This window comes from Metopolophium dirhodum, chromosome 2, assembly GCF_019925205.1.
Source record: "Metopolophium dirhodum isolate CAU chromosome 2, ASM1992520v1, whole genome shotgun sequence".
Taxonomy (NCBI): domain Eukaryota; kingdom Metazoa; phylum Arthropoda; class Insecta; order Hemiptera; family Aphididae; genus Metopolophium; species Metopolophium dirhodum.
Genome location: NC_083561.1, coordinates 39,272,061 through 39,344,149, shown reverse-complemented (window position 1 = coordinate 39,344,149; position 72,089 = coordinate 39,272,061). Strand labels below are relative to the sequence as shown.

The following is a 72,089-nucleotide window of genomic DNA, read 5'->3' as shown; positions in this document are numbered from 1 at the left end:
AATAAAATCATCTATTACAAAAATGATAGAGGATAATATTTTTGAGTGTTTGAAATATCGGTTTTTTTATTTTATTATTTGTCATAACAAATAAAAAATGTTGGCAAGTGGGTGTCGCTTTGCTGTACTACTGTACTACTGAAGGTAGGTTACAAATAGGTCACTGTAACTGATGGTGTTAAATTTTATTTCAATGATATAATAGGTCAGTCGGCCTATGATATTACCCTAAATATATTTGATAATATTATTGTGAATAAAGTAATTTATTTACCTATTTACGTGGAACATTGTTTTAGGAGGGCTCCAGCGTATCATGTTTTAAGAAGTAATATTTAGGCAGTTCGTAAGACATGTACATTTGGGCTATTTCTATGTATGAGAAGTAAATTAACATAAGTGTGTGTAATCTGTTATCACTTTTGTCACAATGTCACCCACCCAATTCACAAAATACGGATTCCTGGAACTACGATAGTAATAATAATAATAATAATTATAATACCTACTACCTACCTATTAAAAATTTAAAAAATATAATATAGTAAAATTATTAATAAAAATGCTAGAAATCTTTCTTGAAGACTAGATGTTAAGATGACCATCTAATTATGGTAATTAATGATTACTTATGGTTTATAAATTAAATTTTAAATGAAAGATAAACTATTAATAATATAATATTCTTCAATTCAATGATTCTGAGCAGAGCATATTTAGTATATAATATAGTATATTATACAAATTTTTGTAACCAAGGAAAAAAGTGAAAAAAAAATGATCTTTTACCAAAATATTTACCACATTATTCTCTATCTATATTTTAAGTTTATTAAGATTGGTTTGTGTTTACAAAACAAAAAATAACAACATAACCAGCATCTACGCTCTGCACTCAGGATCTAACATTTTGATCGATAAACACTTATATACTCTATTAAAAATTATAAACTTCTAATATATTTTATTGAAACTTTAAGTCCAAATATTTATATATTCGGTAGGTACTATTAATATTTTACTAATTTATTTTAATAATATTTTTATTAAAATTGTAACTATTATACTTATTCTTGATAATACGCACATTTGTATATGAATTTCAATTATGATAGGCCACTGCAGGCATAACGTATTGTCATACATAATGGTACAACAATGTTAGGTATATGAATATGAATTACGATATTTAGGTACCTACAATTTAAAGTAAACACTAAATAAGTAATGAGTAACGACTAATGACAAATTAAATTAATATATTCATATGGGTATCAGTTATCTGTATAAATAAATGTGAAAATGAAAACCTTTGAGGCCTATGTTCCTAACCTATCCAACAAAAATGTTTTATTATTAAATAGTAATCTTTTCAAATTATATGTTTTAATTGCTCCGTATACTCAAATTTACTTACTATTGGTACATGTGATAATTAACTTATATATTTATAGTTATAACTTATAATTATAATAAATTATAAAATATTGGTTTGTTAACTTTTTACAAACTAATTTTAATATAATAATTTATTATACGAGTTATTTTAAAATACAATTTATGAATTACGATTATTGTTAGTGCATAATTAATAATTATGTACCTGTATATACCTACCTAATAAATTATATTTTTTTTAAATCATTTTTTCCTAGGACTTTTTCCATTAGGACCAGTTTTCCCGGACTTTTTTTTTCCAGGCCTTTTTTTACCATTTACAATTTTACACACAATTTTACAGTGACTTATATAGTTATATTAATAAACGGTTTTACTTGCCTATTTTCAACGTACATCACCCCAGCCTCATCCATTTGGAATTCTTGAATGTATTTCACCTAGATATTTTTAATACATTTATTTATAACTTATAATTAATAATCTATTTAACTCTAATCTAACTTATGTGAGAGTATAATCTAGTGAACATCATAGGTTTTTTGATTTATTATCAAAATTTTTATGAAGATGTCTATTTAGTCTTGTAAAGTACTTGAGTAAAAGTATTAAAATACTTTTTAAGTACTCAAATACAAATTATCTAAAAACTTTTTAAAAAAATACTTGGACAAAGTATTTTAAATAATTTCTTAAAATATATGTATTTAATATAAAATTTTTGATAATTTTTTATAGTTTATTTATTTTCTAATTTCATTTTAATCACTTACAAAAAAGAAAAAATGGAGAATATATAAAAATATATTTTTTTGTCTGTAAATTATTCTCATCTTCTATTTTATAAAAAATTTAAAGTTTTTGAATGATCTATATACTTTTTTAAAGTATTTGTATTTCTACTCAAACACGTATTTATAAACTTTTTCAAAATATGTATCTGTACTTTAAAAAAAATATACCTTTCAGAGACTGGTCTTTAGTGTACATGTTTTAAAAATATTCTGTAAAAACTGTAAAAGTACTTCAAATACCAACTATCAAATACAACAGCATGACATACTTTTAGCCCCTATTCATGTTGAGGTTATATTATAAAATAATAGGTATATCATATAGTTTCTTGTTATTTTTAAATGTCAAACATTTAAACATTATAATGATATGTGATTTACTTAATGTATAGATTACATTTAATGTCATATTTAATATATTATATATCAAAATATTAGTTACATCTCTATTATAGATTTTAATGTTTTATTATCCGTCCATATTATAGGTAAACATGAATGGGTCAAACAATATCAAAAATGTAGATCATAAAGGCGTATCAAAAATTTACAAGTAAGAAAAAACAATGCATTACAAATTACAATGCTTAAATATAGATTTCTTTTACCTTCTATATGGTTAAGAACTTAGTATTGTGATATTTTAAATATATTTTTACATTTTTATTTGATTAATGGATAATTGTGTATGATTAATTTTGGATTAATATGGTGTTTATTGTTAATTGATTTATTTTTTATGTTACAAATTTTTATTTTGTAGAATATTTGAAGAAATATATTTGAAAGCACCTACTTTTTTAAAGGATCTGTCAAACAATTCTGTAGGTATTGATAATACAGAATCCATACGTGAGCAAATTGATTTTAAGAAAAGTATATATATATATATTTTTTTTTATGATTATAATTTATATAATTAATAATTATTTTATTTTTAGTTGATACAAAATTTAAAAATGGAGAATACTGCCTCATTACTGATGCAATAAAAGATATAAGGACAGTATTCTTAAACTGCTATTCATTTTATGGTGCTAGAAGTAATCATACTAAACAATCATTAGAACTTGAAAAACTATTAGAAGAAAAAATTAGCTACCTTGAAAAGTAATAATTATTCATTTATTTTTAATTTTGTTTCTATAAACAAATGATTCCCTTTTAGAAATTATAAATTACTGGCTGATGTTAATCTTACATTAAATTTGCTAAACATCGAAGGAAAACCTAGTTCCAAATTGAGATATCCAAAAGGTATATTGTTAATTTATTTTAATTATTAATAATATTGCACATTACCTAATTCATTATAATTAATAAATATAATTAATGAAATGTTATATTTAGATGTGTATGATTCAGTATTATTACGAAGTGTTGCACATTGTCCCCCTGGACGATTAAAAAAATATCATAAAACATTATCTAATACTCTTACCACGGATAAAGATGATGCACATATTTTCGAAAAAATATTAAGTTGGGAAAATGAAGTTAATTTTAATGATGTATTTCATCAGCATATAAGTTCAATGTGGGAGGTTAATATACAGTTATTAACTTAAGTTAGACATGTTTTTACATTAAGTCTGATTGATTTTCTTTATGTTTCAGCTACCAGAAATAGGTAATTTTCTAGCTATTTTATTTAAAAAACTTGATCATGATATTATTAACCAAGGTGAAATTGAAAGAATGTTTATAATGCCTAAAGAATCTACAACTATGAGTAAAGTAATGACTACTCTTTTAATGCCAGTAAAAAAAAATAAGAGTAATCATCTTATGCCATATAAGGTTTGGTCTGAAAAACTTTCAAAGAATGTATCAGATTGGTGTAAAGTTTACCATACAAAAAACCAAAATAAAGTCATTGTTAGTAATGTTTTTAATTTTAATCAAATTTATGTTTAATATTTATGTAGAATAAATAATAAAAAAAATTGTATGTTTTAGGCAATGGATTTACTGGGTATCCATCCAGATTTTTGGACTGTTGTGAATGAAAAAAATCCTTTAATTGAAAAAGAGTATAGTGAACTCTCGTATTTTATAAAAGTTTGGCTTGTAAAAGGACTTTGTGATTATGTTACTGTGAGTTTAATAACTTATATACATGTATTAATAATATCCAAAGTGTTACAATGATTGTTAGTTACCTATATATTATATTTATTCATACTTTTTATATATATTTGTTTTAGATTAAATTTAAAACTATAAATGATATTGTAACCAATTGTAATGCAAGACAATGTACTATATGGAAGAACGATTTGGAAACTGAGGAATATTTCTTTTTTGATTCAATGCCAGATTTAAGGATATATTATTATAGCATTCCATATGATGAAGTAATCATTTTTAAGTTATAATTTATATAGTTTGAATGTCATTATTATTATTATTATTATTATTCTTTTTGTTAAGCCATGTCTTGAATTTCTCGAATCAGTAAAAACTGATAATGAAGTAGTACAATTTGAAGATAAACTAACTATGAATGGTATGTAAATTTCCCCAAAACTTTTTTATTAGTAATTTATATTTTATATGACTTATAAATTATTTTTAAAGATTTTTCTGAGGGTTTTCATATGATACAAAAAGGAAAACATTTTAAGCTTATTGCTGATTCGGTAGAAAGTCTTCGGGCTTTTGTTTATGAATTGGATATGGAAGAAAAATCAGTTCCTGAAAGTTTAATAAGCTCTCTAGAGAATTTTATTGTTAATATTGAACCGGAAGAATATAATTACATTGCCCTGAACAATGATTCTAAAATACAATTATTTAAGGACTGGGAATCATATTCTGATAGAATTCAGAAGGATAAAGATAATATATCAGTTTGGGAAAAGAAAGATTCTAAGTCAATAGCTAAAAGTAATATATATTTTAGGTTTTGAGCAAATCAATGAATGTATTGATTTTATAATGTTTTTTTTTCTGTGCCTGTCATAACCTTTTGGGGCAGTAAAAATGCATACATTTTCAACTTTAATATATTTTTTTAGTACAATAGTGAACTTAGTTGGCGCATATAAAGGGGAAGGGGTAGGTCAAAAGTAAAAAATCCCAACATAGTATAGTTTTTTAAATATTTTGACTCTTTTTGAACTATTTTTTGAGATTTGAAATATTTGAGATTGGTTTTAGGTTTTTCTATATATGTTGATAAAAAAATTATAGATGGTCAAAAGGCTTAAAAATTTAATAAAATGTTCTTCATACAAGAATTTCAAAAAAAAATTGTAAATCTACAATTATTTTTATAAGTTCAAATTTTGAAAAAATAGTATATAAAAAATTTTTTTTGGCAAACTTGGCTCGGTACCAAAAAGTCAGTCTTAGCAAATAATTTTTCAAATAACACAATGATTTATCATTGAATTCAAATTTAAAACATCCATTACAGTGACCCTATTCAATGACAAAGTGCACTCAACCCGTACTATATAACAGAGCTGTAATCTAAATCGCTCTGCTGTTAATTAAAATTCTAAAATATTATTATATATATTAAAACTATATATTTTGCCTTAAGTAAAAATAAGTTTATAGAGAATGGTTGACTGAAAATATAATATGTAAAATATACAACACCTATTGTAAAAATAAACATAAAATACAAACATCATTAATTAATTTCTTCAAAATCAGATTATTTATGTTTTTAAACAATTTATAGTATTTAATTGATTTTTATTAGTTATTAATGACTTGTTGAAAGTTGATGGACTTAATTTTCATTTCAATTTTAATATTCAAGAAATGAAAATTACCAACTGGTCTATATAAGTTTTTCTTCGACTGATCAAAATTTAAGGCACTATTTTTATAGGCATTTTAAATTTAAATTTTACCAAAATTTCATGTTTAAATTAAAAATATTCCAATATTATTTTTTTGTACAGTAAGTCATTGTTGAATGTTACCTCATTTAACATTGTTATTACATCTAAAATTTTTATCTTTGTGTTCTGTTAAACGATGTCAGTTTCAATATTACATCTTCGTTCAATGACATGTCTTTTTTATTCATTAGGTACTGTTTATTTAATGGCATCAAAACGCCCGGGAATGCCTTAAATAGCTTACAAAAATACAAAATACAAAATAAACAATTAACTAATTATTTTAACAAAATTGAATATTATAAAACATTTTGAAACCCATGAGCAAGGAGGGACATTTCTACCTCTTACCAATTATAATATTAGAACTATCAACACAAATGCAGTACAAAAATACATTAGTTATGAGTTCAAATAGTAAATTTCACCTTGAGTCATTTAATGGAAAATATGTAAATAATTTTGAGAACATGGATTTTGAACTAGAACCAACACTAAGTGTCAGATGTCTAATATTCTTTCAATATAATTCTAAAATTTCAATTGATGAGTCAAGAGAAAATAGAAATATTACCGTAATAAATGTGTTCAATTTTAATTCTATGATTTAAAATCATTGAATACAAAAATAAAATAACTGAGAAAACAGTAAAAAAAAAAAGTAAAACCAATAATACTATTAAGTATACTTTATGATATTATTGTGATGAAAATAATTCATTTTACTATTAGTAATATAGTAGATTCAATTAATTTTTGCCGAAAAAATTGAATTTAAAAGTATTAATGTGTATAAATTGTAATATATTTTAAAAGTTTCAAGTACCTCACATAATATTTTTGAATTGCAAAAAAATAACAATTATTATTCTTTGTTTAAACATATAATTTTGTCCAAATTGTTAAATTGAACTCAAATGTCTATAAAAAAGAAATGTTTATTTATTTTTTGGATTGTTTGGATACAGTATGAACTATTTATGAGAATCCTCATAACATTTTCAATCCTAGCTATAAAAATTTATCATTTTATAAATTTTTTATATAAAAAAACAATCATGACTATTGTCTCAAATGTTTCTCAACTGGTATAACAACTTATGATGAACCTTGTATTAAATTTTCATGCATTTTGACCAAACAACATTTTTTTCGTCATTTATTGAAAATAAAACCTTTAAAAAAATTGAAAATGTTTATAAATAGCTCAAACCTAGTCAAAATATGTTGAAAATGTATGATGCATAGAAAATGATAAAATACATCTGATGAAAATTCCAAGTACCTACCAAAATAAAAAATATTATATTAATTAAATATCATATATCTTAACTTCAAACGCTCATCAATAATTTATTTGACTTAACTGTAAATTTTTTTTTTATTAAATGTAGGAAAGCTTATGGAGAATATTGTATTTCAATTTGAAATCTCAGATACTTATAGAAACATTTTTATAAATTTCTAACTGAAAATAATTTGCCAATTTTTGTGATTTTGATGAATTTTGTTAAAATTCCAACTTCAGATGCCCATAAAAAATAATTGTGGATTAATGCTCATTTTTTTTTTTAATTTTGACTAACAACAACTTATGGGAAACCTTGGATTACATTTTCAAGGTTTTTAACATTGAAAAAAAATTTTTATTGACAACAATTTTAAATAAAATCTAAAATTACATTTTCTCATGCCTTTAAATAGCTCAAAAAGAGTCAAAATATTTTATACTGTATAGAAAATGGCAATATAAACATTCAATAAAAAATTCATTTATCTTGAATTTTTTTAGAGTTGCACCATAAAACAAAACCAGTTTATTTCCCTGACGCTTATGAAAACAATTGAGATTTTTTACTTTTAAACCCCCAAAGTACCAACTATACCTTCAGCCATGAGAGAAGGAACCTATTTGACATATACCAAATGGCACAAAGGAAACGGGGCCTCGTAACAGTCACTGCCGTTAGTCTGCAAGTGCGAAACGGTTTCCTTCTCTCGTGGCACGGAGTATATATTCACTTTCCTACCAGAAAAGATGCTGAAGTATTTTTAGTGCCCCAAAAAATGACAGACATTGTTTTTTTGATTTTATACTCATAATAACTTTACTGTACGCCTGTACTACGAATTATTCAAGCTAATATTATATTTTTTACATTTTAGCTAAAAATGAAGAATTAATTATTACTGAGAAACGTCAAAGAAAATTAATTGTACTGCAAAACTTTGATATAAATGAATCTGATGAATATGTTAGTGAAAATGATAAATCCTTATCTGATTTTACTGATTCCGAAGATGAATGGGGTGCTATGAATCAGCCTAAATTTAAAGTCAAACAACCACAGCGGACCCCTTCTAAAAATTTTCTTGAACTAGAAAAGCGTGTAACGAAAGCTGAGAAAATGTTAAAATATGATACTAATCAGAGTGATGTAAAGCAATTGAGATATCAAGATAACATTTCAAAACGCAGTACACATAAAATGTGTAAGAATAATAATAAAGATAAATCTATCAAATCAGTTAAATTACTGAAAACTCAAAATAAAGGGAAAATATGTAGTAATAACACCAATACATTACCATTAGTTAATGGTAATAATAAAATCAAAGAACCACTTCAAACACCTCCTAAACGTATTAAACTAGAAGAGCAATTAAGGGAAGAAAATACTATTTTAAAACACAGTTCAATTAAAGAGTTTGATAAAAAAGATAAAAACATCAAATCGGTTAAATTACTGAAAACTCAAAATGAAGGGAAAATATGTAGTAATAACACCAATACATTACCATTAGTTAATGGTAATAATAAAATCAAACAACCTCTTCAAACATTTCCTAAACGTATTAAACTAGAAGAGCAATTAAGGGAAGAAAATACTATTTTAAAACACAGTTCAATTAAAGAGTTTGATAAGAAAGATAAAAACATCAAATCAGTTAAATTACTGAAAATTCAAAATGAAGGGAAAATATGTAGTAATAACACGAATACATTACCATTAGTTAATGATAATAATAAAATCAAACAACCTCTTCAAACACCTCCTAAAAGTATTAAACTAGAAAAGCAATTAAGGGAAGAAAATACTATTTTAAAACACAGTTCAATTAAAGGGTTTGATATGAAAGATAATAACATCAAATCGGTTGAATTACTGAAAACTCAAAATGAAGGGAAAATATGTAGTAATAACACCAATACATTACCATTAGTTAATGATAATAATAAAATCAAACAACCTCTTCAAACACCTCCTACAAGTATTAAACTAGAAAAGCAATTAAGGGAAGAAACTACTATTTTAAAACACAGTTCAATTAAAGGGTTTGATAAGAAAGATAAAAACATAAAATCAGTTAAAATACTGAAAACTCAAAATGAAGGGAAAATATGTAGTAATAACACCAATACATTACCATTAGTTAATGGTAATAATAAAATCAAACAACCTCTTCAAACACATCCTAAACGTATTAAACTAGAAAAGCAATTAAGGGAAGAAAATACTATTTTAAAACACAGGTCAATTAAAGGGTTTGATAAGAAAGATAAAAATATCAAATCAGTTAAATTACTAAAAACTCAAAATGAAATAAAATGTAGTAATAATACTAATACATTTGTTAATGGTCATAACCAAAGATTGGTTGATACTAAAAATATAGATATTGTTTGTAGTTATGAAGAAGTAGTAATTCATAGTGATACAGAAGAAAGCCAAAAGCCATGTGATGGCTTAAGACAAGTAGAAATTATAAACCTAGATGAAGATATGCAAAATGATTGTGAAGTTTTTAATGATAATTTTGAATCATCAACTTTTACTGAAAATAAAAATAGAAAGTCCAATGAACAAAAGAATTATAAACAAACAGAATCGTCTGTTATTTCAATAGAAGATGATGATCCAACTATTATTATTGATGGTAAAGATGATGTTCAATTTATTTCGATGACTAAAAAACCTAAGTGTTCACCTTTCAAAAATAATAAACCTTGTAGCTTAAAAAGTCATTTAAATAAATCATACAACTCTGCTTCTGCAAACAGGCGAATAACCCCCACCAATTATATTAATCATAAAGCAAAATCATCTATAATACAAAAACTTTCACAAAACATTACTATTATGCCTGCAAATGTTAATATACCTAAAGGCATTGAGGTCACTATGGTTAAGACTCCACAGACAAGATTAGACTACATTTTTAATTCAGTAAAAAGAAAGGCAAATGGCCATCCACCAGATAACCCTTCAACAATTAATGTCAAATGTGAACTTATTTCAAAGCCAGATTTAAACGGGGAAGTTAAGTTTTTTGTTAGACTACCCAATGGTAATGAACACCCTGGTCCTAATGAGCTTATCAATCAATACCTTAAACAGCACAACAACCAATTACCTGATTATTGGTTGGTACCTTTACCAGTAGAAGTTGCCAAACAATATGGTTTTAACTAAAAAAAAATTATCATTATCTAATATAAAATCCTTATTCTTATGATCCCAATACATTTATTTTAAAGATTCTAGCAGTAAAATTAAAAATGTTTTACATTTGTTGTTTCTAAGATTTTAACTATTTAATTTTGACATTGTTAATTTTTATAATAATTTTAGTTGAGTTTATATCTATTTCTGTTGCATATATTATTATGCATATATTTATAATGATATAAATACTGTAAGTAAATATGTATGTACTACAAATTACAATTTTTTATTACCTACTGTATTACTAATTATGTGATAAATTACTAATATAAATATAAATATGAAAATAGCATTATTTCACTAACAGCCGTTCATTGATTTCCAGGAACTTTTATAAGTGGTAAATGTTTAAATCTCAATTTTCATTGTGATGTAACTGTCATAACTGTACAAATTATTAATTGTATTACTTATGGGGGTAGTGTGGTACCACCCTAGACAAGAATAACTATACAATAATTGTGTAGGTTAATATTAATATAAAAGGAAAACTTTGTACCCTATTTGTTACGAGGACGCTACACCCACTTATGTTGTCTCCGTCTTACAAATGTAAAACATAGCAACTACTGTTTTGCTCTGTAAAGACCCAAAAAGGCTATAGCAATAACTAAGAAACTAAATTTTCACCATGTATAAAAGAAAAAATTGGCTATAAAATATAGTTTTTATTTTTTCGATATCGGAACTACAACAAAAGTAATATAAGTTTGAAAAACACAAACAATAATGGATTTTGAAACAATAAGAACTTTTTTTGTTTAAGTGATGAAAAAATAAAACGATATTTCACAGATAATGTTCTGAACTATATTGTACATCAACTTGGAGTTTTAACTATCACTACAGTTTGAGTGGTTCTATCTCGCGCAAAACAGTTTTTGCTATGTTGTAAATTTGTATGACGGTGACTAAACATGCGGGAGTTGCATCCTCTTAATGAATATTGATTATTATGATATATTTTATTGTTTAAAAAATTTAAGGTACATATTTTCTAATAATAATTATACTATAATATGGTAGGCGTTTAAATAAATAATTTTAATTTTACGCAAGCTCCTGATTTTCAAATAAATAATTATAATTTTACGAAAACTCATATTCCTTCTCGACTTCTATTATTATCTCTTCATTCAATAATTCCTCTATAATCGATCTTTTAAAGTCTCCTGTGGTAATCTGCCTGTTGTAAAATTTTAAATACCAACGTATTAACACTGGAGTTCCAAAAGCAAGTATCTTCTACAACGTTTATACTTTAGATATAACGACGCTACTACTGTTTGCAGCTCTTTTGCCGATGATACATCAGCATAATGATACTAGTGGTATATCCGGTTCCGATACAATTAGGGTAATGAAGTGTGGTGTACTGTCGTACATTGTCCAAGCGATTTGGTATTGATGTAAATTATTATTTAAATAAAATAACACGCACTTGAATACCGATATAATTACCTTTTAAATATTTATTGAATGAAAGAACGAATATTTAAACACACAAGAGATAGGTACTTATAAAATGAAGGTATTATTAAAAATACAAATGATAGAGAGTCTAAATACAAATATGGATGCTTAGAATTAAAAAATATGCTAACAGAGGTTCCGACCAGTAACACACTTATCACTCACTTGATCGACTGCACGCGACTAGCTTACAAATTTTCATGCTCATATCATCAGAGGTTCCGGCTAAGTAATTTTTTTCGTTTTTACCCCTTTTACCCCTTTCACCCGTTTTAAGTCCTGTGGGGCTGAACTTTGAAAAAAATAATTTTTAGGAGTTTTTTGCATCATAAAATAGTTCTACAGACTAAATTTAGTAGTTATAGCTTTGGCTGTTCCGTTATGTGATTTTTTTCGTTTTTACCCCTTTTAACCCCTGTAGGGGTTGCGTTTTGAAAAATTCTTTCTTTATGTGTGTCTACATTATAAAACAAAACTACTGTCCAAATTTCATACTCATAGCTTAAGCGGTTCCGGCTAGGCGATGATGAATCACTCAGAACAAGTCATTTTATTTAAGTCACTATTTTTTTTATTGTAATAATATACTTTTGTTTTTTGATTATTTGTATACGTATAAATGGAAATAAAATATAATATAATATAAGTATTTTATTTTTAAATATATAAATTAATAGTTATACATTTTAGAGTCGGACAAGTTTGGATAAACCGATTACAGAAAAATCAAGTGAGCTAGTTTTATAACAAGTTCTAATTTATTTTAGTCAGATAATAGACAATTTTTATTAAACTCAATGGTAAGTGTACGTTTTGATACAATTTATTTGTATAGTCAGATTTAAAATTAAAATTTTTATAATTAACCACTACTATAATATTATACTAGTTAATATTTATAACGATATTTTATATTTAAAACATTCTGTAAAAATCCCACACTACACAGTTGAACTATCAGCAAGAGCTTCTCCGCTAGGACTTTGGTAATGTCAAACAGAAAACAGGTAGAATAGTATTGAACATGCCACTGTCATCTGTTTACATTGTAATAAGCTTGTATTGGCATAATTTGTTGGGGTCTTCATTCTGCTCGGACTTTCCCCCGGCTGAAAATGATATAAAATAAAATATACATTTTTAAATAATTTTCAAATTGTAATGAGAAATTAAAATACGAGTTGTAAGTGTGTATTTGGACATTTTATTAATATTATAATATTAAAGAACAACAAAAATTGCTATTAATGGAAATTTACAATTTTGAGTGAGATAATATAACTATAAAAATTCCAACTATTAAGTCTGAATCATTCAATATGATAATTATTACAGATTACTTGGTAATTATATTTTACTGATTTAATTATTTAATGATATCAATAGGTAGGTACTATTAATTGTAAACCTAAACAGCTAAACAGTGTACACAATCATTCCCAAAGTTATTTTTAATGTCAATATTAACTAAAAACTTATTTAAAAACTTACTTAAGAGGCCGCTATACCGGCATGCGTTGTTTCCGTCTTACAAATGTACAACATAACAAAAAACTGTTTTGCGCGGGATAGAACCACTCCCTCGGAATTTGTAGTAGAATTACCAAAATTCCACAACGCATAGGTAAAAACTTTATGTGTGTCGTAGCGTTTTTATTATTTGAATAACATAAATAAAATTAAAGTTATCAGTTTGAGAACATTAGGTTTTGCTCTGTTTTTTGTTCATTTAATTATAGGTAAATGCTATCAAAAAAATAAAAACACTATGAGACAGACAAAGTTGTTCCCTGTGCGTTTTGGAATTTTGGTAATTCTACTATAAATACCATGGGAGTGGTTCTATCCCGCGCAAAACAGATTTTTGCTATGTTTAATTCGGAGACAACGCATGCGGGTATAGCGTCCTCTTAATGTTAAAACTTAAAATGTATAGAAACTCAAATTAAAATCAAATACTTCAAATATGATTCATTACTAAACAGTGCATTGCAATAATATATATATTACGTATTTCATTTAAATATAATTTAATAGGAATAATAGTTAATGGCCGGCCAATATGCTGCAGTGTTGAGCCGAGATAAATATAATTTTATCTAGATAAAGATAAAGATGAATTATAATAATGTTATCTAGATAAAGATAAATCTAGATAATCTCAACTCTGCTAATAGGTATGTTGGTATGTTATTTTACATTTTTACCTACTGAAGTTTACATAATGTGTTCTAGAAAGATCTACTACAGTAAGCATATTTGTACACGTACCAGAAGTATCTGTTTCATCATAATAAGAATCTGGGCGCACCATCCGGGTGGATATGAGATATTCGTCTTTGTCATCTAGGGACTGAGATGATGTATTCAAGGATGTGAATTGACTGTGGATATTATTTTGGCCTTTATTTACTAAATCCTGTGGTGCTGACTGAACGATTTTTGTTTCCTTCTGGGTAATTTTCTTTACATTTTTACTATGCCAGCGTGTTTCCAAGTTGGATACTATCAAATTTTGTCGATCTGTTAGTTCATTGTGATTAACTGTGGAAGTGTAGGTATAACACACTGAGTATATGTACTTATCAAACCAATCTATTATGCATGCCGTGTAATAAGAAAAATCTAAAAGTAACAGTTAATAAATTGTAAATTTTTTCTGTTCCCTGTATATTAGTATAAGTTGTATAATATTACTATTGTACTTACAGCTTATATAGTTGTATACAACTAGGCAAATAACAAATATTATTTTTTCAAAAGTAGTACTTGGCACCATAATTAAGCCAATGCAGCTCAATATTAAGACTATTGTGAAAACTACGATGTTTGATAAAACTATTATGAAATTTTCTAGCCATTTATAACTTTTCCATTCATGCTAAAAATAAATACAAATGGTTAATTATATTTTTTTTAAATTTACATAAAAGTATAAAACATGCTAGGTACCATATACTTACTGCTATTAATGTAAAACGTATACGAAATAATCATAACTATTTAATACAGAATATCTTTAATGGATACTAATATTATAACCACTTATATTCAAACAAAAAGTATTTATATCATCCAAAACTAAGAATTAAATTTAAAAAAATCTCTAAAAATAACATTATCATAATTCGAAAAAATGGCCATCAGTAAATAAAACATTAAATCCCTTTAAAAATGTTGACTTTAAATTATTAGGTATACTAGGTATAGTTAAAATAAAATATATATATTTATATATAATAATATAATACTATAGTATTTATCACTTTTTCTGGTCTTACGGGGATTCCGGATTCCCCCCGGCGACTTTCTCTCTTGGTCTACACACTCGCAAGTGCGTGACATAGGATTTTAGACGTGTTCTTTGGAAAATATACCCAATTGATCTAACGAAGCGATAAGAATTCTGAAAACAGATTTGAAATTGCCGTCTACAATATCTACTTGAAATCGACTTTCCCACATTTTTGATATTATCTCCCAAATTCCCAAAAACGTTATGTTAAAAAAAAGGAATTAAAAATGTAAGTATTTTAATTTTTGGTGAAGTTAAAATCAAAAATGTAGGAAAGTCGATTGCAAGTGTAGACTTGATGAAAAATTCAAATCTGTTTTTAGAATTATTATCTCTTCATTAGATCAATTGGTATGTTTGGCAAAGAACACGTCTAAAATCCTATGTCAAGCGTTTGTTAGACAAAGACAGAAAATCACGGTATCGAATCCCCTTAAGTTAAAAGTGCAATTTGAGTCCAAAAGACACATTTACTCACTATCTTGAGAAAGAATATAACGACTATTGCAGTTCTATTATTTTAATTAAATACACCCTTTACTAACGAAACTATGCATATTTTACTTCTATTACCTACCAATTATTACACAATAGCACATTATTTATGAATTGAAAATTAAAACTTTTTTTAACTTACTCCATTGATAAAATATTTTAAGTAAAAATGGATGAATTGTATGGATAGAATAAGTTTGAAGATATCATAAATGCCCATTGGTACATAATAACCTGACAAATGTAAATAGACTCCTGCAACAATAAAAATACAGTAGGAAGGTATCATTATAAAATTAATAAATAAAGATTTAATATTTTTCATAGGTATTTTAAACAAATTTATTTAACATAAAAGAAACTTACCATCTGGCAATACATTTTGTGGGGGCACCAATAAACATAAACTGTTGATTTCAAATAAGACGATAACTATTCCTAATGCACTCCGAAAATGTTCCTAAAAATAAAATTACAATATATTATTATCTACTTCTTATAGGTAATACGAATCAATAATCATAGATACAGAAAATTATAACATTAATTCAACTTAAAAGCTATAATAAATAATAAAAATTAAAAAAATCCAGACTGATTAACCGTTTCCTCTCAGATTCTCAGATTCTTATACAATGATATTATATCATTGAATTCAAGTTTAAAACAATCCATCATACATTGACCCAATTGTAACCTACTGTACAGCAGAGCGACATCCACTTACCCGCTTTTTTATTTTACTACATAATACAAAAATTAATTTAAAAAAAATACAATTATTGAATGGTAATGTCTAATGTGCCCCAATATACGTATTTATAAATTATAAATATGATTATTTTTTTTTGACACTTACCAACTCAGTTACTCGTCAAAATGAAATTAATTCGTTTTTAAACCGTGTGGGTAGACGTATATTTAATTATTTATAAAAATACATTTATACCTTAGTTGAAACACTGTCTGTTGCTATTGATCTGTATGTTTTGGCGCAATTCAAATAACAATTTTTCATGAAGACTGTCATTAATCGTACAAAATTAAACTGAAAGACTTCCATTGTAATAATCTGAAATACAACAATAATAATTAAAACAAGTGGAGAATAATAAATAATGATAGCGCGGTGGACAGTGACGCGTAAACACTTTTCCTTTTATGAGTAAACACTTTTCCCTTTTGCGGTCGTATCGATTTTCCACTCTACAGTGTACGAGCCTGCAGGTTAACAAACCTAAAATATATCATTTTCGGAAGCCCGCGTTTTTGTTTTTACTTAAATTTAAATATTATTAATTATAGCACAGGACGATCACAAAAATAACAATAAAAATAATTATGACACTTATTATAATATGTACTGGGCAAAGGACCAAAATAAGATACATTAAAATATAAATTAGTAATTATATATTATATTATAGTAGTTATACAATAGGGAGATACTTATAAATTATGAGCTGGGGTGATAACCCTAGTGGTAAACTCGTTATTAGAATGGTTTAGTTTACAGGAATGATTGCAACAGAACTCAGAAAAAATTCTCCCCCCCCCCTACTTTCCTTCTTGGTGGTTTAAATGGAAGTTTATAGAATGGACTATAGCCTATAGGTACTGATCGAGTAACGCAGGGTAGTAGGTACTTATCAAAATATTAATATACGTCATAATCAAAATAACCTTGTAAATAATGATCAATCCATCACAGTTTTTAAAAATTGTAATTCACAAGACAATTATTATTAAGTTACTGGGATTAAAAAAATAAAATAAAGACTTGAGTCCCTCGAGCACCAATAGTCGAGGGAGTCAAAACGCACCAGATCAACACTGACAAGACCAACACAATAGATATGATCGAAAATATTCGAAACTGTTACACCACTATCTACCCATACTATAGTATCGATGGGACTTATACCACAGATGCACAGAATAAATTAAATAATAATAATATATTATAAAAAAAAATCACAATAATTAAATGTATTATGACCAACCAATAATAATCATTAACCTACAGGTATCTACCTAGTGGCTAGGGTAGGGATGCTGACTTTGATTAAAGGGATGCAGACGGATACAGGAAACCAGAAAGTCAATGTCTACGGGTATCGTACACAAAAAAAAAAATTAACGTGAAAAAGCTAGGCTAAAGGTTATATATAGACTACCTACGTAAAATGTGTTAATATTATATTGTTATAACAAAATTGGTATAAATATATATATATTATTATTATACTTACCCCACGTCTGGGACAGCCTTGATAAAAAACAAAAACAAAATTTGACGTAAAAATAGTACCTATAATATTATAGTAATGAAGTAGTTATAGCAATTAAACGATGATCTCCGAGCCAACGTCCGGACGGGTGAATGCAAATTATCAAGCGCAGACAGCCGACGCGTATCGGATTAATCGTTGTAGAGGAGAATATTATTATGGAAAAACAGCAACCTGTGCGGCGGCGGCGCGGCGGCAATAGTGCGACCTTGGGATTTGCGTAACCAAGTCACCGGGAATGCTCGGTAAGTCCGCGCGTGTCCGATACACCGTGTGCACATCAGCTCGCTTGATCGATTTAATTCACCCGCCGCTCGGAACAAGTCTATTTGTATTGCATATATTATCATGCATATATTTATTATGATATAAATACTGTAAGTATATAATATGTATGTATGTTCTACAAATTACAATGATGACTAATAAGTTATAAGTTAAATAATAAACATAATTATTTTTTTCATACAATGTTTTGGTCAAAATGAGAGGCGAATCGGTTTTCGCCCAAAATCGACCTTTTGGTTTTTGCCCAAATGACTTTTTTTACCCAATCACAAAAAAGAGGGATTTGGTTTTCGCCCAAAGAAATATTATTTATAGTAAACGAAAAAACATTTTGATTACCACTGTCTATATTAATATAAAAAAAAAAACTACAAAATGCATTCCAGTTAAAAGCTCCATATTCTAAATTAAATATATGTTAGGTAATTGGCGTTAAATGGAAAATACCAAACACACAGGTAATTAATGTTCTCAAATACTACAATTTGAAAAATGATTTACCTATAGGTACAAAAAAATGCATTATTATTATTTATTTATTATTTACTATAATCTTTAGTAGACAAAAAAGAGTTATTATCATCCCGTTTGTTCATAAGAATATTTTTAATTTTTCAGTTGTACGAACAGAACAATAGTAATTTAAAATTGGTATATACGACGACAATGTTATAATATATTAATATGTATAGGTACGCCTTATCTGTGCCCGATAAAGTCTTATTGGTTTATAAAGATAAGTTATAATCGATAATTGCACTGAATGTACGGATACAATATTCCAAATAAAATCACATACCGCAGTCGTTCGCTCGTGCCGATATATCATTTTACTTAAAATATTCCAAATAAAATCACACACCGCAGTCGTTCGCTTGTGCCGATATATCATTTTACTTAAAACTTAAAATGGATGTGGTGTTTTTAGAAAGTAAAAGAGGGAAAAAAATGATTGCTTTCAAGAACTATAAGTATAATTTTGGTTCGGTAAATATTACAACTGGCTTAATTCGTTGGCGCTGTGTTAAACGTATTTGTACAACGAAGATATACACGACTGCAGCAGGAATAGTAACGAGCGAACTAGATTCCATTGAACACGACCATGATCCATCAAATGTAAACGAAATTAATAGGCAAATTGTAAGTACAGCGTGTAAACGTAAGGCAATAGATGATGCCCATACTTATCCAAAAAAAATTATACTAAAAGAGTTAACACAAAATAGTTCTTTTATAGAGAATTTCACCAATGACGATATAAATAAAATTAGAAATGTTATATATGACAGTCGTAGAAAAATTCTTCCAGTAATTCCTAAAAATATTATTGAAGCTCATTTAGCTTTAGAAAATACGAATGTAATAACTTGTAAAGGTGAACAATTTTTAATTCTCAATGATCGAATAAAAAATGTTATTATTTTTTCATGCGATACAAATTTAAAAATGTTATGCGAGGTCGATTCAATTTACGTTGACGGAACATTTAAATGCTGTGCTCGATTTTGGACTCAAATGTTTACTATGCATGGCTCTAAAAATGGAAATTATATACCATTGGTTATTTGTTTGTTGCCCGATAAAATAACTGAAACTTATGCATATGTGTTTAATCAAATTATCAATAAATGTAATCGAATCGGAGAAACTTTTTTACCCAACCAAGTATTAATTGATTTTGAAATGTCAATACATATTGCCGTCACGAAAGTTTGGCCGTCAAGTCATATAATTGGTTGTAGATTTCACCTCACGCAGTCATGGTGGTGAAGCATACAAAAATTTGGTTTAGTCAGTGATTACAATGATAGTTCATCAATTATTGGTACATGGTTACATATAGTACATTTGGTTTAATATTTTTAAGGCCTGAAGAAGTTTCTGACTGTTTTGTTGAGGATTTAATGGAAGATTGTCCAATTTCTGATAAATTAACAAAATACTGCGGTTATTTAACTGAACATTATATTTCAGAAGACAGTACTTTTTCTCCTAAGCTTTGGGCATGTAACTCTTCAAGTCTTAGGCTAACTACGAATACATGTGAATCATTTCACTCGCAATTTAATAAAAACTTTAATACAAAATTACCGTCTATCATGCCATGGTTGAATATTATTCTACAAGTTCAAGTTGACAATTATGTTAAAATTAATAGTGCACATTTTTTGAAAATTTCGAAAGAATACAAGCGACAAGAAATTAACCAATCAAAAATTATGAAATACAAATCTGGTCGACTCACGCGATACGAGCTTATAAAATCTATGTGCCATGACTTTGACAAATAATTAGATTTTTATTATTATACTATTTTTTTTTTAAAAGTCTTACACTTATATATATCATTTAAAATCTGTTTTCTGCGTTTTTACATACATTATTTACATTGACTATTTTATTGGTTTTTTTTATAGTATGTTTTACACTAATCTATATCTGCCATAACTTCGACGAATAATTTTATTTTTATTATTATGCTATTTTTTTAAGATGTTTTACACCTATAAACTTAAGTTTATTAAATATTATGTAGGAATACGTAGTCATTTAGACACATTTTCAATAAAAAAAAAAAATACAGTGGTAACCAAATTGTTTTTTTGCTTGCTATAAATAATATTTCTTTGGGCGAAAACCAAATCACTCTTTTTTGTGTTTGGGTAAAAAAGGTCATTTGGGCGAAAACATGTACGGCCAAAATGAGTTCAACACAAAAACTATATTACTAATTATGTGATAAATTACTAATATTAATATAAATATGAAAATAGCATTATTTCACTAACAGCCGTTCATTGATTTCCAGGAACTTTTATAAGTGGTAAATGTTTAAATCGAAATTTTCATTGTGATTTAACTGTCATAACTGTACACATTATTAATTGTATTACTTATGGAGGTAGTGTGGTACCACCCTAGACAAGAATAACTATACAATAATTGTGTAGGTTAATATTAATATAAAAGGAAAACTTTGTACCCTATTTGTTAAGAGGACGCTACACCCACTTATGTTGTCTCCGTCTTACAAATGTAAAACATAGCAACAACTGTTTTGCGCTGTAAAGACCCAAGAGGCCAAGAAAGCTACAGCAATTACTAAGAATCTAAATTTTCACCACGAATAAAAGAAAAATTGGCTGTAAAATAAAGATTTTATTTTTTCGATATCGGAACTACAACAAAAGTTATATAAGTTTGAAAAACACAAACAATAATAGATTTTGAAACAATAAGAACTTTTTTCGTTGAAGTGATGAAAAAATAAAACGACATTTCACAGATAATGTTCTGAACTATATTGTACATCATTTTGGAGTTTTAACTATCACTACAGTTTGAATGGTTCTATACCGCGCAAAACAGTTTTTGCTATGTTGCAAATTTCTATGACGGTGTTTAAACATGCGGGAGTTGCATCCTCCTATAATGAATATTGATTATTATGATATATTTTATTATTTAAAAATTGAAGGTATAAATTTTTTAATAATAATTATACTATAATATGGAAGGCGTTTAAATAAACAATTTTATTTTACGCAAGCTCCGGATTTTCAAAGAAATAATTATAATTTTACGAAAACTCATATTCCTTCTCGACTTCTATTATTATCTCTTCGTTCAATAATTCCTCGATAATCGATCTTTTAAAGTCTCCTGTGGCGATGCCTGTTGTAATATTTTAAATACCACCGTATTAACACTGGAGTTCCAAAAGGAAGTATTATTTTTATACAACGTTTATACTTAAGATATAACGACGGTACTACTGTTTGCAGCTCTTTTGCCGATGCACCATCAGCATAATGATACTAGTGGTATATTCGGTTCCGATACAAATAGGGTAATGAAGTGTAGTGTACTGTCGTAAAGTGTTCAAGCGATTTGGTATTGATGTAAATTATTATTTAAATAAAATAACACGCACTTGAATACCGATATAATTACCTTTTAAATATTTATTGAATGAAAGAACGAATATTTAAATACACAAGAGATAGGTAGGTACTTATAAAATGAAGGTATTATTAAAAATACAAATGAGAGTCTGAATACAAATATGGATGCTTGGAATTAAAAAATATGCTAACAGAGGTTCTGACCAGTAACGCACTTATCACTCACTTGATCGACTGCACGCGACTAGCTTACAAAATGTCATGCTTATAATATCATCAGTGGTTCCGGCTAAGTAATTTTTTTCGTTTTAGTTTACAGGAATGATTGCAACAGAACTCAGAAAAAATACTCCCCCCCCCCTACTTTCCTTCTTGGCGATTTAAATGGAAGTTTATAGAATGGACTATAGCCTATAGGTAATGATCGAGTAACGCAGGGTAGTAGGTACTTATCAAAATATTATTATACGTCAAAATCAAAATAACCTTGTAAATAATGATCAATACATCACAGTTTTTAAAAATTGTAATTCACAAGACAATTATTATTAAGTTACTGGGATTAAAATAATAAAATAAAGACTTGAGTCCCTCGAGCACCAATAGTCGAGGGAGTCAAAGCGCCATATATATAAGATCGAAAATATTCGAAACTGTTACACCACTACCTACCCATACTATACTATCGATGGGACTTATACCACAGAGGCACAGAATAAATTAAATAATAATAATATATTATAAAAAAAAACCACAATAATTAAATGTATTATGTGCTTAGACCAACCAATAATAATAATAAACCTGCAGGTATCTATCTAATAGATAGGGTAGGAATGCTGATTTTGATTAAACGGATGCAGGCGGATACAGGAAACCGGAAAGTAAATGTCTACGGGTATCGTACACAAAAAAAAAAAGGTGGATAGGTGGATGTCACTCTGCTGTACAGTAGGTTACAAGTGGAACACTGTAATGGATGGTGTTAAATTTGAATTCAATGACATAATATCATTGTATTAAAAAAACGCTTCTGAGCGAAAACTTTAAATGATTATAAAAAAAAATTGTGCATATTATGTATTTTTAATATTTTTCAACTCCTATTAGAACGATATATCAGGAGCCTTATATTAAATTTTCACGCTTTTTTACCAAACAAATAAAATTTTATTGATATTTATAGAAAAAAAAAACTAAAAAAATTGAAAACGGACAATGTCCGTAAAAGACTCAAAAAGAGTCAAAATATTTTCAAAGTTTTATGGTGTATAGAAAATGCTAATATAAACATTCAGTGAAATTTTCAAGTATCTACAGTCATTCGTTTTATAATTACAATAAAATAAGAAAATTGTTACATGAGAAATCGAGTGAATATCAAATATTGTAAAAATATAAATTTCAGACGCTCATAAAAATTTAATTTAAGTTTCTTGTAGATATTTTTTTTTTTTGATAAAGGTAGACAAACTTATGTGTAATCTTATATTACATTTTCAAATCTAAGATTTAAAAAGAAAAATTTTTATGAATTCTCAAATCAAAATAATTTACTAATTTTCGTGATTTTCAGTATTTTGTCAAAATTTGAACTTTAAATGCTTATAAATAAAAACTGTGACCAAGAATTTTTAATTTTTTTCATCTGCCTTTGAAACAATAACCTAGGTGCCTTCTATTAAATTTTCAAGCTTTTTTCTCAACAGATACAATTTTATTGATATTTATAGAAAAAAAAAACTAAAAAAATTAAAAAATGACAATGGCCGTAAACAGCTCAAAAAGAGTCAAAATATTTTGTAAATTTTATGGTGTATAGAAAATGCTAATATAAACATTCAGTCAAAATTTCATGTCCCTACGGTCATTTGTTTTAGAGTTACACCAAAAACCAAAATCGATTTTCTCGAAAACAGATTTTGCGTAAAAATTCCCGTTTTTCCTTAATTTTTCTTTTGTTTTTCACGTCGCTTGTCGATTGTCTCTCGAAATTTTTACTTTTGACCCCCCGAAGTACCAACTAGATTCACTTTCCTATCAGAAAAGTTACTATTGAAGAAAATCCAAGCACTTTTACTGTTCTAAAAGGTGATGACAGACACACAACAATAAAAAATAAAAAAAATAAAAAAAAACACACATCATTGTAAAATCAATACATTCATCGCTTCACTCAGAATCTAAAATTTGAAAGTATCTATAAATACTTTTTTGGCTGACTATATTCAAATACGTATTTTAAATTATTTTCAAAATAAGTATCTGTATCTGTACAGTACTTGGATACTTTTAAAAAGTTATTTTACAATACTGGTGATCGATATGAGTGTGTTACCTATATTTTAGACACGGCTGTGCTCAGACTTCGATTTCTGGACGAGCCTGGAACAATTAGGTAGTGTCATAATACTTATAGGTACTTACGGTTTAAAGTTTAAACAGTGTTCCTAATTTTTTTTTTTTAATACATAAACATACATTTTTATTGTAAATTAATAATAGTTGTCTGTGTTTTCAATATCGTTGAATAAAATTAAAAATAATAATGCTTCGTAATATTGTAACGGCACAGTGACAACACATTGACATTTTGTCAAAAACCGATTTTGCGTAAAAATTCCCGTTTTTTCTTAATTTTTATGTAGTTTTTTTACAACGTTTTTGAAAACTATTGGGAATTTTAAATTTTGACCTCCTGAATGCACCAATTAGATTCACTTTCCCATCAAATAAGATACTGTTGAAGAAAATCGAAACAGTTTTACTGCCCCAAACGGTGATGACAGACACAAAAGAAAAAATAAATAAAATAATAAAGGTGGGCAAGTACAGGGTGTCGCTCTGCTGTACAGTAGGTTACAAATGGGTCACTGTAATGAATGGTGTTAAATTTTAATTCAATGATATAATATCATATTGTAAAAGAAAAACGATTTTGAGCGAATACGGTCAGTCAGCAATGATATTACTAAGTATACGCGTAGCCCGTAGTTAATGATATAATTGTGAATAAAGTAATTTATATTATATAACCTATTTACGTGGAGCCTTGTTTTAAATTTTCAATCTTTAGCTATAAAAGTTGAACATTTTATAAATTTTTAACTACAAAATAATTATTAAATTTTAAATTGTCAACTTTAAATGCTTATAAAAAAAAACTGTGCTCTATGTATTTTTAATATTTTTCAACTGATATTGTATGGAGCCTTGTATAAAATTGTCACGATTTTTACCCAACAAATAAAATTTTATTGACATTTATAGAAAAAAAAACTAAAAAATTTAAAACCGACAATGTCCGTTAACAGCTCAAAAAGAGTCAAAATATTTTCAAAATTGTATGGTGTATACCTATATAAAATGAAAATATAAACATTCAGTGAAATTTTCATGTATCTATAGTTATTCGATTTTGAATTCCAATAAAATGACAAAATGGCTACATGATGAGAAATCGAGTGAATATCCAACCTTAGAAAAATATGAATTTCAAACGCACATAAAAATTTAATTTGATTTACTTGTAAACATTTTTTTTTTGATAAAATCTTAGATTTAAAAATAAAATTTTTTATGAATTTCTAAATAATTTGCACATTTTTGTGAATTTTACGTATTTTGTCAATATTTAAACTTTGATTGCTTATAAAAAAAAATTGAGACTGGATTTTTAATATTTTTCATCTGTCTTTGAAACAATATATTTTGAGGCGTTTATGAAAACTACTGGAAAATTTTTACTTTTGAGTCTTTTGACCCCCCTAATTAGATTTACTTTCCTATCAGAAAAGATACTGTTGCAGAAAGTTCACATAAAAAGTGATGACAGACAAAAAAAAAAATTTTTAAAAAAAACACACATCATTGTAAAATCAATACATTCATTGTACGCTCAGAATCTAAAAAAACACACATCATTGGACAATCAATACATTCGTCGCTCTGCTTGGAATCTAAAATATAACAGCCTGCATGTTAACATATATAAATATTAAAAAAGGTGGATAAGTGGATGTCGCTCTGCTGTACAGTAGGTTACAAGTGGGTCACTGTAATGGATGGTGTTAAATTTGAATTCAATGATATAATATCATTGTATAAGAAAAACGATTCTGAGCGAAAACGGTCAGTCAGCCTATGATTTTACCAAGTATATTTGATGATATTATTGTGAATAAAGTAATTTATATATAACCTATTTACTCGGAGCCTTGTTTTAAATTTTCAATCTTTAGCCATAAAAGTTAAACATTTTATACATTTTTAACCACAAAATAATTAATAAATTATAAATTTGATAAATGTTGTCAAAATTTTAACTTTAAATGCTTATAAAAAAAAATTGTGCCTATGTATTTTTAATATTTTTCAACTGCTATTAGAACGATATTTTAGAACGTCCCTTTGAAAACTACTGCGAAATTTACTTTTGACCTCCCAAAGTACCAACTAGATTCACTCTCCTATCAGAAAAGTTACTGTTGAAGAACATCCAAGCACTTTTACTGTCCTAAAAGGTGATGACAGACACAGAAATAAAAAAATAAAAAAAATTAAAAAAAATGGTAATATTTAAACTACTTACGTAAAATGTGTTAATATTATATTGTTATAACAAAATTGGTATAAATATATATATATTATTATTATACTTACCCCACGTCTGGGACAGCCTTGATAAAAAACAAAAACAAAATTTGACGTAATAATAATACCTATAATATTATAGTAATGACGTAGTTATAGCAATTAAACGATGATCTCCGAGCCAACGTCCGGACGGGTGAATGCAAATTATCAAGCGCAGACAGCCGACGCGTATCGGATTAATCGTTGTAGAGGAGAATATTATTATGGAAAAACAGCAACCTGTGCGGCGGTGGCGTGGCGGCAATAATGCGACCTTGGGATTTGTGTAACCAAGTCACCGGGAATGCTCGGTAAGTCTGCGCGTGTCCGATACACCGTGTCATCAGCTCGCTTGATCGATTTAATTCACCCGCCGCTCGGAACAAGTCTATTTGTATTGCATATATTATCATGCATATATTTATTATGATATAAATACTGTAAGTATATATGTATGTATGTACTACAAATTACAATGTTGACTAATACGTTATAAGTTAAATAAACATAATAATTTTATATAACATACAATGTTTTGGTCAAAATGAGATCAACACAAAAACTATATTACTAATTATGTGATAAATTACTAATATTAATATAAATATGAAAATAGCATTATTTAACTAACAGCCGTTCATTGATTTCCAGGAACTTTTATAAGTGATAAATGTTTAAATCGAAATTTTCATTGTGATTCAACTGTCATAACTGTACAAATTATTAATTGTATTACTTATGGGGGTAGTGTGGTACCACCCTAGACAAGAATAACTATACAATAATTGTGTAGGTTAATATTAATATAAAAGGAAAACTTTGTACCCTATTTGTTACGAGGACGCTACACCCACTTATGTTGTCTCCGTCTTACAAATGTAAAACATAGCAACAACTGTTTTGCTCTGTAAAGACCCTTTTTTTTTTTTTTTTTTTTTTTTTTTTTTTCTGTTTGAACCGACGGCGTCGCGGGGACAGCTTTCGCATTACTTCCGCGACGCCGCCATCGTTTATTGATAACAACATTTTATACATACATGAGACCTAAAAGACCCACAAGACCCTAAAAGGCTACAGCAATACCTAAGAATTATTATGATATATTTTATTATTTAAAAAATTGAAGGTATAAATTTTTTAATAATAATTATACTAAAATATGGAAGGCATTTAAATGAACAATTTTAATTTTACGTAAGCTCCTGATTTTCAAATAAATAATTATAATATTACGAAAACTCATATTCCTTCTCGACTTCTATTATTATCTCTTCATTCAATAATTCCTCTATAATCGATCTTTTAAAGTCTCCTGTGGTAATCTGCCTGTTGTAAAATTTTAAATACCAACGTATTAACACTGGAGTTCCAAAAGCAAGTATCTTCTACAACGTTTATACTTTAGATATATCGACGCTACTACTGTTTGCAGCTCTTTTGCCGATGATACATCAGCATAATGATACTAGTGGTATATTCGGTATATTGGTATATTCGGTAGGTTATTCGATACAATTAGGGTAATGAAGTGTGGTGTACTGTCGTACATTGTCCAAGCGATTTGGTATTGATGTAAATTATTATTTAAATAAAATAACACGCACTTGAATACCGATATAATTACCTTTTAAATATTTATTGAATGAAAGAACGAATATTTAAACACACAAGAGATAGGTACTTATAAAATGAACGTATTATTAAAAATACAAATGATAGAGAGTCTAAATACATATATGGATGCTTAGAATTAAAAAATATGCTAACAGAGGTTCTGACCAGTAACACACTTATCACTCACTTGATCGACTGCACGCGACTAGCTTACAAATTTTCATGCTCATATCATCAGAGGTTCCGGCTAAGTAATTTTTTTCGTTTTTACCCCTTTCACCCCTTTTAACCCCTGTAGAGGTTGAGTTTTGAAAAATTCTTTCTTAGTGGGTGTCTACATTACAAAACAAAACTACTGTCCAAATTTCATACTCATAGCTTAAGCGTTTCCGGTTAGGCGATGATGAATCATTTAGAACAAGTCATTTTATTTAAGTCACTATTTTTTTTATTGTAATAATATACTTTTGTTTTTTGATTATTTGTATACGTATAAATGGAAATAAAATATAATATAATATAAGTATTTTATTTTTAAATATATAAATTAATAGTTATACATTTTAGAGTCGGACAAGTTTGGATAAACCGATTACAGAAAAATCAAGTGAGCTAGTTTTATAACAAGTTCTAATTTATTTTAGTCAGATAATAGACAATTTTTATTAAACTCAATGGTAAGTGTACGTTTTGATACAATTTATTTGTATAGTCAGATTTAAAATTAAAATTTTTATAATTAACCACTACTATATTATACTAGTTAATATTTATAACGATATTTTATATTTAAAACATTCTGTAAAAATCCCACACTACACAGTTGAACTATCAGCAAGAGCTTCTCCGCTAGGACTTTGGTAATGTCAAACAGAAAACAGGTAGAATAGTATTGAACATGCCACTGTCGTCTGTTTACATTGGAATAAGCTTGTATTGGCATAATTTGTTGGGGTCTTCATTCTGCTCGGACTTTCCCCCGGCTGAAAATGATATAAAATAAAATATACATTTTTAAATAATTTTCAAATTGTAATGAGAAATTAAAATACGAGTTGTAAGTGTGTATTTGGACATTTTATTAATATTATAATATTAAAGAACAACAAAAATTGCTATTAATGGAAATTTACAATTTTGAGTGAGATAATATAACTATAAAAATTCCAACTATTAAGTCTGAATTATTCAATATGAATTATTACAGATTACTTGGTAATTATATTTTACTGATTTAATTATTTAATGATATCAATAGGTAGGTACTATTAATTGTAAACCTAAACAGCTAAACAGTGTACACAATCATTCCCAAAGTTATTTTTAATGTCAATATTAACTAAAAACTTATTTAAAAACTTACTTAAGAGGCCGCTATACCGGCATGCGTTGTTTCCGTCTTACAAATGTACAACATAACAAAAAACTGTTTTGCGCGGGATAGAACCACTCCCTCGGAATTTGTAGTAGAATTACCAAAATTCCACAACGCATAGGTAACAACTTTATGTGTGTCGTAGCGTTTTTATTATTTGAATAACATAAATAAAATTAAAGTTATCAGTTTGAGAACATTAGGTTTTGCTCTGTTTTTTTTCATTTAATTATAGGTAAATGCTATCAAAAAAATAAAAACGCTATGAGACAGACAAAGTTGTTCCCTGTGCGTTTTGGAATTTTGGTAATTCTACTATAAATACCAAGGGAGTGGTTCTATCCCGCGCAAAACAGATTTTTGCTATGTTGTACCTACATTTTTAAGACGGAGACAACGCATGCGGGTATAGCGTCCTCTTAATGTTAAAACTTAAAATGTATAGAAACTCAAATTAAAATCAAATACTTCAAATATGATTCATTACTAAACAGTGCATTGCAATAATATATATATTACGTATTTCATTTAAATATAATTTAATAGGAATAATAGTTAATGGCCGGCCAATATGCTGCAGTGTTGAGCCGAGATAAATATAATTTTATCTAGATAAAGATAAAGATGAATTATAATAATGTTATCTAGATAAAGATAAATCTAGATAATCTCAACTCTGCTAATAGGTATGTTGGTATGTTATTTTACATTTTTACCTACTGAAGTTTACATAATGTGTTCTAGAAAGATCTACTACAGTAAGCATATTTGTACACGTACCAGAAGTATCTGTTTCATCATAATAAGAATCTGGGCGCACCATCCGGGTGGATATGAGATATTCGTCTTTGTCATCTAGGGACTGAGATGATGTATTCAAGGATGTGAATTGACTGTGGATATTATTTTGGCCTTTATTTACTAAATCCTGTGGTGCTGACTGAACGATTTTTGTTTCCTTCTGGGTAATTTTCTTTACATTTTTACTATGCCAGCGTGTTTCCAAGTTGGATACTATCAAATTTTGTCGATCTGTTAGTTCATTGTGATTAACTGTGGAAGTGTAGGTATAACACACTGAGTATATGTACTTATCAAACCAATCTATTATGCATGCCGTGTAATAAGAAAAATCTAAAAGTAACAGTTAATAAATTGTAAATTTTTTCTGTTCCCTGTATATTAGTATAAGTTGTATAATATTACTATTGTACTTACAGCTTATATAGTTGTATACAACTAGGCAAATAACAAATATTATTTTTTCAAAAGTAGTACTTGGCACCATAATTAAGCCAATGCAGCTCAATATTAAGACTATTGTGAAAACTACGATGTTTGATAAAACTATTATGAAATTTTCTAGCCATTTATAACTTTTCCATTCATGCTAAAAATAAATACAAATGGTTAATTATATTTTTTTTAAATTTACATAAAAGTATAAAACATGCTAGGTACCATATACTTACTGCTATTAATGTAAAACGTATACGAAATAATCATAACTATTTAATACAGAATATCTTTAATGGATACTAATATTATAACCACTTATATTCAAACAAAAAGTATTTATATCATCCAAAACTAAGAATTAAATTTAAAAAAATCTCTAAAAATAACATTATCATAATTCGAAAAAATGGCCATCAGTAAATAAAACATTAAATCCCTTTAAAAATGTTGACTTTAAATTATTAGGTATACTAGGTATAGTTAAAATAAAATATATATATTTATATATAATAATATAATACTATAGTATTTATCACTTTTTCTGGTCTTACGGGGATTCCGGATTCCCCCCGGCGACTTTCTCTCTTGGTCTACACACTCGCAAGTGCGTGACATAGGATTTTAGACGTGTTCTTTGGAAAATATACCCAATTGATCTAACGAAGCGATAAGAATTCTGAAAACAGATTTGAAATTGCCGTCTACAATATCTACTTGAAATCGACTTTCCCACATTTTTGATATTATCTCCCAAATTCCCAAAAACGTTATGTTAAAAAAAAGGAATTAAAAATGTAAGTATTTTAATTTTTGGTGAAGTTAAAATCAAAAATGTAGGAAAGTCGATTGCAAGTGTAGACTTGATGAAAAATTCAAATCTGTTTTTAGAATTATTATCTCTTCATTAGATCAATTGGTATGTTTGGCAAAGAACACGTCTAAAATCCTATGTCAAGCGTTTGTTAGACAAAGACAGAAAATCACGGTATCGAATCCCCTTAAGTTAAAAGTGCAATTTGAGTCCAAAAGACACATTTACTCACTATCTTGAGAAAGAATATAACGACTATTGCAGTTCTATTATTTTAATTAAATACACCCTTTACTAACGAAACTATGCATATTTTACTTCTATTACCTACCAATTATTACACAATAGCACATTATTTATGAATTGAAAATTAAAACTTTTTTTAACTTACTCCATTGATAAAATATTTTAAGTAAAAATGGATGAATTGTATGGATAGAATAAGTTTGAAGATATCATAAATGCCCATTGGTACATAATAACCTGACAAATGTAAATAGACTCCTGCAACAATAAAAATACAGTAGGAAGGTATCATTATAAAATTAATAAATAAAGATTTAATATTTTTCATAGGTATTTTAAACAAATTTATTTAACATAAAAGAAACTTACCATCTGGCAATACATTTTGTGGGGGCACCAATAAACATAAACTGTTGATTTCAAATAAGACGATAACTATTCCTAATGCACTCCGAAAATGTTCCTAAAAATAAAATTACAATATATTATTATCTACTTCTTATAGGTAATACGAATCAATAATCATAGATACAGAAAATTATAACATTAATTCAACTTAAAAGCTATAATAAATAATAAAAATTAAAAAAATCCAGACTGATTAACCGTTTCCTCTCAGATTCTCAGATTCTTATACAATGATATTATATCATTGAATTCAAGTTTAAAACAATCCATCATACATTGACCCAATTGTAACCTACTGTACAGCAGAGCGACATCCACTTACCCGCTTTTTTATTTTACTACATAATACAAAAATTAATTTTAAAAAAATACAATTATTGAATGGTAATGTCTAATGTGCCCCAATATACGTATTTATAAATTATAAATATGATTATTTTTGAATGTATAGACACTTACCAACTCAGTTACTCGTCAAAACGAAATTAATTCGTTTTTAAACCGTGTGGGTAGACGTATATTTAATTATTTATAAAAATATATTTATACCTTAGTTGAAACACTGTCTGTTGCTATTGATCTGCATGTTTTGGCGCAATTCAAATAACAATTTTTCATGAAGACTGCCATTAATCGTACAAAATTAAACTGAAAGACTTCCATTGTAATAATCTGAAATACAACAATAATCATTAAAACAAGTGGAGAATAATAAATAATGATAGCGCGCGGTGGACAGTGACGCGTAAACACTTTTCCTTTTATGAGTAAACACTTTTTCCTTTTGCAGTCGTATCGATTTTCCACTCTACAGTGTACAAGCCTGCAGGTTAACAAACCTAAAATATATCATTTTCGGAAGTCCGCGTTTTTGTTTTTACTTAAATTTAAATATTATTAATTATAGCACAGGACGATCACAAAAATAACAATAAAAATAATTAAGACACTTATTATTTGTACCGGGCAAAGGACCAAAATAAGATAAATTAAAATATAAATTAGTAATTATATATTATATTATAGTAGTTATACAATAAGGGAGATAATTATAAATTATGAGCGGGGTGATAACCTTATTGGTAAATTCATTATTAGAATGGTTTAGTTTACAAGAATGATTGCAACAGAACTCATTTTCAACAGATACAACAGATTAAAATAATAAAATAAAGACTTAAGTCCCTCGAGCACCAATAGTCGAGGGAGTCAAAGCGCACCAGATCAACACTGACAAGACCAACACAATAGACATGATCGAAAATATTCGAAACTGTTACACCACTACCTACCCATACTATACTATCGATGGGACTTATACCACAGAGGCACAGAATAAATTAAATAATAATAATATATTATAAAATAAAATCACAATAATTAAATGTATTATGTGCTTAGACCAACCAATAATAATCATAAACCTGCAGGTATCTACCTAGTGGCTATGGTAGGGATGCTGACTTTGATTAGGGATGCAGACGGATACAGGAAACCGGAAAGTCAATGTCTACGGGTATCGTACACAAAAAAAAAAATTAACGTGAAAAAGCTAGGCTAAAGGTTATATATAGACTACCTACGTAAAATGTAAATTGGTATAAATATATATATATATTATTATTATACTTACCCCACGTCTGGGACAGCCTTGATAAAAAACAAAAACAAAATTTGACGTAATAATAGTACCTATAATATTATAGTAATGACGTAGTTATAGCAACGACAGATAGACAGCCGACGCGTATCGGATTAATCGTTGTAGAGGAGAATACTATTATGGAAAAACAGCAACCTGTGCGGCGGCGGCGCGGCGACAATAGTGTGACCTTGGGATTTGCGTAACCAAGTCACCGGGAATGCTCGAAAAGTCCGCGCGTGTCTGATACACCGCGCGCACATCAGCTTGCTTGATCGATTTAATTCACCCGGCGCCCGGAACAAGTGTCGACCGTGAACCCCCCCCCCCCCCTCCCCCATGAGATAGTCAAAGGCCTCGCCATCAAATTATCCATGATACATACAAAATATGTTGATATACTAACAGTGATGAAAATATGGAGATCGTGGCAGATTTGGGTACCGTATATTATGATTTTTTTTTCCAATCACCGGTACACCCCATTTATGTACTCGCTTATTTAATACTGCTAAAATCTTAAAAGAGATATATTTTACATTCAAACGACCATGACGCGCCGTTTAACATAAATATCACTTTATAGATTTATTAATTTCTGATTCTTTTATTTTCTCAAGCACATAAAATCGCACATTTATACGTAAACTAAATTTCAAAAATTAAATTTTTAGATTGGTAAATTGTTGTGTAAAGCTTGGAACTTTTACACTTAGGTGTAAGATAGGCAGTTATGATGAGTCAGGTCCAATGACGTCACGCGTGTATTCTACATGGATTATTGATCGTAAACAATAAAATTTACCACACGCCAATTTATTGAAAAATAACAGTTTCAGTAGTAATTTTGAATTTGAATAACAACTCTGGTTATATGTATGCTTAAAACTATATTTATTCGTCTTAGATTAAAAATGTTGGTGGGTATATAAAAACTAAACAAATTAAACTTGCAATTTAAAATTATAATATGCAATATTTTTTTATATTAAAAGATAATATTTGAACATTTAGTTGAATATACAAAAAAGTAATAACAAATCGTCAAGGTAATACACAAGGAAAAACACTAAAAATTAAACTTGCAATTGAAAATTGTATACAATGCCCCGAAGAAAATCTTCAATATTTGTATTATTGTTATAATTGGTACATATTTTTTTTATTTTAGCCGCTCTATCTCGTAAATTTGTTTTGGGTGGCTCGTTGCTCACTACATATTGTTTGATTTTTAATCTGTTAATGCTCTCTTCTATTTTTAATGCATCTATAAGTCGCCAAATTGAAGGATGCATACCATTTAATATATTATACTATTTATATAATATGTAAACACTAGGAATAACGTTGGAATAACCAGTGTTCGGATTAGGTAAGTATTTTTTTTTATCTAGATAAAGATAAAGATAATGGAACTCAAATGTATCTAGATAGATATAAAAGATAACTTAACTCATATTTCTCTAGATAAAAAAAGATACAATTTTTTTTAAATGGGTTTTAAATTTAGGTATACTTTAGTTGGTCACTAGGAATATAATTATAATAATAATGATATAAATAAAAATAATTACATTATTTATAAACCATAAACTTGGTTTGAGAATCTGTATTAATATTTAAAATGCAGTTGTACAATTTCACGATTTTTATCAATAAAAAATTTATCTAAGATGAATGTTTAGATACCTTGTAACTATTTATCTAGATAAGATAAAAGATGAACAAATAATTATCTAGATATTCATCTAGATAAGTCCGAACACTGGGAATAACACACCCCGTGTATAGTATATTACTGAGTAAAAATGATGGAAGGGGTGGGGGGGTTCTAATATTAATAATACGTATGGATGAAAAAATGTTGTGTAAATGTTCCTCCATTATATTTCCAAACGCATAGTTTGTTCTCTCTCGGACGGCGTCCACTGGTTTCTCTCTCTAAGCGCCATCCATTAGTTTATAGGTCTATAATACATTGATACCTAGATATAGCTTGTACATCAAATAATAATATACCTTTACATCTTCATCTTATTTTTTTACGGCTTGTATTTTATATTATTTTTCAATTGTATTTTATGGTACTTTATATTTTATAACTAATTGTTAAAACAATTTTGATGTTTTCAATCATCTACTTATCTGAATCATTTCTATAAATCAAACACAACGTAATTTTATAACATGAACTAGGTTGGATCATTATTTTTATTAGGTACCTATATCAGTTAGGTATACCTACTTGAATCATATTGTAATAGAAATTGATTGTATACATTAATTTTACTAGAGTTTGGATTTTATTACACAATGTCCATGGTTTTAGATTTGGAGCTGAGATCGATGAACCTAAGCACCTAACATAACTTAACCTCTTTTTTTTAAAAATATTTCTATGTTCATAGGTAACTATATTTTTATTAGTTTCCGTTTGAATCATATTCACTACAATTAAAATGTTAATACTCAATAAATATTTATTTAATAGAGAAATTGTTAATTTATCAATTTTGTCATGAATTTTACTATATAGCCATGATTATTATAATCACCCTGTGGTAGTCCGGTGTCCAGCCCAAAAAGACAATCTTGTAGCTGGTAGCCACAATAAAATAATATAAATATATAATAGGTACCTACCCAAAATAATTACATAATATTGTGGTACCTATGAGAAGTAATAGTGTTTGTTGAGAGATGAGAAACATATTTTCATCCCCTATACATATGGTATGTAAATTGTATTCCCCAACATTTTCAGTAGAATTTAGATCTCATGTTTTCATGTTTATAAATGAAATATTCAAGTACCCACCATAATCCATGTAGTTTTTTTTTTTTTAAGTTTTTATGCTAACAATAACCATAATTTACTTATATTTTATAAAACTATTTTGCCAGACACCTCTCAATGATTTTTGAATAACTCAACAAAGTAGATTATTTGATATTAAAACTTTTATATTTTTAGTTTATACTAGTTTCAAATAAGTAGGACATAGGTAATGATAAAATGTAATTACTATTAAACCATTTTTTTTTTATAGAAAATAACCTGTAACTAGTGGCATATATACAAATTATTTTTATTATGGGCCAATTTATCACTAGTCAAGCATAGCCATAACTATACATTTTTTAGGGAGCTGGGTGGTTATAATAATCATGACATATACAATACAAATACAAATTTAAGGTTTAATTTATAGTAAAAGAACATTAAAATATATATATATAAATATAGAGAGCATTAAAAAATATATATATTTTTATGTTCTTTTACTATAAATTAACATCAAAGCCATTAAAGCAAGTCCTGACTATCTAACATTTCCTTGTTGATTCCTTAAAAATAATTTTAATCAACCTGCTAAATTAATCACTAGGAAAAACTGTAAACAGTGTAGATATACATATAATGCTTTAATTAAACCTGCAATTTCACTATAAGTTCTGGCCTAGAGAGCCTCCCTCCTATACAGAGTGTAACAGATAAAACTGGCTTTTGGAATAACTTTTGTTCTAATTAATATTTTTAATATATAATTTATAGCCACTTGCACTACACGTGTAATAAAAAAAAATTATATTTATTTCTTTATACTAAAAATAAAAAAAAATTTTAAATTTGATTTAAATTTTTTTGAATGAATTCAAAATAGTAAATTTGTGAATCTGATTATAAGAGCAATTTGGATGGTAAAAACATTTATCTAAATCAAGTGGTTTATATTTTAGAATTTTTTTAAATATCAATATTCTTTTGATTAAATTAATTTGGAACACAATAACTTTTTTAAAAATATTTTTGGAAATTTGCTAACATGGGTATATTTCTTAAACTATTTACAAATCATATAATTTTATCAATTTTTGTCATACGTTTAAGTAGCATTTATTTTTTTTTGGTCAGTTCTTTCTGTTACAACTAGTATACGCCACTGCCTGTAACAAATCATTGATAATACAATAATTATTATTAGGTGTATAGATATACTTCTGTGTATAACTTAATTGTGTATGCATATTTAGGTTACTAAATTAGCTCATTCATTTAAACTTATTCAAATAGTTTAAATTGTAAATATTTTTATACATTTATTTGGATAATTTTTTCATCTACAACTTATTAATATGAAAAATATGGGCGTTTTATGTCACATCAGTTTGTATTGACAATATGGATATAATGAATATTGTCTATCTCTTTCTTTATCTGGTATTAAATAATTAAAAATATTTGAGGAAAATAATGTTCAGAAAATATAATAATTAATAATTAAACAAATTATATAAATAGATAAAACAATTAATTAAAAATAAATAAAATCATTCAAATGTAGATAGTTGTTTTACAGCAGTCATTAATTGTGAATAATTATTGTCACCAACACTATTTCTTAACAATAGACTATAGATGATTTTCAGCTCATCTTCTTTGTCAGCTAACCATCTATAGGAATATAATTAATTTTGAATTACAATCACATATGATTTTAAGCACAATATTATCTTTCAAAAAAATAACATATAACATACTTGTATGCAATTAACATAATAATTTAATAATTAATAACCAGGTCACTTACTTTATTTCCTTTACTGACGATTTATCCAAGGCTAGATGGATCATACATTTCAAAAATTCAAGTACATTTTCCTCTAGAATTAATAAAAAATGTAATTTTCTCATTTCAAAGTGTAAGTCATCTTCAATAGATAACTCCTCAGTTTGATCAGCACTATATGAATATTTCATTGTGTCCTTATTTTCCGAAAACATTTGAAACACGGGAACACATTTTCTCAATGTTTCTATAATGGACTTGACATATTTGAGATTCCTTGGACCTGAGTGATAAAATAATAATAATTAAATGGGTTACTATTTATTAAACAAATTAAACACATTACATACCTATCTTTCTATCAATTAAGTGTATATCTAATGTTATCATTTTTATGAGAACCTCAAAAGATTCCAATGGACGCTCTATTTTAAAAAAGATTTCAAATGAAATATTACAGTAAGACTTAATCTGAATGAAAACAGGATGCAGCTCTGGAGATTCCTTAGTAATACATTGTCTAGTAATTAAACATAAACTTGTTAAAAATAAGTTCATAACATATTATACTAAAAATATTTAGTATACAATTTATTATTTTAAATAACGACAACTCACAGTGTGTCAAGGTAAAATTATTATTGACATATTATAAAATAATATTTTCTACATACCCTAAACGATCAGAAGATAAAGATGCTAGACCAAAGTGAATATATGCTGCTTGATACTCATATACAAATCTATTGGGTGATTCATTTTCAAGATCGCAATATTTCAAAGCTTCCATGAACAAATTGATACATTCCCTATAGTTACTAGAATTGCACTATCAAAAAAAAAAAAAAATTGTTCGATGACAAAATATGTTTTATATAAAACCCAAAATTGTATACATACTCGGCATATGGCCAAATATTCGTTTACAGCCGCTTGGAATAGAGTTGAAGATAATTTATAGTAAACCTTATCCCATTGTTGTGAATTAGAACTACGGTCACCCATCTCTGACAATCTTTTCTTGTAAGCGTTTCCAACCTTACATTTCATATAATAATATATATTTTATAAACTGAAATTTCATCATTAAATTATGGAACCTTACCTTGAAATTAATAATCTCGGTTTTTATAAGTGTATTGAGAGGTACTACATATTTTGTTGAATAATGTGCTATGTATCCGTACAAATTTTCCAAGTTTGAATTTATTATTGCACAATTATCTTTATCATCAACTTTTTTAAATATACTACTTCCCAATGAACAAAAAGTCTTTGATTTTTTTGCAAACCATTTTAACTTTAAAGGACTTAGAGGAATATTATTGCTTATAGCCACTATATAAAAACACAAAATTAAATAATGTAATAAAAATCACAACATAAGACGTTTTTACATTATGAATTATGTTTCAACTTACTTAACATTTCATCCATATACATTTTAATGTTTTCGTTGTAAACATTAGCTATCTGTATACTCAGATTATTCTTGTCATTAATATTTGTTTCCAATGTCAAAGCACGTGAGTAACAATGTTCTGCTGCGCTCAACATGCTTTCTTTTGAATTATTGAGGCTTGTTGGTATTAAATTTAAATCTTTAACATTAAAATTAAATATATTTTTATGATACACTTTAAGTAATAACTAACATCAAGTATTATTTGATTACCTTTATTAGTGCGATTAGAACTATTTAGCAATGCTTTTCTTAGTTCAAAATCATACTTTTCATCAGTTTCAAGCTCGCTCGAGTATTGTTCTATATTATCCCAATGTTTAAAAATAAACAGACAGCAATTGCCACAACGTTCTAATACAAGCATGAATATATGGTTAACATCAGTGTTGGTAATACATAGTTGACATTCAAGTGATCGGCGGAAACATTTTAGTGCTATTCCAAAACTAAATGACACATATATGTTTATTATTTAACAATAAAAAATATTTTTCGCTTATCTTACTTTCTGGATGTAAGACATTTTTCGCCTAAATTAAAATATGCATCAGATGCTTTTTTATAGAGTATCAGCCTGAGGTGATTTCTAATGTCCTCAGCATTGGATAGATTATGGCAACTTGGCATATTATTTTTTCCAATTGTCTTGCCCTTAGAAAACAATGCATGTCCCACCTTTTTCAAGATACATTTGTAATTTTTTTTATAAGCCAATCATTTAATACATACCATATCAATATTTTTATCGTTCTTAAAATATTGCAAACAACTCAAACTGCTCCCGATATAATACAATGCCTTATAATAACATTCTTCTATTGTTTTTATTAAATCTTTTGACGTAGGGTACTCCAGTGCTAAAATAATATATAATATTGTATTTTGTATTATAAAACATGAATTATTTTCAAACATAAAAATAAATAAAAAATAATGAACATTCACTTAAGGATATATTTTCTTTATTATGTGATACACATAAATTTTGTATGTCAATAGAATAGGTCCCATAATCAAATTGAGCTGATGAAATGACAGAATCATGATGGCAAGTAGCAGAGTCTTCGTTCACATCAGTTGAATCTTCTATTACAGTGGTAGATGGATTATTATAAATTGAGATGTACATTTCGGATAACATGTAATTGATACATGTAACAATCTGAAAGGTAGGAAATAATATTTGTGATTAGAATTCTAACAAATACTACGAGTCATTAGAAATTACTTGAGGATATTTAGTTTTATCTAATTGTAGACAAATGTTTAGTAAAAGTTGAATAGTAACTGGATTATACAGTTTTCTATCTTCTAGATTATGTTTTGATTTACAAGCAACACGGTATAACAAAATAGCTACTGGAACTGCAAATGGATTTAGGTTATCAGTTAATGATTCAGAACATAATGTTGTCAAATCATAAAGTTTTACCACATCATCATTTTTTCCTGTAATTGTATGGATAAAATTCATAATAAACTATAGTTTAACACATGATTCTTATAATGAATTAATTATTATACCTTTATATAACCAGTACGTATGTCCAACACTATTAGCATTGGATTTTAAAAATGATAATGTATTTTGCATAATATCACTAACATTCTTTGGTGAAAATGTTGAGCCATTCAAACATGGTAAATTTTCAGTTTTTACCAACTCATACTTTTGGACAATTCCGTTTAAATGATAACACAATTCAGTTTCAGGAATATTGCACATTAAATTATCTAGCCAATAATCAATACCAGTTGACATACTTAGAGGTTTTGACATGTCTCTAAAATTAATAAAATAATAATATTAATTTCTTACAAGTCTTAAATACTCAATAAAAATCATAAAATGTGTTAGTAAAAAAATATTGTACCTCAATCTTGAACTTAAAGATGAATTATTGCTACTTCCAAAAATTGGTAAATCTGTACCTATTACCATTTGCATGCTTTCAAAATCCCATAAAAAATTTCGGTTAAATAATTTAGGCTTTTGAGAACTATTTGAAAATACATCTTCTGGTGAAATTTTGGGTAGAGCAGAAGCTAACTGTACATAATTAATATATAAGTTATTATAATAAGTATTTACCTAAAATATAATGGTTATGTTTTTAAATAAACTTACTGGAGAAGTTTCATTACGAAAAATTGTATTTTTTATTTGATCATTATGGGAATCTAATGCAACGGTATGGTGCAAAAATTTAAATACCAAATCTTTACGTAGAATAGCTTTCAGAGAATTTTGTTTATAAGTGATACATTTCACCTATTTTTTATGAATAAAAATACAAAACATTAGATTCGATAGGTCATCATTTTAAAATTACTAATTAAAACTCTTGATATCCCTCTAAACTTGTATTTTGAACTCTGAAACTTCAGAGTAGATACATCTTAAGTTCTAAGGCATAACTTAATTACATACTGACCATAACTTATTAATCAATGTTTTGTTGTTTGATTTGTTATATTTTTCATACAAAGGAGTTAGTTGGCTGCTTTTTCTAGGGAGTTATTATATTTTATGTGCTTGTGAATCCTTAACATAATTTTAAAAAGATTGAAAAATTAATATTATGGGACCTACTAATAAATAATGAATAATTTCAACTTGAAAGATATATTTATTACATTATACTTTGAAATTTGTATACTTCTAAGATTAAATACTTTGAAAATTTGATATCGACCAGTGCCTGTACTAAAATTGTAAATTTATATTTTTGTATATTTGACGATAGAATGAATATGATAAGAAATTATGACTTATAACTCCTAAATCTACAGTTTAAATGTTTAAGTATGTTTGGGAAAAAATAAAAATAAAATAGGTATTTGATAAAATGGTTGATATTAACAATAAGCTCGAAGCTTCATTCGTGATTTAAAAATACATTATTTTGAGCAGAAATGCACTAATAGTTTCAAATCATTTTATACAATCTTTGACTGTAAAAATGAATTGTGTACATTTATGCCAGGGGTCTCCATCCTTTTTTTACGGCCTTTTTTTATCGTTGGCCAACATTTTTAGAGGAATAGAACGTTTAAGAAATTAAAGAATAGATAAGATTTATTTAGAAAAAATGTTTGTTTAAATAATTTTTGTAATTAAATTTCTTTGTATTCTATAGTTTGTACTTTGTCATAATATTTTTACTTGTGAATTTAAGATGTACATACTACATACATATAAAAATATGAACAAAATAAAAGGTAAATAACTAAAATTTGTAAACAATTATTTAATAAAATCTATAATAGACATATAATATTGGTTATATTTATTTTGGATTAGTACTACTTCATTGAAAACCCACGAGCCGTCACTGGTTTTTGGGTTACTATGTAACACATGACGTATATATAAATTATGTTATATTATTAATATTTATAAATTCAAATACCAAATATGATCATATAAAAATTCTTCTGTGCTTACCATAATATCTGATGAAGATCCTACAATATTGTTGTAAAAGAATTTTTTTAACCAGTCCCATTCATTGTTGGTTTCTACAATCAAGTATTTCTGAATATCAAATTCATCTAATAATAATGTCTTATCAATTCTATGCACCATCATGCTCACCTTTAAAATAATTTTAATAATTTAGTTCTAAAGACAATAGAATAAAATGAAAATGTTTATTTTTTAAAATAACTAAATAATATTTAAATACCTAATTTAGATTCATCCATCCGTACTTTAAAATAATATTTACAAATGTATTAATAAAATAATTTAGGATAGCAAAATATACATGTCTTTTTATATCATATGTTTATATATATAAAAATTAATATTTACTTACAGATTTTCCATTATATGGCATCTTACACAGGTTCTTAATATTTTCTGCATCTGATACAATGTCCACTTTGCCAATGTATTCGTGAAACGTATTAGCCATTTGAAAACTAAAAAACATAAACAATACTAATTCAATGTTTTGTTATTTGTAAAAATTAATAATTTGTATGTTTCTTACCTAGAAAAAACATGAAAATCACTAGATGACATGTATCGAATGCCATATGATTCTTCTTTTTCACATAACCAATTTGGTGGTGGTAAATTTAGATTAGTGTGAAGCTCATGGCGAATAAAATTTGGCGTCTGAACTGTTGAAAACTTTAGTACAGATTTTGATTTAATTTGACCATGTTTATCATTTAAGGTACTGTCCTGGGTATTTTGTTTGTCCTAAAATTAAAACACAAATAATCAACTAAAAATTGAATTGTTAGGTAGGTACTTTTCTAGATGTGCAAAATTGTTAAATGACAATGACATTGAATGTATTTATTTCAGTAGAATTAAACATAGGTACACATAAACGCACAGGTAGGATTATTATGAAACACACAATCGAAATAATATGATCAAGGCATTAGTTTAGTAACTCGAAACCCTATCGAGCAAACATATTTGAAAATCGTAACAAATTGTATCAACTTACCATGATGGTTGAAGTTAAGTTCATAAATGTATAAGCAGACAATAGGTAGTAGGTGACACACTGGCACACAGGAGTGGTCTGTATCCACTGACGAATGATTTTTGGTAGTCTCGTTTCACACCGCTGTCATCATAATATTGTGTCTACCGGGATTACGCAAAAAACGAATAACCAAATTACGATAGTCAAACTAGGCGACCGCGATGACGAACAGAGGACACGAGACCATAGTATTACGACGGTTTAAGACTTCAAACTGTACGAAACCGACATTTAAACGGTTGTATAGTCGTTAATAATTAACGTCAATACTTGTTGAACTGCGTCACGACTCACGAATGCCGGAATGCCGGAGTGCTGTGGGGCACAACCACGACTATCAGTGTCCTATAACTTATCAGTTAACGTGTTAACGATAATCTAGTAGATAACCGTGATTTTAGCCAACGAGTAGCTTATCAGTGGCCTCGAATGTACTTTGTATAAGACTGGGCATTGGGGACCCAAAGTTCACAACAACGTCACGTACTAAAAGTCTAAAACCACGATTTAAGTTTTTTCTTTTATCGTGACTAGAACACGGACTAAAACAAACGTGAAGCCAAATAAACCCACCGGTAGCGCTGAAAACATTGGGTCCCCAGTGTGAGAAACCTTTTGTTGGCCGTCCCCTGGCCCCCGCTGACCATGTCGTTTCCACTCCATGATAATATTATGTAATAACAATCAACAAGTAAACCAAACTGTTTTTACTGTTTTAGACTTATGGACTTATGTAAATAAAACTTAGGGTATAGATATCATTATTAAACAAGTATCCACTATTTCGTCTGTTTGTCAGTTGTCTATATAATATATATACCTACAAATATACAATAATACATCATAAATAAGGATTTATATTTAAACTCGTGATCCATAAGTAATGTTTAAAACTTAGGTATAAAGCTTAACAAAATTAAAAACTGTATAACTTAAATCAAAATATACATTAACATATTATGAAACATTTTTAATACCTACTGTTTACATGATTAAAATAATTGCCATAATTTGTATTTAGGCAGTAGTAGTACAACTGGTGTAAACTTTTTCTTATATTGATTGTTTTTTTAAGGAATTTATCCATTTTTAGCCGACAAGAAAAAAACTTTTTCTACACGATTACACAAAACATATATGCCTTTAGCCAGTAGGTAGTTGTGTACTAACATTTTGTGCAATATAATATAATATTTTATATCAATGTACGTGTGTACTGTATGATATTATTTTTGCTACTAACACCGTTTACTATTTAATAAATATGATTTACTGGGTAACGTTAATAGTTAGTATACATATTGTTGATGGTCCGTGTACCTGCGTATCACGATTTTCGTTAAGGGAAAACGCATACGTCATATAAAATTAGAAGGTAGATTTTGTCCTTTTATATGGGTCATTACTCATTTTTCGAATTAAATAAATATCTATAACATTTTAATGACATTTTCACATGCATTAAATTTAAAATATTAATATAACAATATATAAACAAGAAACTATTTAATTAAAAAACTTGAACATTATGCGTAGTATTATAGTAAATAATTATACAATTTACACTACACCGATGTGCAAAATTATTAAAATTTTTAAATCGCAATCGAATGAATAGTTTCATTGAAAAACCAAAGTTATTAGTTATTGCTTATTGTATAAACTTCTGAATTGGCTAGGCGTAATCGTTCAGCACTCGTTTAATAAAACAGGTTTCTTGAAATAACTTAGATGAAAACAGCATAACCTTCAATTTGAAAAGAAGAATTCTTAGTATCAATTATTTAACAAGCATTGCTTCTTTTCAATTTGAAGCCTTGCTATTTCTTTATTCTAGATATTTTGCAACAGCAGTCTTTGTGTAGAAATATTAGTAATATTACTTATTACTTATTATTAATTAAGAATAAAGACCATATTACTACGAAAATATTATAGAATATATTATATTCTCAAAAATATACGATCTGCGCGAACACACACTCATCTCACAACACGAAAACAGTTAACAACAAGGGCGTAAGTCTCACCCTCGATACTTGAAGTTATAAAAATCAATACCTAGGATGTTACTATGGTAACCTCCCCCACGACACTTTTACCCTGTTTGTATTTCCCGGACAGACGAGGTAAAAAGCCTCCGTCAAAAATAACATATTATTATACAGGGTGTTCCAATTTGTATGTCACAGCAGATATCAGCATGACATAATATTTAAATTAGGAAAAATTGACCTATGTGAACCATATATCTTAATTAATTTTATATCCATTTTTTATTAATTAAAAATGGGAGATTTTAGAGGTAACTTTTAAAATTAAAATGGAAACCTATATTTTTGAAATATATTTCATATAGATTTTATTTTTCAAAGAATGTTGATGGATCATTTATAATTATGCGTCTATAATTAAAAAAGATATTGGAGTTTGAATTTCGCATTTCATTTGTAAAATGCCTTGAAGAAAAATAATAATTTTCAGTTATTAGACATTCAAACACGGTTCTTGACTTGACACTTTTTACATAAAAAAATCACGGGATAGGTTGCGACGGCAAAAAGGCCTCAATTTTAAATCCTAATTGATTTTCCTTACTTGTTGTTTAGACTCTAGGTGTCAGAAGGTGGTCAGACCTTTTCATCAAATCTGTCCATTCTTACGAACAGTGGTTCTTTTAACGGAAAGTAGTTTTCAATGTGTTTCTCCGGTGTATTTTCTATTCACAGGGTCAGTTTTTGTAATTTGTGGTTCCTATTTCGGAACGCTACTACCTTTGTTGCTTACCGCTCTTCGGACGACTCAAGATTTTTTCATCGGTTACTTCATGACTGGTCGGGATCTGGCAGTCCCCTAATCAGTGTCACTGAAATTTAAGTCACAAAAACTTTGCTAAAATCAAGTATCTATATACTTCAAACACTCACAACAATTAATTTTGGCTTAACTGTAGACATTTTTTTTTTGATAAAAGAAGACAAACTTATTAGCAATCTTGTATTAAATTTTCAAATCTTAGATTTAAAAAGAAGAATTTTTACGAATTTATAACTTCAAATAATTTTCACATTTTCGTCATTTTTACGTATTATGTCAAAATAATGCTTTTAAAAAAGAAAATTGTGACTTATGGATTTTTAATATTTTTCAACTGCTATTGTAACAATATAATATGAGCCTTGTATTATGTTTTTAACTAACAAAATTTTATTGATATTTATAGAAAAAATTGAAAACTAAAAATGTCCATAAACAGCTCAAAACAAGTTTAACATTTTGAAAATTGTATCGTGTAAGGAAAATGCTAATACAATGCTAAGGTATAAACATTCAGTGAAAATTTCATGTACTTCATTCTACAGCCATTATCGATTTTGCGTAAAATTTACCATTTTTCCTTAATTTATTTTAGTTTTTCCCAGTGCTTTTGAAAACTACTGAACATTTTTACTTTTGATTACACAGTACGATGCAACTAATATAACTATATGATAAGAAGAGGTAGGTAAGCCAATAAGGGTACCTATTTAAATATAATAAAATAATATATAATATTATGGTGGGCCGTAGCCCATAGGGGCGTTATATAAGCTTGAAGCTAATATACAATAAGCAGATAAGCTATACACAGCACGCACATTTCTTTCGTGAAAACTATGACTAATATTACGATAAATTCGTACTTGGTACATCCACGTATATTATAATATATTTTATATTATTATAATATAATAATCATTACCTATTAATTATTTTAACATTTTTTTTTCTTCGTTTAACTACTTCGTTTTTCTACGTTTAACTACGCGTTTTAACTACGAGCCTATAAGGAGGGGCTGAAAAGTAAAACCATTTACGGGGGCTAAATACTAAAACGGGGGGCTAAGCCCCCCTAGCCCCCCTTAGTTGCGCCGATGGGTGGGGTTTATGTTGGACACAGCTCGGTATACGAGAAATATACACGCATAGCTCATCCATTGTATATGATCTAAGAATAACCCTATCAGGAACTAAATTAATATCGTAAATTATGATAAAATATCGGAAAACAATTCGTACAATTCGTTTTTAATATAGATAATCTCTAAACTGTTATAGTATTGGGATTATTTTATTAAAAATTAAATTATATTCTTAAGCTTATCATTAGACATTATAATAACTAATAAATGAAACACTACAATATATACGCTTATATTATTTTTTTTTTGTTACCTACCCAAATTTCTAAGTTTTGAGAACACATTATATACGTTTCTGATAATAATAAGTTAATAGTGATTACTGATTAGTAAACATAAATACGTTATATTATAATTACTGTTAACTGCTTAGCGTTAAGTCAAAAATAAATAAAAAATATATATTCGTATTTTGTATAGGTATTAGGTACAACATATTGAAGGTAGATATTCTAAGTAATTAATTTGGTTCAAAGTCCATGGTATAGTTAAGTGGAAATAATGCAATTTATTAAATAGCTTTTGAATTTGTATCGTATTATAATATATCATTTTTTATATAATCTATCTATGGTGTGAAATATGTATAGTAATTAATCAATTGAAAACAGCTGGGCTGATGTTGATGAAATATTTTGTGAGTGTTTGAGTGGTTCCCTGGATGGTTTAGATTCACAATTTGACACAGTAAGTCCAACCCGAGGGGGTACTCAAACGGGAATTTTGAGATATACGTTGGAAATTTTCGTTTATAAATGGTTGCTATTGGTTATAGGAGAAATAAATAGTAGAAATTAGCACTTAGTATTTTATTGGTTGCCATTCAGGTACAATTATAGTATAATAATAATAGAAGCATGTATCAAATTCACACATTGCCTACAAAGGTGGCTGAGTTGCACTTATAGCCTTATAGTTATTTCCCTATTCAGTCTGTAATTATCCACTTAATCGTTGTAAAATAGGCAATCCACAAGAACTGAATACTATATATTAAACGTAACGGAAAATTGTTATTAGTGACAAAAAGATTAGTAAAAATAAACCTTATTGATAATTACCTATAAATATAAAATTACAGAAAATTTCAGTAACTAAATCACAAGAAAAAAGTGATACTAATTTAGCCCAAAAAAAGGAAAACCATAACTTTTTAAGGGTGTCAGTGCTGGTTTTTTAAATTTTGCTCAATTCTATAAAAAGCGAAAATTATATTTTATATTTTCGTTTTCACCTATACACTTTTCCATTTTAGTATAATGGCTGATACCTGTTTACTGGTGTATTTTATTAACAAAAATGACTTCACAGAAAAAAAGGCTTAAGTTTCGCAGATAATGTTTTTTTTATTCGAAATATGAGAACTTTTTTCAAGTCTGATCAATGCTCGAATTTTCATGATGTGCATTATTCAACTGCATATTTTAGCTTCTATAATTATAGTTTTGAAAATCGGGCAAAATGTTCTCTTCTTTTAAATCAAAAAACGAAATCCAACTATTCTACAGAGCGTGAGAGTTTTTGCTGTAAGACATGTTTTGTACTAAAAATACACCGGCTCTGACGCCCTTAATAACATAAATTTTTGGTTTTTTTATTAATGATGAATAAATAAAATACTAAAAATTGCTTTAAAATGTCATTTTAAAATTACATAACCACGATTCTTACACTGTTATTTGTGTATTTACATAAATAAATGTATACAATAGAAAATATTTTTGCTGACTGCTGATTACCTACAACAAAGTGTAATCTTGGCTATGCTATCATTTTAAAAATATGAACAATTTAGTCGTTTGTTACGAAAAAAATTACATGTATCAAAAAAACTGAAAATAATAATGACACTTATTACGTTTTAAAAATTATTTATAATATTAAATAATTTTCAATTGTAGTTTGATTATATATCTGGTGAAGCTGAACCGGATCTGGAACCTGATCCGCTTCTGAAAAAATATTCCAACAAAATTAGTGATTAAATGTGTTTTAATATTATTCAACATACATGCTACACAATCCAGATTTTAAACGGGGAAGGGAATAATTAGTTATCTATAGAATATATGTACAAACTTGAAGTATTTTAATATTCCATAATATTATTATTATGCCGTACTTATCATAATAATATTATTACGGGCGAGGCGTCCGCTGTGTCGATATCAAGTTTACGACGGCGTTATCCGCTGATAAACAAACGTAAGGTATAGGTATTATCAGTGACGTAATTACAAGGGGGGGGATTAGAATGTTGTATCCCCCTAATGACTTTATTTTTTTAACTGGCGAACCATATTTATGTACCTACTGATATAGTAGGTATATTTTATAGAAACAACAAATAAAAACCCAAATCCCGTATGATAACCAAAATAATAATACTACTTGGTATTAAACACTAATCACTATTGGAATATTGCACGAATACCTATATTGAAATAATACAGTTTAGCTCGATTTTTGGAAATTTTTTCGGGAACTTATACGTATATTTCAACGAGTTAAGCACAATATGGTGCAATCAGAATTTGTTGACCGGATTTAGTTCTAAGGTTATAATATTTTGAAGTTCGGGATTTTGCGTATATTAGGCATACGCAGACAACTCCACAAATCTATGCAGTTTAGCACCAAAGTGGTTTTTAGAAATTTTTTTCCGGAAATCTATTTATTTATTTATTTTTTTTTATTTAATGATATTAACGGAAATAGGTTTTTTCATATAAAATCGTAAATTTAACATATAAATAGGTTATTAATACAAAAGTTGTAGTTAACAAAATACTAAAAAATTACAAATAATATAATACAATAACAAATTAAGGCCAAATATTAACATTATTCTCATTTAAACTGCGCGCATTGTTCTAATTAAAGGATCGTTTAATAAGTAATTAGAAGGGAGAGTAAGAAGGTTAAAGATCTCAGTGGACCTCTAGTATGGATGGTTAGAACTCTCAGGTTTAAACGATCAAGGAGACGTGGTGCTTCAATTTTACTATGAATTAATTTTATAACAAAATTAATATACTTAGCCGTCTGTCCTCCATAGAGCAGAGATTTAATTCATCCATGACTGGTAAATAAGAATTTTGAGGGTGATAAATTTGAAGTAGGAACCCAGAGTAGTTAAGGAAGTGGTTTTGAACACAATCAATTAATTTAATTTCTGAACGAAGATAAGAGTTCCAAATGATCGAGCTATATTCAAGAAATAAACGAATAAGAGACAAATAAAGAGTTATTAAGCAAGGTGCTGAATTAAAATGTTTTGTGTGTCTGCGTATGAATCCAAGAAGCCTTAGGGATTTACACGTAATGTAGTCAATATGGGGTCTGAAAGAAAGTGATGAAGTATATATTATACCTAGGTCTTTTACCTCGAAGAAACGATTTAGGGGTGAGTCATTGTAAGTATAAGTGTAGTCAACAATAATCCGAGATCTGGAAAATGATATTACTTATCATAGTTAAGAGTAAGGCCAATAGTGTTGCAACATTTAACAAAACTATTGAACGATGACAAAAACGACGACAATCAATATTGGACGATATATGGGAAAACAGTTTAGCATCATCAGCAAAACGAAGTAAACGGACGGAAGGGACATTATGAAAAATATAGTTAACAAAGAGGTTAAATAGAAGAGGAGATAAATGTCCACCTTGTGGAACTCCAGAAGTAACCTTGAACTTATTTGATGAAGTATTAAACAACTTAACATATTTCCATCTCTCCACCAGATAAGATTGGATCTATGACAGAAGTACCTATCCAGTAGGTATGTAGATAAGGGAGGTATGATCAACCGAGTTAAATGCTTTTGAGAAGTCAGTAAAAATCGCATCAACTTGATTTCTTTCCTTAAAGGCATCGTGAATAAAACAAGATAAGTCTAAAGAGCTGGTTATAGTGGAACGACCGGGAAAAAAACCCATGTTGGTCTATTGATAATGTAGATTGAAGGGCACTTTCGATTTTTTTTTTTAGTACTTATAGTTCAAAGAGTTTACCAATAAAGGGAAGATTTGATATGATCTATAGTTTGTCACTAGAACGGGATCACCAGATTTTAAAATCGGGGTAACACGGCTAATTTTCCAAATAGATGGAAATATCCCCTCTCAAAGATACTTGTTGAAAATGGAACAAAGCGTGAAGTAGAGTACTTTACGACAATTGAAAAGTAGCGAAGCTGGTATATGATCTGGGCCCAAACCACGGGTGTTGGAAAGCGTCTGATACTTCCACTATCTATATATTTCAACGAGTCAAGTAGAATGGTGCAATCAGAATTTGTCAGTCGGACTTAGTTCCAAGGCTATAACCTTTGAAGCAGGGATCGAAACCATTTCAAATTTTAACGGTTACGGTTTTCTACATTTTCTGATCTTGGGTTAGGATTTAAGTTCGGTTTTACAAACTATTTGGGTTTGGTTTTGGTTTCAAAAAAGGTTTTTAAAATTTATCGGTATCATGAACGGTTTTTGAAAATTTTGATTTTTTTTCACATACCTAATAACTGTGGACCCGATTTTCATTATCTAACAACTATTAAGTCCTTATCCTAAACCCCTAAATAGGTCCGATTTGTATAATTAGTGTAGGTACATACAATGTATAGCATATTTACGTTTAGCAGATCTAATTTCGTGTTGTTAACTTTTTATATGTTGTACCTACTTTTGCATATTTTCTTCACTTAAAAATACTTGTTTTAACTAGAATTATAAATAATATAGGTAATCAATTATATAAAATTCGAAGAAATCGATATAAGTTTCAAATTTCATTAGGTTTTAAGAGCGGGTTTTCAATTCTATGGTTTCGGTTCCAGTTCCGGTGTTTGAATATGAAAAAAAACGTGGTTTTTACTGGTTTTTTAGAAAACCGGTTAAACCGGGTTCGATCCTTGCTTTGAAGTTTGCAACATTGAGTATTTTACGTCTACGGAGAATATTCCATGAATCTACTCTAAAGTAAAATTTAAAACTTTGTTAAATAGTATGTAATTATTTAATTTAATGTATGCATGCATTTATACATGCCGTAGGTCTAGAATGAAAAGGTTCTAAATCGTTTTTACGGAATTGTCCAGGAGAGCAATTTTAAGGTTTGAGTTCAAATGTTTTACTCATTGAACAACATTTTTTAAAAATTAAAGTTCTAAAGCATGCATAAACTTGTATAGTTTAATTCACAACATTATAATAATAATTTGGTGTATTGGTTGATATACAAATTAATAAATTACAAATTATAAAATGTTTAGTATGAAAAGGTTCTATAATATTAGAATATTTAGAACCTTTTCATCCTAAAAATCTATATTTACCTAGATATAGAAGATCTGCTGCCAGATTTGTAGTGCGAATTGGATGTAGATCTACTTCCTGAACGATCTAGTGAATTAGAAGTAGTACTATTACCAGACTTTGATCGGGCTGGTGATCTTGATACTGACTTAGATTTACTAGGAGATTGTGAGAGCGATTTGGAACCAGATATAGAGTGAGACCTAAATCGGCTATTAGAACGACTTCCCGAACGAGATCGATTGCCAAAATGTGAACGGCTACTTGATCTAGATTTATTTCCCGAACGTGATTTAGATCTTGAAAGACTGCGTGAGACACTTTTAGATTTTGATCTAAACCTACGTAAACCAGACCTTGATGGACTTCTGGATTTACGGCTACCGGAATGTGAATGAGACTTGGAGCTATAAATTATAATAAAATTAATTATTGTGGTGATGTATAAAATCATAATTACATAACATGTGATATGTATAAAAAATATCATGTATAAACTAATATTACTTACCTTGAATATGGTCGAGTATTCTTTAAACTACTGAAAAAATATATTTAATTATTATGTATAACAAATAAGTTACAACTTTCGTTTATAATAACATGAAAGTATTATACTAACTGTCCAGAAATTTGTTTTTTTATTTCATCGTCACTACTATCATCCTCCTCACTAGTAGATATAGTTTCTTTGGACACAACTTTAAGTTTCTGTTTGGATGATAGCATTGGTCCTTTCTTATTACTTGTAGACTAAACACAACATGTTTTAGCTATTAAACTGTTTTGTGTATGCATAGATTTAAATTAAAAACTTACTGAACGCCTTTTCTTTGATGCAATTTTATCACTTTTTCCAGATCCACCTGATGCAACATTATGTTTACTTTGTTTGGATCCACGTCTTCTTTTCTTTTCGCAATCACCGCCAAATCCACCACTGTAATAAAATAATAAATAATAGAATTTTATCCAATTATTATAAATATAAATTTTAATTGAGTGCTTGTCAATATTTTTTAACAAGAACCCAAAAACTACTAATGTTTACTTTGTTTAGCTCTGTACTTGGCAACAATGACAACAATATAAAATTAGTATTTTTTAAACAAAGAAAGTAAATATGATTTGAGTTTTATTTAATTGTGATATGGTTTAAGTTTAAATTCATAACCAAATGGTTGAAATGAAGATAGCAAAAGATTATAATAAAATATAATTATTATAATCATACATAGGTAATTAATTGATGCAATAAAATCAACGCATAAAATAACCTTTTTCTTGATTTGTTAGACTTTGAAGGCCTAGGACTTCTATGGCCACCTGGTACAGATGCAATGCTTCTACCAGAATCAGAACCATAGTTTTCATGACGTTTCCCTTTATCCTTAGGTTTTTCTAAAACAGTGTCAAATACTAGTGCATTCTTTGTTTTTTCTCTATATTCTTGACGTTTTAACAACATTTTTTTTCTTTGTTCATCTTGTTTTTGTAATGCTTTAGTCTGTTCTTCAATCTGTTTAACACGGTATAATTCTCGTTCCTCTTCCTGTTTACGACGTATGTTACGCTCATTGTTATCCATTTTATGTGCTCGTGCTACATGGTACTGGACTTGAGACAGCAAATCTTCACACTGTTTAGCTTCAACACCAGCAACATCAAGATCATACTTCATACGATCACCATGGACAGACAAATATTGGAAATATCTGAAAAACAATACATATTATAAAACTTATTGATATAATATATTTTATAAACAAATAGTATCATACTTATGTGATAATTCAAGTTCATTTTTAGCTTTCAGTACATCTTTTAAGTTTGAGTTTTCATATTTCAGTATTTGAGTTGCTAGTTTTTGTAGGACAAAAGCAATATTGTAAATTATAACTGTATCCTGAGGTGCAACTCTTCGAGCCTAACATCAAATAAAAATTGTATGTGACTGAATTATCTTATATAACAATTTATTATGTTTACCCACTTTCAAAAACACTGTTTTTGCTTCTTTTAACTTTCCTGCTCTAAAGTATGCACTCCCAAGATATTGTAGTACTTCAACATCATCATGTTTAAAAAACTTCTTTATACAATTTTCATACTATAACATATTATTTACATATTACATAAAAATATAGTCACATTTTCTATTTAATTTTTAATTTAGAAAATTCCAACATACCATTTGAATAGCACTAATATACTGTTTTTGTTCAACGTATATATGTGCAATATTCAACCAGACGTCACAAAAATCAGTAGTAGCTTCTCTTACTTGAGAAAATATATCTCTTGCCTCATTTATACAATGCTTATGTGCCATAACACAACCTTAATAGACAAATTTCAAATTACAAATTAATTTTTGGTAGAATTGTTACACATTAGTACATTCTTACCATTGATCATTGAGCTTAAAATCAATAAAGAAAAATCACCTCAAAAAATGTCTATATTGAAAATTTATTTGAGTATAATTTGTCAATAAATTTACAGTTAAACAAATTTAAAATAATATCTTTTGACTTTTATCAATAAAATACTGCATGTTTGCAGTGGCGTGCTCAGGAATTTTCAATGTGGCAGGGGGGGATTAACCCCTATCCTCCCAAACACTGGGCACGCCACACTGAATTTGTCAGAATTTTTATTACAAATTTGTATTAGTAAATGTAGTCCTTAGCCAAATGATTGTTGAATAATAATTTTACTAATTTGTATTATTATAATACAATGACATAAAATGCTAATTATTTTAAAAATAACTAATGAAGTTAAATAATATTTCTATGTCTCATTGCACCAGAGCCTAAATAAAACTCAATAAAATCCTAGTAACTAACCTAGTTATACTTATAATCACTAACCAATTCCATTAGCTGCCCAAATGTTCTTTGGATCATTTTTCAATACTTTTGTAAAAAACTGTAATGCCAAATCTTGATGTCTTTTTTCCTGGTCTTTATTTCTAGTTGGTTGATGTAGAGTTTGCAACCAAACATTTCCCAGAGCAATTAATGAGTATGAATCATTTAATGTTGAGGGGTTCTTAAGACAATCAAAATTATTAGATTTGAATTATATACAAACTTCATTTTGACATACCTTCAACACACGTTCAAATTTTTTTTGCCCAGGACCCCATTCCATTTTGGCTAAATGCAAGTTTCCAAGTAGTGACCAGGCATCAGGATGTTCATTGTCTATACGCAATACTTCTTTAAACCAATCAGAAGCTTCATAAATTTGGTTACGATCTCGAGCCATACAGCCCAAACGTAAATAACCTGTAAGTTAGTAGATTATAATACCAATCATAGCATACAAGTGAATCGAATAGTTTGTATACAATCAATATAATTAGGATGTTCCTTGAGAATGTCTTTGTAAAATGTTTCTGCCTTCTGAAACTGGCATTGCACTTCATAAATCCTTGCCAAATTGTACGTAGTTGTAACAGCAATAGAGTTATAATGCTGTGGGTCAGCTTTAGCCATTTTTTTTGACGAACTCAAAGTTTCTTCAAGTTTAGAAAGAGTTTCATCCATATTTTTAAGCCTTTAATTATAAATAATTAGTTATATTTTTATGTTTATAAATTGTTTGACTCGACATAAATGTTACCTAAAATTTAATGCAGCCACATTATTAAGTATTTCAGGTGGAATGTAATAATTAGGTCTGTTGAGCATTAAACCCATAGCTTTACCATACACAGATAATGATGCATGTAAATCTGATCCCTCTAATATTTGAGCTAGTTCTATCCAAGCATCTGCATCATCTGGGAAATGTTCTGTTACCTAAGATCATAAAATAGTAATTCAAGATTTAATTTTTTTTTAATTTTTAAATTACATACTTTCTTTAAATAACTTTTTGCAATATCTCGTTTCTGTTGATTTTTGGAATCAGCATACAATGAACCAAGAATTTTCATAGTCTCATAATTTTCTGGATGAGCTTTAAGCACTTTTTCAAAACACTGAGCCGCCTAAATAAATTCCAAAATAAATACATTTAATTGATGTAAATGAAAAATTGTATGAATAAGTATTACATTTTCCTTATCGCCTCCATAAATATACATTTGACCAAGGCCATAATGTGGGAGTACAAATGTAACCGGTGCAAACTGGGTTGCTTGATAATAATATTGAAACGCTTGGTCATAATTATTCTAAAAGTTGTATCATATTAAATTCATATAAAACAGTATAACCAAAAAAAAACCGTATTACCTGTACATGAGAAACTCTAGCTATGTGATAACAACTTTCAGCTCTCATAGCGTCATTCTCTGTGTTTTGTAGGGCACGTCTAGCAAGTAATTCAGACTTGGCATAATCTTTTTTATAGAAAAAATGATTGGACAAATGATTTAACACCATTGGGTTGGTTGTATCAATAGCATATGCTTTTGACAACATATTTACACCTAATTTTATGTCACCAGGACTTTCACTATTTAACTTCATGACGGCAAGACCCACTATTGCACCAACACACTTGGAGTCCAAATCTAAGGCACGTTCAAATGCTAATTGAGCTTGTTTTTCGTTCCCTAGTTTCAAAAAACAATGTGCCATGCCTAGTCGAACATCAGCAGGGCACTGAGAGTTAGAGCGTAATGCTTTTTTATAATAGGCTAGAGCTCCTCTGTAGTCCTTCCTGGTGAATGCAATGCATGCTTTGCCTAATTGAGCTGGTATATTATTAAATGATTGATTCAATACAAAATTGAACTGAGCATCTGCTTGTTCAATTTTACCACCTTCTAATAAGCAAAGGAAAGCACGACCCAACAAATGATTCTACAAATTTAGAAAACATTTGACTAAAATTTGATGACATTTATATACAAGATACTAATTATAACCGCATTCATACCGTATCGTACATAATGATTTTATCTGCTGTTGTATAAAGTTGTGTGGCCTTGGTAAAAAGTTGACGTCGTTTATCTTTATTTTTTTCTTGATTAGCTGTTTGCACATAGTATGCTGCTAACATATCTAGAGCTTTCATTTGATCCTTATCACTATCTTTATATTGTAAACTTGCATTACTACGTGATGACTCCAACAACCTAACCAATGCAGCTGAATTGCCTTTTTTGTAATACTCCAACTAAAATTTGTAATAAAAATAATATTATTCTATATGAATGTTCAAATCAGGTAAGTTATAAAAACAAGACATACAGCTAAATTGACCCATATATGTAGGTTTGAATTTTCAGACTTTAAAATGCCAAGTACTTCATCATACTCTGGCAACTTGTCTAGTTGTATTTCAATAACCTAAAAAAAATTATCAATTTCTACTTAAATATTTATTCAAAATCTTACAGCAGTATAAAAATATTAACTACAATTCATTTTTCTTATAATTGTGTGTATATAATAATAAGATATGAAACGTAATACATTATACATTATTATGTGTTACATCATTCATAAACTTTATAATTTTTAGCAAACATTTTTATTTTCAAGAATATTATTACCAATTTCATACTAAACTTAATTTTAGTACAAATCCCCTCATAAAAATATAGCTTCTCCCAACATTGAACATTCTCGATACCCCTCACGCATACTCAAAGAAAATTGGAATCGACATCTACTTTATAAGTGATCGCAAATCCAACTAAATGTTTGCAGGTGTTACCAATAGGTGACTTCCTCAAAAGTTATGTTTTTATTATATCAACATTACTTAATGTGCTTATTTGTACAAATTGTTTTGTATTTTAATAAAATAATAAAAATTAAAAATTAAAAAATATTATTAATTGGTATTATAAAATAAAATATAACATCAATAACATGGGAGTTTTATGTAGATTTTTTGTCACATATCAAAATGATAAAAGTAACAGTGATGTTGGTATAATCGCCCAATATTTCAATATTAAGATTTCAATTATTTTGAATAGTTAGGTTTTTTTATTTTTCATGATACCAACGGCTTCATACGCATCATAGTTTAAATCACGGACTAAAGATACAATATACTGACTATAACACGTACATTTAATATTCATAATATTATACCTACACGATTCCGCATAATTTTAAATGCAACGTTGCCATACAATATTGTTTGCTCTTGTTATTATAGATTGTAATTGTAGACAAATTAAATTTTTTCTTCAAGTGCTTAGGTACATATAGTGGGCTACTTCATTAATAATTGGTTTACATGTTACATGTTAAAAATATAATATGATGTATATAAAAAATACTATATCTATATTGTATAAATTATATTAAATAGTTATTAGGCAGTTATAAAAATGCATTCAATATAAATAAAATTATCAGCTATTAATCAATATTATACAATTATTAAATAATACATACAAATATTTAAGTTGCAACATTATATGGGGTATATTAGGTTCGCTATTAGCCTCAAATTTAAAAGTGTTAATTTTATCTAAATATAAAATAATATATTATGATGTATACAAAAATTATAATATTTAAGTTATTAAAATTAAAATAATAATTTAAAAAATATTTTGATGATTGGTATTTGATAATTTTGATATCATACGATAAAAATGAGTTTTTGTATCAAATAATTAATACTTATGAGTGATGACATTTCCTATAAAGCCTGTTATAATTGAATGATCCTAAAATATATCTCATTATAAGGAAATAATTAACCATAAGTCCAATTTACAATATAAGACGCGATAATTCAACGATTCCAACAATGTGTAAAATGTAAACTAAAATCATGTTTTCCGAAAGTTTTATTTTCAAAAGCGCAGTCATTTAAAGCACAAAACGATTTGTAATATATTATGTTACAATAATATATATTTTATTTTCGAAATGCAACGTTGCACTTAAAAACTAGTGGAATCGTGTATAAATGTATTATGTATATTATATATACTTATATAATATATGAAATTTGCGCAATCGTGTATGTATATCAATGGTTATTAAAATCTACACGAAAATACTCCACCGAATATACTTATATCTTGGTCCGTAGCTCAATTAATATACAAGGTTATTGCACATAGCCCATATTATTATCAAACAAAAATAAAATGGCAGCGTAAGGGTACGGTTCATATCATAGTACCTATATAATATCATAGTATAGGCAGTATAGGTCGTCCCCACGATTTAAGATATAATTATATCTTTAATCGGGGTCGTTCCCTTACGACCCTTTAATTCCTTAATGTGATAAAATGATATAGTGGGGGTACTATTGCAATAACCTTGAATATTTAATCCATGATACGCATAATGTTGATGGTAGGTATGTTAATTGTTTTGGTCGGGTGGTACTACTGAGTACCGTCCCACTCCGTTATATTCACCGCTATTTCACTCAACAAAATTATTTATTGTATGACCATGTATAACTATGTAAAGCTTGTAATTATTCTTTTAATATAAAAAAGAAAAAAGGTATGTTAATTGTTTTATATTATATTATATTGTTTAATAGATCACAAAAAATGGTGGATATTGCTGAAAACCAATTAATAAGTACAAGTTCTTGGTGTCATACTCTCGGGTATTAATTAATTTATAAATTAATAATATATACCGTGTGTCCCAAAAAACAGGGGCCACTTTACCACTCATTACCATGTAAATATTTTTCAATTCTGTTTGCGGGACATTAAACTAGACTAATGGATCGTAAATTTCTATGACTTACAATGTTTTTAACTCGTGTATCTTGCGCATGCGCAATAAAACTTACATTTTTTTAAATGGCAACCTGTAATTTAAATACCATATTCGGGTTCATCGATTTTTTTCAAGCCATTTTGATGTATCAACTTGTGTCTTAAACCCAAAATTGACTAAACTAGAGCTAAGTAGAATTAAAAAAATTTAAAAATTTAATTTAATTAATTTTTTTTTCCAACTGTATGTACTTATTTTTTTATTCTAAACACCATGAAACAAACAATTAAAATTATTATTATTAAACTAATTAACTATTTACTATTTATCTTATATTATTATTACACATTATGAAAATGCATATGGTCTTAATTGGCTGAAACCAAAAGAGAAGAAGTGTATTTTTGTTTCCATCAGAATTATAATTAAGTACCCATCTATTAAAATAATAAAGAGCATTGGTGTTTCTAGTTTTGTTATCTACCTATAACTATTAAAATGTCATTAGCTATTTTTATATTAGTTATTATGGAACTCATTATCAGAGTCATGTGTCAATAGTAAATAGTTTAATAATAATAATTTTCATTGTTTGTTTTTTCTCATTAAATTTTTTTAATTCTACTTAGCTCTAGTTTAGTCAATTTTGGGTTTAAGACACAAGTTGATACATCAAAATGGCTTGAAAAAAATCGATGAACCCGAATATGGTATTTAAATTACAGGTTGCCATTTAAAAAAATGTAAGTTTTATTGCGCATGCGCAAGATACACGAGTTAAAAACATTGTAAGTCATAGAAATTTACGATCCATTAGTCTAGTTTAATGTCCCGCAAACAGAATTGAAAAATATTTACATGGTAATGAGTGGTAAAGTGGCCCCTGTTTTTTGGGACACACGGTATATAAATTATAATCATTTTAAATAGTTTTTGGGTGTAAGATAACTGGTACGAGGTATCGCAATTGGTACGAGGGGTACAACTGAAAGAAAAGTGCAACAATAATACAGAAGAAACCAATTTACAATTTGCAATGAACATTTTTACACACTGATAATTTACTGGAAATTCCATTTTTTTTCGAGTTACATTACGCATTTTTCTCCATTTACAATCAACACATTTGTACGGAGCATTACAAAACAAACGGGTCATGCAAAAAGTTGAAATTTTGCAATACAAAGTATAATTCTAGTTATTAATATACTAAAATGTAAGTACTTAAATAATGATATAATAATATCTCTAAACAACAATTATTAAAAAAAATTGTATAATTCGCTCATTAATTATATATAAAAATTATAAAGACAATTCTATGTTTAATTTACTAACCTAATTAATTGATTAAAATATTTTAATTAATTAAATTGATGAAAAAAAATAGTTTGATAAGTATAGGTAGGTACTTGAAAAAAAATGTATATATCGTAAAAATAGAATATATTTTATTTGCGGTTCACAATGCTGATATTTCATATTGTCTCTAACATTGATTAAATAAATAACATAAATTAATCAATAATCTACAAAAAATTATTTATCAAATTTTTCTTGAATTCGTCTAAACACTTATTATACAACACTATGTGTTACAATGAATTATTATAATTTTTTTCAATTAAAATATAAATTAAAAATACTAAAAGTTTAAATAAAGTCTAATAATCTAGCTGTAAAGCATTAGTTTTAAATGAAATGATTTACCTTCAGTACCTACTTTTATAATATGTGAAGACACCAATCACAAAAACCTATAGGTACCATATAATATTGAATTAACATTTTTTTTTTAAATTTTAAACATCAAGAAGCAAAATGCATAATTATTCGTATTTATTTAATTATCCACTAAAAGTAGGACCCAAATACCTAAACACATTTAAAAAAAAATTAGTGATAATATCGACAGCATATTTTATACAATATTGTTAGCACAGAACTATGCACCCGAAATTCATAAACTTTAAAATGTGTAATTATTACACGAAGTCTTAAATGTTAGGTAACAAAATTACATACCTCGTCCGTGTCCTTTAACGGTATTTCGATTGTGTTGACCATTTTGAGGCGGTCAAGCGGGATTCTGCGAAAGAAACAACCAACGTAGCAAAATATATTGGTAATAGACACTCAGTTCGTCGTTATCGCGATGCCGTTTGCGGCTTAGGCTAATATCGTTTTGATATGTGATTAGGTATATGACGCGATAGACGCGATGACGCGATGACGCGATGACGCGATGACGCGATGACGCGTTGACGCGATGGACGCATAGGGCGAGAGCGAGAGAGAACGCTTGGTCGGAGAGATCGGGCTGGGACGATCGACGTGAACATAGGTGCAACCGCTACGGCACCGCGTCAACAACATTGAGAGGGCGTTATACCCGCACGTGTTGTCTCCGTCTTACAAGTGCGTAACATGGCAAATTTTACGCTCAACAATACACGCGTAGAACCGTTAATTTAAAATTTAGAGTGACCTCTTATAAAATCTATAAAGGCGAGATTATTATCTAGTCAACCTCGTGGGCTTTTTAGTGTATTTTAGTTTTAAAGCGAGTTATGAGTATTTCAAGGTGTATAAAAAATTTACAATTTTAAAATACTCACGGGGCTACACGTGTTCTGCTGAGCGTAAAATTTGCCATGTTGCGCGCTTGTAAGACAGAGACAACACATGCGGGTATAACGTCCTCTTAAAATAATAATAATAATACATTACGCAATAGTGTGGAGTATACAACACCAATCGGCCCGGTGCTTCCCTTAGTTTTTGTCAGTTCGACCGTTGCGATTTATTAACAAAGAACACTCAGTAACTTTACGAACAAACAACTTTTATTTGAAGAAAACAATTAAATGCGCTTTGCGCGTCGAACGACAAGATATATACAAAAGCGCATCGTAGATATGGAAAATGGATACGTTTTATATCGCACGGCGGGAGTAGGCCACGTCCATTGACAAAGATGAGTGAGTACAGCTGTTGTACAGCACGAGCGCTTGCTATCGCGAACGAGTAATCGGAACTGAGGTCTGAGAGGCTGCCCTCGTCGATGCGGCGTCTAAAACGACGTACAAAGGGGCTGATGTTTTTAGGGGGTGGGGTGTGACCAATGCCTTACAGTGCCGGCGCAGTTTGGGGTGAAATCACGTGATGGTGATACCAATGGGCGAATGTAAGTTCCTACACGAGAGTAGCAGGCACACAAAATACATAGTACGTTAGTTCCTACACGATAAAAAAAGGTACATACGTAAGTTCCTACACGGTAAAAACCAGGTACGTATGTTAGTTCCGACACGGCGGAAAAGGTAAAATATGTATATACGAATTTAAAAAAATAAATATATGATGATTAAAAAATATAATAAAGATCATATTATAGAGCATTTTCACAAATAAATAAGATATACCTAATATGGTGATTAAAAAAATATAATAAAAATCGTTATAGCGCATTTTCACAAAAAAATATAATATAATAATATGGCGATTAAAAAAATACAAAAAAATCGCATAATACGAAATTTTATATTTTATGAGGTTTATTTCTATAACTTAAAAACATAATATAATCGTATTGATTAATTTTGTTCATTGTATAATCTGAAATTTATTTATTTATAACATTTTCTTTTTCGGCGTATTTTTACTGATTTTTGGGTTTTTCGTTACTAATTGTGGCTTATATTTTAATATATGTATTTACTTGAAAAAGTTTGAGAATTTCAATAATTTTAAAAATATGTGAATGTTGAAATTTGAGTTAAAATCTGAATGAAAACTTTCACATGCGTTTGTCGTATGGACTCTATCAGAACATTTCCGTGCCCAAATTTTCGGAGGAAAAATTGATTCATTTGATGTATAATTGTCTATCAAATAATCACAAAATTCTATTATGGCTGTATTTTTCAAGGCTGGGCATTAACGAGTTAAAAAGTTAAAGTTAAGTTAAAAAGTTTATTTTATTTTAACTTTTTAACTTAACTAGTTACTTTTGGCTTTTCATTAACTTAACTGTTAACTTATTAAATTTCTTTCTTAATTAACGTGAAATTAACAAGTTAATTTTTAATTTTAAGAAGTAAGTTAAGTTAATTTATTTTATTTTTAATTTTATAATATTTCAGTTTATTTCGTTTTCATGTCAAAAAATATGTATCGTAAATTGTTTAAAGTTAAAAATGTTTATCATTTGAATCTAACTTATATGGAAATACTGTATGAAGTATTAACACTATATCCTATAATTTAATTTTGGGTTGGAAAAAAATTAAGTACGCTAGCGTTGTATAAACAAATTAACTTTTTTTTAACTTAATAAAAAGTTAACAAAAAGTGTGTATTAACTTTTAACTTAACTGAGTTAACCTAAAGTTAAATTAACTTTTAACTTTTAACGTTTTGTTATTGGTGCATATTAACTTAACTTAACTGAGTTAAAAAAAATCATTAACTTGCCCAGCCTTGGTATTTTTAGGTTTTTCTGCCATAAAGTATTCTGTGAAACATTTTGCCACTTACTCTGGATTAAGAAAAGGAAGTCCAAAAATATGTACCAACCATTTTCCTACATCGTCATTTGCAGAATTAAATTGTGGTGCGTAACCTAAATTTTAAATTTTGCGATAACAAGCTTGGCCCAAATGAAAACGACAACCAAACACCTCTGTTTCCAGAAAAGTTTCAAAAACAGCTTGATGCATTACTACTTCAAAATCTAAAATAATTTTTTTAGGTATTACTCCAGCTATTTTTATTGTTTTCAATAACGTAATGTATGTCTTTTTTTCTTTATTTGGCAATATAAACCAAAATCTGAAAAAATTGGAAATCGTTATTTATTATTTTTAATTGACGTATTTTTAAATACGTTTTTTTTTGTCAGGTAAAGGTTCTTAATTCTTAAGTAAGATAATTTTAAGAAAATCCACCAGAAAAGTAGGAAATCTGGATATAGGTGCCAGCTGTCCAGTAAGAAAAGAAACTAAATAATAATATATTTTTGTTTATTGTAAGGTTGCTATAATGCTATTGGTTATGATTGAATAATGAATATAATTTTAGACCTGTAGCTATATAGCTTAGTAACAATGGTATTCCCTAGACTAATTTTTCGACACATGTACGTCGTAATATCAACGTGTTAATAAAACATTCGTAATTACGTACTCACTTCGAGGGGTCTGCAATCCACCACAGGTGGATTGCCTACCTGTAAGCATACTGCGTGTATCATGCATACACAACCTATTAGCGTGTCTCTCGGGTAATTATATATTCAAGAAGATCGATGAAAACTTTTAAGTTTTGAACATCATACTCCGAATATTAAATAATCGAATTGAAAAAAGTTTGAATCATATAGAGTTGGTACATATTTTAACGAGCAACGAAGTGAACGGGATCAGCTATAATATTTATACAATTTATGCGTTTTGAGGCCTTGAACTTATACTTATAAGTTACAATATTGCCAATTTATTTTACCTGAGGTAACTTTTTCCTGGGCAAGCCGGGTGGGGCAGCTAGTTTATCTATAACCGTGAGTAATAGGAAGCGAGCCGCTCATAGGCATATAAAAGATTAAACCAAGAATAATTTAAAATAATATAATTTTTACAAGTATAAACAAAAAAAGTAACTTTTAATTTTGAATTTCACTTATATTTTTATTGTATTTGCGTACAACCTAACCTACGTATTTAATGTGCTTTTTCTGTCAGTCATTATACATTTGGGGTAGTAAAAATGTGTAACGGACCATATCCGTTTCATCATACCTAACGTATATTAAATAATACAATATCACCTAAACAGGTTTTATGTCTAAGAAAGGGATGGTGATCGACGACCAGATGGCCGAACTCTCATTGTTGATTTTAGGCGCATTGTTTAAAAAACAATACGCATTTTTAATTAACAAAAAGCCTACATCATATATATAATCGTATAATATATAATATATGAAGACATGATTTATGATTATTATATAACATATATATATATAATACATAGTATCTAATGAATAACGTATGGTGTATATTAAAATACATGATACTGGGACGTGGCTCTCGAACCGACTAGGCGTGGGATTTTACAGATAATATATTGACACACATCATGTGTGGTCCACGGATAAGTCAGTATTTTCTACAACAGCATCGTCACTGATTTAAAGTGAATCTAGTTGGTACAATTGGTAGAAAAGTCAAATTTCCCAATAGTTTTAGAAAGCGTAGGAAAAAACGAAAAGAAGGTAATTTTTACGCAAAATTAATATATTGTGTACCGTAAAATGGGGTAACTTTGATAATTTTTTTTCCGTTTTATGACAATTTTACTTTTTATTTTATTGATATAACTTCTGTATTAGCAACAAAACTCTCAAAATTAAATCCAACTTGCAGATTTTTATGCTCAATTTTTTACGTTTTAATTTTTAAATTTCTGATATTATCTTCAGAAATATCAATTTTATTAACATGCTATCAAAGTTACACAACGTCGTGGGTAACTTTGATACCTATATTTCTTAATGTGATATAAAAGTAACTCCATTTTATAAAAAAAAATTAAATCACCATGGCACTCTTGTGAATAAAAATATAAGTGTATCAAATTAGCCCCACTAAATCAAAGTAACCACATTTTACGGTTGTATAATATTATAGTATACAACGGATCCTAAAAACATTTTTTAATATTTTTAGATTTTTGTCTTCAATTGGACTTTTTTTATTCAAATTAGGTTTTTTTTTATACATTTAAGATTTTTAGGCTTATTTATTATATTTATATTTTTTTATTAAGGCGGTTCCAGTCGGTAATTTTTTGTCTTTGTCTAAGACACTCGCAACAAAGGATTATGGACGTGTCCTATATAGACTCGTGATAAATATAAATTACTGTGTAGGTATATTAAAAATTGTAATTCTTAACATTGTCAAATCCGTGGAATTTGTGACCTTTTAACGCAACTACCTACATTTCTGGTTTTATCTGTACGATTTTCATGCTAACAATATAAACTCTAATATTTTAGGTGACTTATGAAATATATTTTAATCACCAAGACATATACCGATACAAAGTGCATGCAGGTATAATAATATGGTACTGTGGTGGTTGTATTTGTATTATAGTGGTGTCGTTTGAGTGAAAGTTTCCTGAAGTACTCAATAGGTACTTTGAAGTCCAAATTCAACATGAATATGATATTTGATGGTAAAGGAAAAAAAGTCAAAAACAAGGTCACATTATAGGTCATATATATTTTTTAAAGCTAATCAACAAAGTAATTTATCAGATTGTCGTAGAACGTAGATTACTACGACACTTAGATACCTATCTAGATCACACATTGGCACATTGCACGAATGTATATACAAATATTGAAATAGTATAATAATGTTATTTACAATAAATGAAAATATTGAACATTATGAAATTAATTTGTAAAATATAATACCTATAAGCTATAATAATAGGTGTCTAAGGATCATTCTAATAATTATTTTTATGTCTATTATACTATATTTAATTCATTCTGAGGTATTCGAGTTTTTGGTATAAGTAATTTAATATTTTATGAAAAATACTGTTGTTGCGTTCTTCCATCCGAAACGATATCACCAATAATATGTAAATACAATAAATACCTAAAACAGATTGGAAATAATATTATGCAACGATTTTGTTAACAATATTTAAATTATCACTTTATACTTACAAGTATACATCAATGTATAAGCATAATAATTACTAAATACATCAACATTCAACATATACAGCAAATGAAATACATGAAGGACTAACCACATGTCGATACTCAGAATGTTTCTCTGAAAAACAGAAAAATTAATAAAAATTGTTTTTGTCACTACTGATAAAACATAAGTATATCTATATAGCTATAGCCATACAGGACTCATTATTTTGAAAAGTACTAACTTATTAAAAAAATATTTAGATTTCAACAAGTACAAAATGCTCTTAAAATATTTTAAAAAAATGTTATACTTTTTGAATTTAATATGTTTTGTACAACTGGATCAACATTACTTAACAAAAATAATGAGATAAAAAATATGCCAATATATTTTTTAAGGTAAAATAAAACTTGTTGATTGGAATTGTTTAATTATATAATTATAGGGACATAATTAATCCCATAAGAGTTTTCTTAATGAAAACCTGCATCTAAAATGGCACAATATAATTATAATGATATACAGATATACTAATGTAGTAATGAATCTATATTACAATACATTTATATGAATATTATTATTTATTATGATGTTTACAGAATAAATATCTTATATTGTCTATAACTATAATATATTATTATATTTAAAATTATTTTAGATAGGTAATCAGATTATACATTTGTACATGACACATGTGTATATATGTACTAACCTTAAATGTTGCTTTTAGCAGATAAAATTTGACAATTAGAAACAAATCAGGAATTAATGAATGACACCATGTACAGTCAATAATTGAGCCATCTGGACGTAACATGATGTGAATCTTGATCCTGAAGCGGTGAAATGTGAAACCTATAAGTATGCAAATGTGGACAAATTAATGAAAAACTAACTTGAGTTAGGTAACTTTAGTGAAGTTAATTCAACTTTCCGTAAGCTTATAGTTAATAATCAATTTTTATTAGGTATACATTTATATTCTAAAATTTAGTTTTTTTTTTGTGGCATCGATGACGCTGCCGGAACTACTTAAGCATTACATCGATATCATCGCCATCGTTTATTAATTTTAATACATATTACAAAAAATAAAATTACATACCTACATATCAATTATAAATACCTAAACTTTAGTCTAAATATTTTAAGTTAATATGGAGAATAATATTAACCTAACTCAGTTATGATAATTAATTCGTAGGTAATAGAATACTTACTAAATTCGGGAGATAATTCCAGAAAGCATGTCATGTTTATTAACTCAAAGATGTTGATTACGTCTATTGTTCCCATATAACACTAAAATATATTTATAATATAATTGATACATGTTAGCAAAATATTTTATTAGTGGGTATTGATAGATGATAGGATGATAAGGTATTAATTATGTTTATAGATCAGGGGTACATGTTTTTTGTTAATAATTTGTTATGTCCCGAAAACAATTATTATTAGGTAACCTCCCATCATGTAATACCGTCCGTTGGCCATTTTTAAAACTTCGAAATTTATTCTCAATATTAATTATTCTCTGTTTTTAATATCAAAACAGAAACAAAATTATAATTTTACAAAATAGAACAACAAATTAGAAAATTGGAAATTGGTAAAATCTAAGATAGGCACTGGAAAAAAAGTATTATGTAAATAATAAATTATATAATAATAATTTAAGATTTTATGTATTTTTATATACCAAATGATTCATTTAGCGTAACTCATCGTTTTTGAAAATATTTTTTTTATATGGTTTTATATGGTTAAACACGATTGTATTAAAAAGTTATATTTTTAAAATTGTTTTATCCATATAATTGTTTGGTTTTTTTACTTTTTTTGAATTACAACTCACAGTTTTAATTTCATCTTTGAAACCAGAATATTTTTCCGAGTATCTCGATACTTACATAAAAATTGAATTTAGGATGAGTAGTTTTTTAGTTATTTAAAGTATGGATAAGCGAAGTAGCTGACCGACATTTTGCGGGGTAACCACGTAACACTCCACCCAACTCATATAAAATATAAATATTTGTAAATCACAAACTACTAGTCCTAAATACAATTTTTATGTATCCAAATACTTGGAAAAATATTCTGCTTTGGAATATGAAATTAAAACTGTATGCTGTCATTCAAAAAAGTAACACTTAAAGAAGTTTGAGGATAAAATATATATATATATATTAAAAGTGTTGATTTTTAACGAATAAAAACCATGTACATTTTTTTTCAAAAACATTTATACTATTTGAAATATTGAGTATTTACGATGAAAAAATCACCAGGTACACGGTAATTCACTAAGCATACCCACCACCATTCCAAATTTTCCACTATTTACCTCATAGTTTATTATTTTTCGTTGTAATTTATTTTACTATAGATATAGGTGTGTAGAGTTACAGTTTCTACACTATTTATCAAGACCAGCCTGAATAATAATGACAATATATCCATCAATAAAATACGTCGTAAAAATCTTACAAAAGATCTTTTAACTGTTAAAGGTAAACTCTTAACTAAAGATTGGTGTGAGAGCTTCACCCCTCTGCCAAAAGTC

At 27.8% G+C, this 72,089-nt stretch overlaps 5 protein-coding genes across 6 annotated transcripts in view; 1 reads left to right on the top strand and 4 right to left on the bottom strand.

Annotated features, from left to right (window-relative positions):
* Positions 1 to 10,776, top strand: part of LOC132938636 (MATH and LRR domain-containing protein PFE0570w-like) — a 13,653-nt gene extending 2,877 nt beyond the window's left edge. Inside the window, exons 2-12 of the mRNA XM_061005574.1 lie at positions 2,681 to 2,745; positions 2,956 to 3,068; positions 3,134 to 3,302; positions 3,361 to 3,449; positions 3,543 to 3,736; positions 3,810 to 4,070; positions 4,152 to 4,289; positions 4,400 to 4,549; positions 4,626 to 4,701; positions 4,773 to 5,081; positions 8,219 to 10,776. Of these exons, the coding sequence (XP_060861557.1) occupies positions 2,687 to 2,745; positions 2,956 to 3,068; positions 3,134 to 3,302; positions 3,361 to 3,449; positions 3,543 to 3,736; positions 3,810 to 4,070; positions 4,152 to 4,289; positions 4,400 to 4,549; positions 4,626 to 4,701; positions 4,773 to 5,081; positions 8,219 to 10,527 (3,867 nt within the window). The 5' untranslated portion in view covers positions 2,681 to 2,686 and the 3' untranslated portion in view covers positions 10,528 to 10,776. The remainder of the gene's footprint in view (positions 1 to 2,680; positions 2,746 to 2,955; positions 3,069 to 3,133; positions 3,303 to 3,360; positions 3,450 to 3,542; positions 3,737 to 3,809; positions 4,071 to 4,151; positions 4,290 to 4,399; positions 4,550 to 4,625; positions 4,702 to 4,772; positions 5,082 to 8,218) is intronic.
* Positions 10,777 to 12,603: 1,827 nt separating this feature from the next.
* LOC132939876 (uncharacterized) lies at positions 12,604 to 18,188 on the bottom strand. Its single transcript, XM_061007287.1, has 7 exons — positions 18,076 to 18,188; positions 16,773 to 16,895; positions 16,190 to 16,283; positions 15,966 to 16,078; positions 14,743 to 14,914; positions 14,305 to 14,658; positions 12,604 to 13,142 (listed from the first exon to the last, which is right to left on the bottom strand). The coding sequence occupies exons 2-7, from the start codon at positions 16,884 to 16,886 to the stop codon at positions 13,075 to 13,077; spliced, it is 915 nt and encodes a 304-aa protein (XP_060863270.1). The 5' UTR covers positions 16,887 to 16,895; positions 18,076 to 18,188; the 3' UTR covers positions 12,604 to 13,074.
* Positions 18,189 to 29,005: 10,817 nt separating this feature from the next.
* LOC132939783 (uncharacterized) lies at positions 29,006 to 33,304 on the bottom strand. The gene is made up of 6 exons (XM_061007153.1): positions 33,188 to 33,304; positions 32,600 to 32,693; positions 32,376 to 32,488; positions 31,153 to 31,324; positions 30,715 to 31,068; positions 29,006 to 29,542 (listed from the first exon to the last, which is right to left on the bottom strand). Exons 1-6 carry the CDS (start codon positions 33,299 to 33,301, stop codon positions 29,475 to 29,477), a joined length of 915 nt encoding a protein of 304 aa, XP_060863136.1. The 5' UTR covers positions 33,302 to 33,304; the 3' UTR covers positions 29,006 to 29,474.
* Positions 33,305 to 38,389: 5,085 nt separating this feature from the next.
* Positions 38,390 to 45,893, bottom strand: LOC132938974 (erythroid differentiation-related factor 1-like). Of its 2 annotated transcripts, XM_061005956.1 has the most exons (20): positions 45,805 to 45,893; positions 44,786 to 45,178; positions 44,315 to 44,529; positions 44,138 to 44,243; positions 43,765 to 43,914; positions 42,445 to 42,588; positions 42,191 to 42,366; positions 41,841 to 42,100; positions 41,545 to 41,765; positions 41,262 to 41,478; positions 41,046 to 41,173; positions 40,822 to 40,991; positions 40,527 to 40,762; positions 40,273 to 40,452; positions 39,957 to 40,189; positions 39,752 to 39,889; positions 39,526 to 39,680; positions 39,202 to 39,371; positions 38,873 to 39,134; positions 38,390 to 38,736 (listed from the first exon to the last, which is right to left on the bottom strand). In XM_061005956.1, the coding sequence occupies exons 2-20, from the start codon at positions 44,807 to 44,809 to the stop codon at positions 38,613 to 38,615; spliced, it is 3,309 nt and encodes a 1,102-aa protein (XP_060861939.1). In that variant the 5' UTR covers positions 44,810 to 45,178; positions 45,805 to 45,893; the 3' UTR covers positions 38,390 to 38,612. The 2 variants fall into 2 exon arrangements, with proteins under 2 accessions (XP_060861939.1, XP_060861940.1); XM_061005957.1 differs by lacking the exon at positions 45,805 to 45,893 and having other exon boundaries at positions 40,822 to 40,967; positions 44,786 to 45,289.
* A 4,416-nt stretch (positions 45,894 to 50,309) lies between these two features.
* On the bottom strand, positions 50,310 to 63,871 carry LOC132939110 (RNA polymerase-associated protein CTR9 homolog). The gene is made up of 19 exons (XM_061006131.1): positions 63,819 to 63,871; positions 59,325 to 59,423; positions 59,011 to 59,250; positions 58,362 to 58,934; positions 58,181 to 58,300; positions 57,983 to 58,114; positions 57,745 to 57,923; positions 57,470 to 57,678; positions 57,226 to 57,407; positions 56,988 to 57,168; positions 56,303 to 56,451; positions 56,105 to 56,221; positions 55,893 to 56,038; positions 55,389 to 55,826; positions 54,931 to 55,051; positions 54,734 to 54,864; positions 54,623 to 54,652; positions 54,132 to 54,518; positions 50,310 to 50,741 (listed from the first exon to the last, which is right to left on the bottom strand). Exons 1-19 carry the CDS (start codon positions 63,858 to 63,860, stop codon positions 50,696 to 50,698), a joined length of 3,522 nt encoding a protein of 1,173 aa, XP_060862114.1. The 5' UTR covers positions 63,861 to 63,871; the 3' UTR covers positions 50,310 to 50,695.
* Positions 63,872 to 72,089: the final 8,218 nt, after the last annotated feature.

What these genes read in the sequence shown, in the direction of transcription:
- LOC132939876 (XM_061007287.1), bottom strand. Translation starts at nt 16,886, where the DNA reads ATGGAAGTCTTTCAGTTTAATTTTGTACGATTAATGACAGTCTTCATG. An exon ending in TAAAATATTTTATCAATGGA is followed by an intron (nt 14,915 to 15,965) that starts GTAAGTTAAAAA and finishes ATTTATTTTTAG; the next exon opens with CATGAATGGAAAAGTTATAA. An exon ending in TGATGAAACAGATACTTCTG is followed by an intron (nt 13,143 to 14,304) that starts GTACGTGTACAA and finishes TATCATTTTCAG; the next exon opens with CCGGGGGAAAGTCCGAGCAG.
- LOC132939783 (XM_061007153.1), bottom strand. Translation starts at nt 33,301, where the DNA reads ATGGAAGTCTTTCAGTTTAATTTTGTACGATTAATGGCAGTCTTCATG. An exon ending in ACAAAATGTATTGCCAGATG is followed by an intron (nt 32,489 to 32,599) that starts GTAAGTTTCTTT and finishes TTATTGTTGCAG; the next exon opens with GAGTCTATTTACATTTGTCA. An exon ending in TGATGAAACAGATACTTCTG is followed by an intron (nt 29,543 to 30,714) that starts GTACGTGTACAA and finishes TATCATTTTCAG; the next exon opens with CCGGGGGAAAGTCCGAGCAG.
- LOC132938974 (XM_061005956.1), bottom strand. Translation starts at nt 44,809, where the DNA reads ATGAACTTAACTTCAACCATCATG. An exon ending in TCTTTAAGTTCAAGATTGAG is followed by an intron (nt 42,101 to 42,190) that starts GTACAATATTTT and finishes TATTAATTTTAG; the next exon opens with AGACATGTCAAAACCTCTAA. An exon ending in AATATTTGGCCATATGCCGA is followed by an intron (nt 39,681 to 39,751) that starts GTATGTATACAA and finishes TTTTTTTGATAG; the next exon opens with TGCAATTCTAGTAACTATAG.
- LOC132939110 (XM_061006131.1), bottom strand. Translation starts at nt 63,860, where the DNA reads ATGGTCAACACAATCGAAATACCGTTAAAGGACACGGACGAG. An exon ending in ATGGAGGCGATAAGGAAAAT is followed by an intron (nt 58,115 to 58,180) that starts GTAATACTTATT and finishes GAATTTATTTAG; the next exon opens with GCGGCTCAGTGTTTTGAAAA. An exon ending in AATACTCGACCATATTCAAG is followed by an intron (nt 54,519 to 54,622) that starts GTAAGTAATATT and finishes TATAATTTATAG; the next exon opens with CTCCAAGTCTCATTCACATT.